This window comes from Centroberyx gerrardi, chromosome 6 (assembly GCF_048128805.1).
Source record: "Centroberyx gerrardi isolate f3 chromosome 6, fCenGer3.hap1.cur.20231027, whole genome shotgun sequence".
In the NCBI taxonomy this organism is placed as follows: domain Eukaryota; kingdom Metazoa; phylum Chordata; class Actinopteri; order Beryciformes; family Berycidae; genus Centroberyx; species Centroberyx gerrardi.
The window spans coordinates 10,793,463-10,865,551 of record NC_136002.1 but is presented as its reverse complement, the minus strand read 5'-3'; the positions used below and the strand labels follow the sequence as shown (position 1 = coordinate 10,865,551).

Here is a 72,089-nt window from a genome sequence, read left to right as displayed (position 1 = left end):
GGAAAACGTATGTGCTGTAGATATCCCTTGGGAAGCAAGTTTGCCGGTTTACCAGTGTCCCCTTGGCTTTAAGCACAACAGATGAGTGCTCTTGTTATCAGGACACAAACACAATTCAGCCAAAGCATCCTGTCACTCTCCCGGTAACAAGATAAATGCTTGTTACCCTCTTAAAGCGCCGAGATAAAACACCCCGGCCGGTATCCATGTTCGAACACCTCTCATTTGGGCTTGTTGAGTCTGCTGCCGCGAACAGACACCGCAATCAGAGCTCCTTGCTGAAAATACACACAGGTCTGGAGTTCACAAATCTCCCCGGGGGCCATGTTTAATTCATGAGACCCTAAAATGAGTCAAAAAGCGAGACCTCACAACCCCTTTAATGTATTCGGCGAGTTTTTTTCGGAGGCTTTGTGTGTGTCCCGCGCCTCTCCTGCCTGTCTGTCTTCTCCCCGCTCAGATGCCTGTCACGTCAGTCTGCCCTTTGCTTTGGACCATCAATGTCAACACCGCATTCCTGTGTGGATCCGATTTGTGACGTGGTCCTCTCACTTCTCCGAGCCCGCTTTTGCATTTTTACTCCTCGCTCGTCGGCCATCAAACAGAGTAGCGTCAAAGACAGATGACAGGGAAGAGTCACGTGTGGTTAAGCTCAGGCACAAGCAGCAATTTACCCAGGTTCCTTTGGTTGGTTGGTTGGTTGGTTACAGTGCCCTGAGTATATCTTGTCTTTTGTTAAATTAAAAGTGGTTGATTTTCAAACAGCAACCAGGGGCTCTGTAAGTTAATAGCCTCTTATGGAGCTCAAAAGGTGTTGCTGCTAAGATTGCTGCTAAAATTAGGGCCTTATCTGAGTCCCACCCCCCTCCCCTCTTTATATATACTGCAGCAGTGGCTGTTATTAAATCCCACATCATTCAGGAGACATTGAAAGTGTTCCTTTTCTACCTCTCCTGTCAGTTTGGACCTCACATAATTGATGTTTAAAAATACCAGTTCCAGCATCCAACTCTGGAGCACAAAAATACTCTTTAAAATCACATCACACATATTGTAGACTGTCATTACATATCCCTTAGTCACCCCAACGGAGCTAAAAACAACCACAAAGAAGACATATTATGCTTGCTCTACATTAGATTAAATGGCCTTTCAAAGCGAGAGAAGCTATTAAACAAAACAAAAGAAATACACATTTTTCAGTCTCCAAATTACCAACTGATTAAGAAAGCAATCACTGGCTTTGATTTGAAGGATGATGTGGCCACAATGTCCATGTGCAGTGTGTCTGTATGCCTGTGTGCGTGTGTGTGTGTGTGTATGTGCGTGTGTGCCTACACCGCAAAAAATATCCATCTTAACGAGTCATTTAGTCTCATATTCAGCCTTCAAATCTTACTGTTCTTAAACCAAAAGAAAAACTCTGCCAATGAGGTGAGATCATTCCACTTTTTTTGTTTCCAAAGCAGCTTCTCTTGTTTCAGGAATTTTCTAGAAATGAGTGTCAGTATCTTGAAACAAGTCAGAATAAGGCAGATCACTGCTCTACTATCAATAAAATGATACTTGATTCTACAAAATTCTTGAAACAAATTGATTTGCATTAGAAACAAGTGAAATTATCTAACCCCACTGGCAGATTTTTTCACTTATTTTGAGAAAATTACGATTTTTAATAGACTAAATGACTTGTTAAGATGGAGATTTTTTGCAGTGCATGTGTGTGTACGTGTGCACGTGTGTGTCCAGCCGAAGCAACTGGCAATGATGCGCCTGCTCTTTGGGGGAATGACGACGTCAAAAACGCAGCAGCTGAGACTGCTTCACTCTACAGGCAAATTAGCAAACAGAGTGTGCATTGGGTCATCTCCCATGTGAGGCTGACAGCTAATCCCTTACTTTAGTCCTGCAGCAGTCAAAATGGTGCACCTTTGTCATGTTTTCTTTTTTCATGCTCAATTCTAATGATGTAAAAATGGAGACATGTTAAAGCCCTTGGGATGTTTTGCTTTTATGTTGTTCATAGGACTGCATTCTTGATGGGTAGGACATTCAGATCGAAAATCATCTTAAATTTGCCTAAAATTTTGACCTTTATTTGAGATTATAAGAAACATTTTTTTGACATGAAGAAACATATACATTATGAGAGCTTTCTTCACACATTAGCAAACATACTATGGAGGGAGCGCAGGGCCAATATTAGCCATAGTCTCATAAAAATATATAAAGTGCTGTGATTTGTAATATCGTGCTGATATTTGGCTTGAAATACAAATTGACTGTTCGCATTTATTTATTCATGCTGTTTTTATTCACTGCTTTTAGTTTATCAGTGTATTGTTACAAGGTCAGCTGCAAATGGACTGTTCATTGATACTGTGGTTTCCTATTCCAAGCAAGCAGAGTCTACCTGCACATATCTTGACAAAACATTGCAACCAATACAAATGTAAACAAATTACTCTTTTGAAGATTTGACCTTTTAAAGCTTATTGGTTCAAACTGCCCTCGTCGGTGTCCGTGGGTTCTAATTATTATTTAGTAAAATGTCCTCTATTTATGTTGATTTCTTTGGGCTGGATGATTATGAAAAACTTGAGTTGTGCTTCAAGAAGGGAATCTTTTCTGTAGCAGATTTTATTTACCAAGCTTGGGAGAGAAGGCAGAATATTTTGCTTAAGACCGAGCTGTATAATAATCTGTAATTTTGTAATGAAATGAAATGTTCATGAAATGAATTGGTGTCTTGTAAACCCATGAGGGTTGGGCACTTTGTGTGCATGACACGAAAAAAAAAAAAAAGTCAATCAATATACCAGCTGACAAATATTGACATATTGATCAAATTGAGGCATTTTACCTGACATGTTGAAAACAACGGGTCTGGGGGTTTGCAGTATCCATCAATACAACATTGTCAGTGTAAACAATCCTAACCAAATGGGATCTGTAATTTAAGATAGCTGAGGTTTGAAAGGTTAAAAGGTCTAGTGTTAAAAGGTTGTTACTGCTGCCAGGGAACTGGAACTTTATTGTGTTGGTTGGCTGTAATGATGGTCCTCTAGGAATTGAAGCTGATTCTGCGGCTATATTCATTGCAAGTAGATAAGAGTCAGCAAAATGCCTAAAATGTACAGCATATGCAGATGCTGTTTAAGAGGATATTACTAAGTTCCAAGTTGGTATGTGTGTATGTAAAGGTGATATATATATATAAGTGACTCAATCCTGATGTACTTTGTTCTGACCACAGGTGTTGAGCTTCAGCTGAGGATGGCAGGAGATTCTCGAGTCCTCATGGACCACGACATGGAGATAGGAGTCACACCTGGACAGGTAAACTACACGACCACTACTAGCCATTCTTCCCACAACTGGAGGAGAAAGGCTGTGATAGATATGAGAGAGAGAGAGAAAGTGGGTGTGGTGGTGGGGACATATAAAGAGATTAGAGAGGCAGAGAGAGAGATGGGGAATGTAGAGAGAGACGAGATAGCGTATGTGTGAGGGAGAACGCTAGACTGACCGCTTTCAAGAGTCGTGTGAATGAGGAAGATAAAACAGCCCTTAGATATAGATACAGATATAAAGATATTTTGATATAGATAAAGATATATTGTATAGTTGAAATGAACGAGGCAGATTGTAGATCTAGCTTCGCGAAGCGTAATCTCTCTAGGACTGGGTAGATAAATAGATGGCTCGGCGGTCTTGACAGTGGAGATAGGGAGACAGGGGAAAGACACTATGTGCGCAACTCCCAATAATGGATGGTGGAATTGTAACGGTTATTTGTCCCGATTCCTCAGCCGATTGGATCTTATCCTGTCTAACCAAGCGCAGTCAGGAGAGCTAAATGAGAGACAACACCCACCGCTTACTACTGCCACACAGCGAGAACTAATGAATTTGTTTATGGAGCATCAGCCCCAGGGACCGTATTGACTACAAAGGCCAAAGATTGGGCTGCACTGTCTGTGACAGCTTCATCTATCACTCAATTAACAACCCGAAGTGTGGAAATGAATGGGGCTATTTGGCCTGTCGTTGATTTAATGGCTGTGTAGTAGCAATTAATAGCAATTTGAAAGAAAAACAAAATACACTAACTGATCTGATCAATGAAAAGTTTAAATTGTAAATAACAGGAGAATGTGGCTTGGGTCTAATTTGGTCCTATATCCCTGAGCACACTTGGTAATAGGGGAGTTCATTGACATTGTCATTGAGTCACTAATTGCTATACTTGTCAATGAGCATTGTCTTTCAATTCTTCATTGTCAAACCTCTCATTACCACGCTCTCCATACAGGGATCAGTTCAGATCAATACCTCAGAATTCAATACATGCAGGCCTCAACTAATGTGCTTGTACACAGGACGACAGTGAGACAGAACCTAGCTGACATCTCAATGAAAACTCACATACCTCAAATCAGCTTGCGTGACGTATTTTATTGTCTATACACAAGGATATTGCGGTGCCTCAGATATGTCCTTCCCCATTTGAAGTGCGAGGAGCGATTGTGTGTGTCTTTGTGCGAGAGCAGGATAGCGCTCGATGCAGCCACAATAGGACATCACTTTTCTGGAGCAGCGAGCATGACTCTGGAGAGAGACGGATCACAGGTGTCTGATTAGCAGACAGAGAGATTCAGAGGGCACAGGAGCTGCAGTCTTGCCTCAACACAATACTACATTTCAATTAACAACTCAGACTGGGACGGCGAGTGTCAATGTGCTGCCAACGTGTCCTTGGGCTGTGTGAAGGGTGGCTCGCATCCTTGTCCAAAGGTGTGTGTGTTTGTGTGTGTGTGTGTGTGTGTGTGTGTGTGTGTGTGTCCAAAAAGGCCCTAGCAATGGGCAAAATATCTGCAGTAGTGTGTAGTTGGACCATGTCAGTCATTGGTTTTTGTATCCTTAAATCCTTGAATCATGTTATCCTTCTGTAATATTTGAATCTTGTGTGTATGTGTGTGTATGTGTGTGTGTGCGCGCACGAGAGCCGGGCTTCCAGATACGTGTGCAATGTGTGTGTCTGGGCATATGCCACTCTTTTTTATGATGCCATGGGGGCCTAGTCGGGGGAGGAGGAGGAAGGGGGTTGGGGGGGGGGGGGGGGTCTGTCTCTGTTCCTATCCAGGCCTGCCAGTGTCCCATAGGGGATGAGGGGAGGGAACACAGGGGACTGGGGAGGGAGGCAGGGCACAGCTGTGGAGCCAGATCGCCTCACTGGAGCTGGGCCAACATAGACAAAGACCTGGGTGTCCTTGTGTTCTTGTTCTGTCCGTGCTCTCTCGCTCTCTCTCTCTCTCTCTCTCTCTCTCTCTCTCCACACACACACACACACACACCAACACCCACAATGTCACTGTGGAGTAGCGCAGAGCCGTGACTCCATCACAGCACTTAATATTATTTGGTCCCCAGCGGCACATAGGAAGATGGTTCACCAAAGGTTTAAAGAAAATGACTTATAAAAAAGCTTGAAATCTATGTTTTCGGCCTCACTGTAGCCTTAGGGAAAACAGTAAGGCAAGGAATAATGAAGGGAAAAAAAGCATGACTGCTGTAAATTATACCCACTTTTGTGTTTCTTTCTTTCTTTCTTTCTTTCTTTCTTTCTGTGTTCCTCTCACTTCGCCTCTCTCTACCTCTCCCTCACCTCTCTCTCTCTATCCAGGTGAAGAAGCTTCCCAAACACTTACGGGAGGCTCAGATCTCGACGGAGCGCACCCACTTGATATCCGACCCGGTGAAGAAGCCGCGTCAGCGGTACGTGCAGAAGGATGGCAAGTGCAACGTTCACCACGGAAACGTGCAAGAGACCTACCGTTACCTCAGTGACCTGTTCACTACGCTGGTGGACCTCCGCTGGCGTCTTAGCCTGTTCATCTTCACCTTGGTCTACGTAGTCAACTGGCTTTTCTTCGGCCTGCTGTGGTGGCTGATCGCGCTCATCCGTGGAGATTTGGTGCACGCCGACGAGGAGGGCTGGACCCCCTGCGTGGAGAACCTCAACAGTTTTGTCTCGGCCTTCCTCTTCTCTATCGAGACGGAGACCACCATTGGCTACGGCTATCGCGTAATCACTGAAAAATGCCCCGAAGGCATCATCCTGCTTTTGGTGCAGGCCATCCTGGGTTCCATCGTCAACGCCATGATGGTGGGCTGCATGTTCGTCAAGATCTCTCAGCCAAAGAACCGCGCCGAGACCCTCATGTTCTCGCACAAGGCCGTCATATCGGTGCGAGACAACAAGATGTGCCTGATGTTTCGGGTGGGCGACCTGAGGAACTCTCACATCGTGGAGGCGTCGATCCGCGCAAAGCTGATCCGCTCACAGCAGACCAAGGAGGGGGAGTTCATCCCGCTCAACCAGACTGACATCAACATCGGTTTTGACACGGGAGACGATCGCCTGTTCCTGGTGTCGCCGCTCATCATCTCGCACGAGATCAACGAGAAGAGCCCCTTCTGGGAGATGTCGCAGGCGCAAATGGAGAAGGAGGAATTCGAGATCGTGGTCATCCTCGAGGGAATGGTGGAGGCCACAGGTACGAAGGGGGGAGGCGAACGGGCGCAGAGATGGATGGTGCAGAGGGAGAAAGGGAAGGAGAGGAGTATGGATGGATGGATGACGGATGGATGAATAAATGGAGACAGGGATTGATGAACTGTTGGATGGATGGATGGATGGATGGATGGAGGAAGTGAGTTATCAGTTGAGAAGGACAGAGAGGGAGGGATGGGAGGATGGATGGATGGATGGATGGATGGATGGATGGATGGATGGATAGACAGAGGGAAGAAAGAGGGTGGAGACATTGGCTAAAGGAGAAAAAGGGGTGGGAGTGAGTACACTGTGAAGGCCACAGACCCCAAAAGATAATATTGTAATGGATGGAGAGAGAGAGAGAGAGAGAGAGAGAGAGAGAGAGATAGACATTAACAGATACATCAACTCTCAGGTCATAAGGTGAAATATAAATGACATCAATTAATTTCATTTCAAGGTCAGTACAGGTTCTTGATCGCTGATAATGGCAACAAAAGATAATTTCATACCAGCTGATAAAATTGTACTGTAATGAAGGTGGCTATGATTTCTTTACCTAATTCTACAGCTCAATTCTATTTTCATCTATAAATAATTTTGACTTTTTTTCCATACGTATATGTCATTTCAATTTAGACATTTGACCAAAAAACACAGTCTATATTGTCTGCTACAACTGTCTTGCAAATGTTTCTCTATACCTGCCACAGCCCGTATTTCCTCTGTTGCTACATCAGCGGTGTGTCTTTGATATTGTTTGTTCCAAAACGACGAACTGTAGCTACCCACGCTGCTGGTCTGTGTTTTGGGGAAAAGGCCAAGCAGTGCTGAAGAGTGCTCCAGGCTAGTTCCATTTATAAGGCAGACAAAGTTCCACAAAACATATTTGTTTTTCCCAGTGCAATTCCATTCATGACAACCACAGCTATAGTGTTGTGTATGTTAGCCTTGAAAGACCTTGTATGGAATATTTATCGCTTTATTTATCATTTTAATGTGGTGAATACTTGTAGCATGATGGTCGACAGCTAATGGTTGATTTGCTGTCCTGATGTGTTTCTGTGAGGTACTGGCTAACTCAGGTACTGTAAATATGCACCAGCTGCATTGTTTATTGGCCTTTGTTCAAGGACTAATTATAATGCGCTCATTTGAAATACAATGCATTATACATGTCACTCGTCTACTTCATTGGATATCATCATATTTTGTCTTCAATGGGTGTATAGGACACATTGGATGATTAGGAGCATTTAGTCCCATGGACACATAATTGTCTTTCTAAAAACGGCAGACATCACAGAGCTCCCTAATGCGATCAGGCATGGCTTTTCATGCATCTGAACATTTCTGCTCTATTTCTTTTTTTATTTTTTTATTTATTTCATACTTTTTTTTTCTCCCTCCAAAGCATCAGTAGTCATCATGCTCCCTGCTCACACTGTTGGAGGCTTGACTCAGGCATTAAATCGCCTTCCGCTCCACCAGCAGAGGTTGTAGCATGCAGAGGTTATGGCGTCACCGTCCCTGACCGCTGAGCGCCGGGCAGATCTGACCCTCCTCCGCCCCTCCCCCACTTCCTGTCCCTGACATCATTACCCTAAAGAGACTTATAGATCCAATCACAGGGTTTTCTCCCAGGAATGAACAGAGGGGCTTCTTCTGGCGAGGGGAATTGTAGCTTTCCGCTATTTCACATTAGATGACATTCATCTACAAGAAAGCAAGTCAATAGGCACAAGGGCGAAATATGGCCCGCTATTCGCTAATGACATTGATTTTGTGGACTTTGTGTAAATTACAACAAGTACTGCATTTGACACACAGGCTGAATCATAAGTCAGCATGGTATCGACCAGGAGACAAGACCAGGATCCAGATTAAAGCCTGTAAATAGTACTTCTGGTAGATAATGATTGTTTTATTGTTTATTTTTTAGGCATTTTTCAGAGGTAATGACCAGAAGCCCTTTTCTAAGGTTACAGACATGCAAATACGCAGCTGCATAAGCATCCTCACTTGCTATTCAAAACGGATGAATTTGCTTGTCCCAGTTGTGTTTAGTCAGCATCAATTGATGAGATGGTACCCACAAAATAATGTTTATCTGATGAAACTCTAATGATTTTAAGATGAATAGGAAATCATATCAATACTCTGAGAATTCCAGGCCTATTGCCAAGAGAGGGATGTACAGAACAGGCTTCACATTCAATCATTTTCTTGTAAAAAATAAATAAATAAATAAATGCTGCATGGGCATTTATAGCCCTGATGATTGTATGAGCTCAACCCAATTGTCAAAAAATCAAAATCGGTATCTGCTGATGTCAACAGATTGCACAGGCTATTAAAACACTCGTAGGGGCAGAGAAGACTCTCTACAAGGTAAAATATTCACCACGACAAGAGAGAGATTCTGTCACAGACTTTGCAATTGACAGATAACCGGGTGGTGAAATGGCTTCATTTTCTCCTTAATGGCCAGCCATCAGTTCTTTCCTCCACTGACAACCACCCTGTGGTTCTCATCATAATTGTGAGTCAGGCTCAGGAAATCACCGACAACATTCGTTTCTCACGCACACCCACAGCATTTGGGATTGAAAGTGGCAAGCACAAAACAAGATGATGATTTATCTTGCCAAAGAACATTCTGCCCTTGTCCTTCACGCCACAGTAATAGATGAAGATGAATCAAGTTTCTGCCTGTTAAGACACACAGTGTGGACACAGCAAGTTGTCTCAAAATTAGAAACAATTGTATTCTTTCAGTTTTCGAGCAATCAAAAACAAACATTTTCTCACCACTTTTGAGATTCTGTTCAAGTTTATGAATGCAGAACAGCAACACAATCTACACAATTATAATTCCATCTGGTTAAGGTAATGCAATTAAGTATTATTTACCCTTCTTTCTACCAAAGTACAGTATATGTAAAGGATTGTCAGATTTAATTCACCAATGCACATACATTCCCCCTTGTCTCTTTTTCAGTACAGATACAATAGAGGTACAGAAGAATCAGAAGTGAATAAGAAGAAATACATTAGAAGACAGAAAGATACTAAAGCCACAATATATCCATAATTGCAGCATGGTGCCCAGTGGCTCAGCTCATGTCATGATGCACTTTGATGAAGACATCCCTTCACTCTCAAATAGACCAAATATAACATTAATACAAGGACTGCCAGTATTTCTCTACTTTGTGTAACCATCCCTTGTTTAACAATTCAAAAAACTAGACCTCTCCTTCATTATGAACTATTATAATAAGGTGTTTATTAGATAGAATAATGGTTATTACCACCTGCGGGTGCCTAAGCAGCAGCAAGCCTCGGTGTTTAATGGCGTCAGCTGAATTCCCCGTCAGCACGGCTGTCTAGAAATAGCCAAGGGAACCCTGGCCTTGAGGTGCTGGCTGAATGGTCACTTGCCTTTTTTCTTCTTTCTTTTCAAGGGATGTGAAGGCACTTGCCCTAGCTCCATTGATTCTCAGGGTTAAGAGGGACACTGATATGTGGGTGTGTGGTTATGTATTTGGCTGCTTTGGATGGCAAATGAATGAAGTGACACTGGCTCTCCAACAAGCTGGCTTTTCAAGCCTGATAGCCCTGAACAGTGAGAGGTGTTAAGGAAGGAAAAGGAGCGGTGGGTAGAACTCTTGGTGGCTGCATTTTTTATATAATTTTGTCATCAGGGTGAAGCATTGTTTTTAATTAGAAAACCAACCACTTACTTTTGGCAACCCTCTATAGGCTCCTCTGTAAAGTTAGAAAACAAAACATTTTGCTCCAAACCAAAGTAATTATGTTACAGCTTATTATAATGTTGCTGGCGGTATCGCTATGTCAGAGGCCCGGTCTTCAAAGTGCATCGGTGTTGCCAACAACAAACCTTGTATTCGTTATTGCAGTGTCTCTGAAGATAGCAGGTATGAGACTGAGTTTTCTCCTCTCTTTACAGTGAATTATTTATAGATAAAATAAGGTCTGTTTCATGCCATTTCCAGAACTCTCAGAGCGTCTTGCATCAGCTTTGTTGTTGTGTAAATACTGGAGCATTTGCAGTCATGTCTTAAGGTTTACCTGCCTGGGAAAATTGAACAGATGGATTGAAGGAGGGCAAGATTGTAGCCTATATACTATGACTTTAACACTGTGAAGTTAATACTGATAATAATAAGAGTAAGAACAACTACCCAAACAACTAACCCTTACCCTAACAAAAAGACATAAAATTTAAATAGGAATATATCTGCATTATTATAAATTTTATTCATGTGATGGATATAGCATAGTATTCTGAAATTTTGATAAGGAAAAGATCATACTTTTCTGATATAAGACATCAGGTTATCTGTGGTGCATCACGCATACTATAGCATTTGAGATTTGAACCTTTTTTTCACCAATTTAAGAAATATATACAGAATTTCTACTCTTGTTAAATCCAATTCTGCATGGCCAAGCGTGGTCAGTCCCTTTTTCTCCACCAGAATCCATTGTGTTGTTCCCCATCCAAGCTAATGCCCCTTCAAACCCCTGATGTAATCACAGTGGGGTAGCTGCATTCTCCAGGGACGGATTTCATTTAGTTCTCTACATCACACCATTCTGCCTATGCTCCAAATGTGCATTTACTGTACACACCATACTGCATACACACACACACACACACACACACACACATACAAAATACATTGATTCAACCATTCAGGAGAAAAAAATGTCCAACACTAGCATCCAAATGAAATGGATGAGCTTTTTCTGTGGATGCTTATTCTTTCTGAGGATCTCAGACACACTATGTGCTGTCATTTACTGTGAGCATTATCCAGTACTTGAGTCAATAATTAAAAAAAATTAGTTGGAACTTATGAGTGATAGTTGTGTTGGTAGCTACATCAGTACATACTGTAGTACTGGAATAGAAGTGTTTAGTTTTCCAAAAGCTTCTGGTAGTAGCTTGTCTTTGTCCCCTGCATTGCTTCTCCCTCGCATCTCAAAGTGGTAATCTGCAAGATACTCAATTTATTTTTTGGCGACATCCTTGGTGCCAAGTGTTCATTGCTGTGGTGTTTCTGCACTGCACTTCCGACAGATCACCTGTCAATGAAACAGTGTGGATGATATTGTGGCATCTTTTTGCTTGGGTTTTCTGTTGATGAAGTTTGAGTTTCTGTAGGTGGCGCGCTCTTTTCTTTATCTGTTCAGCCATGGCGGATATCGCTAGTAACTACCAAGCTCTTCCTCTATTTATTGAAACAAAAAAAACAAAAAAACGTATTTGCTGCTACCGGAAGCGTAAAACAGCATCACTTTGATTTTTCCTGGGAAAGAGCTACCAGACACCAGGTGTTTAGAACAGCAAATGCAAAAGCTTTCATGAACTGGATATAGGCTGAATCACTGTTGCGTATCAATCAGCGATATTAGCAAAACGGACATTCATTTATATGTGAGCTTTGCGGATTTTTACTTTACTTTGTTCCAAGGTAATCACTTGTTGCCTTTCTGTTTTAATTTGAGCAGCAGGGTGGCACAATGAAGATCTACCCTGCTGAAGTGTCCTTGAGCAAGACACTGACCTCCCAGCTCCAGGGCTGCTGTGCTGTTGCTGATCCTGACCTCTGACATGTGGAGGGGGGCACGCAAAAAGAGAATTTACCTACAGAGATCAAAAAGGATCAAATTGTTATTATTTTAAATTGAAATTTTAGACAAAGCACATTTCCTATGGTCAGTTGGCAGTTGGCTGTGTGTGGCATATCAAAACACTAAATATGATTAAACACTTATTTAATGCACAGCAGCAGATACAAACAATTACGTTTCAGCCCTTAGCCTTTGTCAGCATTTCCACCCCCATTAGGGAGTGACGCATGTTTACAGACAACCACCGTCATCAATAGGTCAACAATAATCATCAAAAACTGCGTTTACAATGCACGTGAGCTGGAAATTATAAGGTTCTATCTGGCTAGAGTGCAGTTCTGACATATTGAGCATCATAGATTTGACATCCCAGCAAAACTGTTATGTGGTGAAATCTATCTTTATAGCTCAACAACAACCGCACCCTCATGGAGGTTTGAATGCAAAGTATCAAAATCCTTGGACAATTAGAAATTGGATTTTTAAGAGAGAGAAATGTATAATTCTGTACGGTCGGTCTGGGTTTTGTTCTATAAGGTTCTGATTGTTTACAGTGAGGGTTAGGGTTAGGGTTACTGGATGAATAGGATTTAATGGTAACATTTAATTATCAAGTCAGTTTTGAAGCATGTTAATCAAATTCAACCAATGTTGGTGTAGTACATCACAATAATAGATTTCATAAATAATAATGTAATAATAATATAATAACCACAATAATATCACAATAATATCAGTTTCCAAACAAGAAATTTCACTTTATATGAAAATAGTATCTTACAACTTTCAGTGACATACTGACCAGCATGTCATTGTATGTTTGGCTGCTGTGACTTGTTTCTCCTTTTCTGCACATATTTTTGTAGTTCTACTTGTTAACTGTTCGCATCTTACAGAATTTTATGAGGATGGATTGGACAGCCTCCTCCTGGCCTTTTGCCTCCCTCAATCTCCAAACAACATTGTCTCCGTTTCTCTGTTTCCCTGTCAGGCTATATTAGTTAGCCTGACAGGACATGGCTGAAAGGTAGATGTTGATTGGTCCTTACTGAAATATTTAAGTTGGTTGGGATTGGATGAGAAATAGTACCAAGCTGAAAATGCAGTTTCTAAGATACAACTTTCTTTTCCCCACAACGCAAGATGTGGGCGGCAGGAGCCAGATTCAGGTCAGCCAGTTGATAAATCACCAGACACTTAACCCCTATATGCCAGTGCACTGTCAAAATGATTTGTGGTACTTGAGAAAATAATTGGATGAGGGTTTTTTTTGTCCTTTGTTTTATTGAGTAGTATCTAATTAAGGTTAAAGTAAGTACAGTTCAATTATTGTGAACATTTAACAGTTATGAATTTTCAAACAGCCCAACTGGAATTTTTGTTAAACTCCAACAATCCTTCTTTGTATTAAAATTCATATGTTCAGCCTTACCTTCTCCCAGATTTCAGGATTATTCCAGCGCTGTAGTAATTTAAACTAAAACTAACTAAACTACATTTTATTGATTACCTTTAAATCACTTTTAAAAACACACTTCTCTAGACTTGCTTTCACTTAAACTGTGCTGAATTTTCTGTTATTTTTCTATTTGTACTTTTAACCTTTAGTCCTTGGTTAAAGGACTGCTTTTACTTTTACCTTTACTTTTTCCTTGACCTCTAACCTTTGAATTTCTCTGTTTTAATGTATTTCGAACTTTGTTGTCTTAATCTATGTGAAGCACATTGCAACTATGTTTTGATAAATGCTGCATAAATAAAAGTTTATCATCATCATCATTATTAAACTACAGCAACAGTTGATGCTGCACACCTAGCTCGACACTACTGGACTGTACAGCATTCAAAGATTAAGAATATGTGGATAGGTCAATTTTGATGAAAAAGCCAGACAGAACCTTATAATTCCAAGCTCACAAAATCTAGATATTTACATAATCACAATAACCAACAATATTCCAATAGATCAACATAGATTATGTCATATAGGATTACAAAAACCACAGGAGCTGCACCAATGGAAACTGTGCAAGCTATTTACAATAAACAATTCAATAACAACTGTTCATTTGTTCCGTATGGAAACTCGATCTGTAGAGAGTGAATCCAATAAGTCTCTCTCAGTAAAAGCAAGCGGTCGCTATCACCTCCCCTCCTCCAGGGCTTCACCATCTCAATGCCTAGAGTACATAGGCCTACATCATGGCCAGTGACACTGAAGTGTCTGGCTACAGGAGACTATTCATCATTTATTCTAATGTTGCTGTTACATTCAGAGATTCTGATCTTCATTTCTCATGTTTTTCTACAACATAACAGAATCCCCATGGATATTTCTGGAGCTTCACAGTAGTTCAGACAGGATGCCGCAGTCATACGTCAGGTGCTCTAGATGTCCACCAATCACACACCACCATGACATAACTAGGCAGTCCATATAAACAGATCTGGCGCTCTTCTCATGCTGCTTACGCTTATGCTGCTGCATCTCATTGCTGCCTGCTGCCACAGCACTTTAACTCCCTTCACCTCCCCAGCCTCCTGTATTAGCACTTAGGAATTTATACTATGTTGGCTTAGTATGTCTATTATATTGTCATTATAATTAAGTGATGTGCAATTCTCAGGCTCTGTCCCATACGCAGGAGGGGTTTGCGTGCTCCCAGCCAAATCTGTGTCATGCTTGTATAGATTTGTTCTTTGAGCATCCTGGGAGCAGAGCCACACCGCCAAATTTAACTGTATTACCATTTGTTGCAATAAATGGCTTTATCTCACGCCGAGAGTGTTCTGACTGAACAATAAATACGCCACATTCTGAGTTCTGCATGAAATCTTCCCCCTTATTATGTCCTGCCAGTGTGTGCTGCGCGTGAGTAGACACATTTCTCTGAACACAGTAACTCATGACAGAAACTTTATACTTACACAACAGATTCCCCCTATAGAGAAGATGATTTGATTTGATTTTGAAGCACCTTGCTGCATAAATTTGCATATTGATAAGTAAAAACAGATTGTCTTGAAACTAGTATAACTCCTTAATGCTTTAAGATACAGAGTTCATATTAATACCACCCACATGTTATGTGACATGTATGTTGACAGAAATATGTGGTTATTAATGAATAAATTAGCATAATGATGACCTCATTAGCATAACTGGTCAATGTTTAATAATAAAATGTTTAATATATCATGGTGATTATGACAGGGCATTAAGCAGCTCAAGTGCCTCTTGTTTTTATACCTGTGTGTGGGTGTTTTATCATAGCATTACAGTTAACACAGTTAGAACATGGGAAATTACAACCGAAGGACAAAAAATGCTAAGGATGAGCATAAGAGTGATTTTTTACCAACCTACATCTCTTAGATTGTTAATAACATCAAACATACCAAAACCACACACCGCTCTGGCTACACATCAACATATTGTGCTCTGAATGGCTTTGCCTGGTTACAGTGCTTTGACTTTGCTAACGAAGTGGCTCATCCAATGGGAGCCCGGGTTGGATTCTCTTCTGCATGTTTCCCCCGTGTCCGTGTGGGTTTCCTCCCACATTCCAAAAACATGCAAGTCAGGTGGACTGGAGACTCTAAATAGTCCATAGGTGTGAATGTGATTGTCTCTGCGATGGACTAGTGACCTGTCCAGGTTGTCTCCCTCAACTTCTGCCCAATGAAAGTCCTCTAGTCAGTGGGGAGAAGTGCTGGATTTCATCTTGCGCCTTATGCTAACATGCTATCAGGAGAAGGGGGGGCTAATTCAAATCAGGTTTGAGACAAAGAGAGGGTCCCTGGTGTAGTAACACTGTGGACTATACATTTCCAGCTGCTCATAGTTTATTCTCACTAATGACTGTTACTGTTTGTAAATTCGAAGACCTCAGCATGTGATTGATTCAGGAGTGTAGCCCTGTTTCTGAATAATTTACTGTTGCTTGCTCTCTCTTTCTCCCTATTCCCCCTTCCATCTGTCTCTTTCTACTGTGTGTGTGTGTTTACCTGTCCACTATGCTGATTGTGTGTGTGCTTGCCTCTTGTGGATGTGCGTCCATGTCTACGTGTGGATGTTGTGCGCTCGCACGTGTGTGTGTTTGTGCGTGTGTGTTTGTACGCATGCACATGGCCTACCCATACCTGTACCAGGGATGACGTGTCAGGCGCGGAGCTCCTACCTGGACACAGAGGTGCTGTGGGGCTACCGCTTCACGCCCGTCCTCTCCCTGGAGAAGGGCTTCTACGAGGTGGACTACAACAACTTCCACGACATCTACGAGACCAACACGCCCTCCTGCAGCGCCAAGGAGCTAGCCGCCAAGCTGCGGGAAGGCCCGCTGCTGCCTCAGCTCTCCCTCCTCAGCCCCGAGCCCAAAACGCACACCCTGGACCCCCTGGACCCCCTGGACCGCCTGTCCACCCGGGACCCACTGACCCGGGATGAGGACAAGGAGGAGGGAGAGGTGGGGGGTGACAGAGGAGAGACCAACGGCTCAGCCGCCGCTTTGGAGGAGCCGCCCCTGGCTGATGGACTGCCTGGCTGATTGACCGCCCCAGCGAAAACCCCCAGGAGAGACTGGACTAGTGGACAATACAATGCTTCATTTAGTCAATGGCCAGCTTGTTCCATTGCATTGCTTGGAGATCCAAGATATCCTCCCCCAGCCTCCAACTCTCCCCCATGCAATACTCCTCTACTAGAGTGTCAATCTATAGCATAGATTGGTTTTGTAGACACACAAGTACACATACACAGACACACTCGTATATCTATTATGTACACTTAAAGGTCCGCAGTGGGTCGGATTGTCTTTTTATAATCGTAACGACCACCTATTGCTATAATAGCTCAAGTTATATAATGTAAACTTGAGCTGAAACTGGTAGCCATGAGAGAGTACCATGGGCTTACTATGGATACTCCAATATCCTCATTTTAGAGTGTGTTGATTCAGCTTCATTTGAGCAGAGTATCGATCTCATAACTGCGCTAATGCGTCTGACAGCGGCTTCTGCGTGGTTCTGGAATCTTGTTAACGATGATTTTTAAAATCTATGGGAGATTATAATTTCCAGTCTCTGTCAGTGTCGTTATTATTCTGTGTCGGAAAAAACCCCCCTCACCCGGAGGCAATATGTAAGGCTTGCTGTAGTTCACATAGGCAAGGAAAGACGTAGGAAAGCATTCTATAACAGGCTCTGTGTACCGGGTAGCACCATCCGGCTTTGTTTTCTTTGTTGGAACCGTGCTCATGGTTGTACTGTCATCAATACTGTCATTGTGTACGTCTGATCGTCTCCCAAACACACTGGGAGCCTTGACCCACAACTAACCAGCAAGTACCTCATTTTGATACTCATGATCAGGGTTTGGAATTAACTGTAGCCACTAGGCAACTGCTGGTAAAACTCGGCTGTGGCTTATAAGTCTATCCCTTCTATAAGCCACTTTGCCTGGTAGCCAATCTGGGTCTGACTATTCCAGCCTGACTATTCAGAAAACGTCTTTGGCTGGTGAAATACTTGCTATAGCCGACTAAAAAGTTAATTCCATGCTCTTTTCATGATACATAAAGCACAATTTCCCAAGAGGTGACCCCGCAATAACCTCACCACCCACCTAGCCACTGCTATTGGCTGATGCATGCCACTCCTGGACAAAACTGACATTCAAATGTAGATTCAAATATTTATATTAAATATTTATGCTCAACTACTATTTGAAATGTGCTTGATTTTATTCACCGGGCACATGAATATTTCAAATGCTCCCCAAGCTAAATCAAATACTCCTTGCATCCTTTTATGTTTGTTTTGTTTTTGTTTTAAATATTTAAAACATATTCAACCTCGATTTTTTTCAGTTGCATGAAAGCTGAGGATACTGAAGATAGGAGCAGGTTTCTATGATGTCCAATATCTCATGAGTCTAAAACTACCTGTCCTTCTTTCCATCCACTGTGATATTTTGTCTTCTTTGTAGTTATTTCCTCAGACTTCACCTTTAGATTTGTCCTTATGATTAGAAGTCTTCTTTGTCCAAACACATTCGGTTCAATCTGCACTTTGGCCCCGTTTCACAAACTGCCCCTGGTGTCTTTTTGCTTGATATAAGTGTATGGCCCGTGTGACCACTGTTTTGGAAGCCCACACTTGTCCTGTGGCGGATATAGCCTACAGTATTTTTAACTTTTCTTTCAAAGGACACGTGTCAGAGCTTGCATGCACAAACCAAACCCCCATGCCCCCCTTCGCATAGTAAGTTTAATACAGTACTAAATACAGGGTATTTTCTAGGCATGCAAATTATGAGAGATTTCTACAATATATTATCAGACAATGTGTTAATAGCCAAATATCATTCGTTGAAATAAAAAACAATGAGATTTCTGATACTTCAACTCTCCCACTCCCCGATTTAATGTTAAATTGCATTTTACAGATGCTTGTCCAATCAATGTATTTATTTTCACTGTGACATGCTATACATCTTATGTATTCCATTTGCAAAAAGATACCTTTGTCATTAGAGAGAGATCATCTTCCATTGCTGGAATGTCATCTGTTTTCTGTGTATTCTCATGGGAATAAACATAATATGGCCAAAAGAACAACATGTTCCTGTTAGATAATGCGCTTGCATGCATGAGTGAGTGTGTGCATGTGTGTGCGTGTGTGTGTGTGTGCATGTGTGTGTGCGATCGTGCGTGCGTGCGTGCGTGCGTGCGTGCGTGCGTGCGTGTGTGTGTGTGTGGCCCCACACACACGTGCATATTTGCAACTTTGTAACTGAGGATTGGAAAGTACCTTAATTTAGACCAAACCATTGTTGTAAAGACAACTCACTGATTGTGAGCGTGAGTGAGACTGCAAAGCGTGACAAAGCCACAGCTTTAACCTACTGTATGGCTCTGGGTAAAACAATTGTGACTTATACACATGCTACCTGAAAAGTGGATTAACTGTGCATCAAATCATGAAAACCAGACTCAAGCAACCATTTGTAATTAGTGTGGAACAATCTTGTCTTGCACTAAAGCTCGAGGCACCAACTGCTCCATGCAGGCAGCTAGGGAAATAAATATGGGTGATAACATCAAGAACTTTGTCTCCCCCTTTCCAAGCCTGAATTTGAATTCACACTGTACAAACAAACAAAAAAAGCTAGTTTTTCAACTTTGGGTTGACAAAAATGGACAGCTAATTCTGGATACACGTCAGCAGTTACCCAAAAACTTCCTGTGCTAAATGCCAAAGCATGACAGTGCTTGTCCAAGCCTGTGCAGTTAAATAGCTTATGATTTCCCATGGATTAGCATGGTTGTGAGCTGGGATAGTAGCTAACCACTCAGGAGCTACACAGACCCCCCTCCTCCCTCCCTACACATGCGCGCACACACACACACACACACACACACACACAAAAACAGCCAGCAGACTGATTAAGAAGGCCGTCACAGCTATTAACCAGCAACGGAGAAAACACTGCAGAAGTCACAGGAGTAATCGCATTTATTCAGTGCCTACAAAGTAAAATACACCAGTCAGAAAATGGAACATGGTGTTTCATTTGGTGGCCATAGAAATCCACTGAATCATAGCAATTTGCTGTCAAGGCTATTCTTGTCCAAGCTATTAAATTTGGAAGCTAGACCGTCAGCGGGCTGACAGTCCCTGATTCAAATTTGAATAATGTAGGATGATGAATATAATGGATGTATTGAATGGTGCATTGAAATAGGTACCCAAGGCAGGTGTGTGCACGTGGGTGTGGGTGTGTGAGAGTGAGAGAGAGAGAAAGTGAGGGAGAAACATCATCAGTCATCACACACACCGATACACTCTCACACACACACACAATAACACACATGCACACACACACACACAAAAAAAAACACAAACACATACATTTTTACTTTTGCCATGTTAAACGCCCTCTTTACAGCAAGGAAATTATTACAGGAAAAGAACAGAGAAAACACACATTTCTAAGACTGATGAATGGCTCCATGCCGACCGAGTAACTCGCTATTGTTCTTTTCCACAGCTACAGCTAATACTCTTCCCCTCTCCTTTAAATAATGCATGCTTGTGACGAAGAGGGAAGCACATAGGCCATTAACAATTGTGTAGTCGGAAGAGAACATCCCGGATAAGAAAGAGAATTAAAGTCGGAGAGAAAAAAAAGCAAGTGGGAGGCATTTTGCTCAGCATCTGCTACAGCACACTCTCTCTCTCTCTCTCCTTCCTCTCGCTCCATCCCTCTCGGCCCCCCTCAACTTCGCTCTGGCCGACTGGCTGACTCCCACACAGAGGGAACACGCACGTACACACAAACAGACACAACAACAGACACAAACAAGCAGCCAGGCAGTATTTTACAGTGAACGAGCGCTCCACTCGCTTTTTTTTCCTCCACGGATTGCCTAGTGATGTTCTCCTTCCCACAAACCATCACCACCATCCACAGCAACATGCAAAATGCTGGATATTTTTAAGACGGAAAGACATCTTCCAAAACCCCAATGCCCCATCTTCAGCGACTGTGACTCCCCAGTACAATTACACCTTATTAATCATTCAAATCTACCCTTAATGGTTCCCCTTTCCCCCTTTGAAGCATCTAGTTGCACAATTCTCCTGCAAGAGTAAGGCACTGGTGCACAGACTGATAAAGCATCACCTTCCAAAGCTTTGAATGCCCCAGACAGATAGCCAGACAGATAGACAGAGCGAGAAACCTTTGACTTTGCCCAGTCAGGAGACAGAGGTCTGCCCTTTGATGTGTCTGGGCGATGGCAGCCTTTGATGGAAACTTCTATGGCCTCAGCGCTGCGGCTTCCAACTGAGCTGGCTGAGCTGCCTACCTGCTGTGAAACACAGGCAGCAACACTCAGAACACGGGAATATTCAAGCGTACACACCATATAGTCAATCCTCAGAGAATCCTCAATAAGGAAGATGTTGAAATAATTTGCTTGTCCCATTTCATCACTTGAGAAACTTTTGGAGCTGTGAGTTATTTAGTGCCGTCCGAGCCGGCTCCGTCACCGCAAGACTTGTGTAAGACACAACAAGCCATCAGAGCAGAGAGTTTGGATTAATTAGCGCTGACCTTCTGGCATCGTAGTGTGGCATTACTTCCACATTAATACTGCAGTGAAACATGAATTGAATTCAGAGCTTTTTGGACAAGGTGGAGAGGAGTTTTTAATCCGCAAACAGCGTAGACGCTTCCCCTGACTCATCATCATGCAGCAGCAGAGAGCAATGCAGCAAACTCTGGATCCTGTGCTGCTAGGTCCTGCCTGGGATTCAAGCGGTTAAAAGAGTTGGGGAAATAAAAGCTTACGTTGGGGGTTTGGTTATTTTTTTTTGTTTTCTTTTCTTTTCTTTTCATTTTGTTTATGAGGCAGAAAACGAAATTTGTCTGTCAGTGCCTTCTGTCTTGGAGATTTGGATTCTCATAAGAATAGGGGGAGTAAATGGAAAAGGGCATCCAGATGGCTAGTGAGGAAAGAACTCTGTCTCCCTTCCTTTATGATTTTGACATCTTCAGAGCATGGGAATTCAAATGAGCACCGTCATTAAGAGAAAGTTTGACAATTTTAGAAGCATATGTTGATTTTTTTTTTTTTTAATCCTTTTTTCAACCTCCTCCCATCCAGATTTTTCCGTTTCATCTTGAGAGCACTTTTTTTTGTTTTACTGTTCAAGCGGGTAAATGCTCCCTATTTTCTTGAATATTTTGCAACCAATTACGACAAAAAAGATTTTCTCTGACTCTTATCTATATATCGAAATGGTAAGGGTGGGAAAAGATAGGCTGGGATTGATGCATGCATTTGAACTGATGGTGGATTTAAGCCCTCTTGAGAACCTTTGAATGTGTAGGAGAAAGCGAGAGGAGTCTTTGTGAGATGTGAGGGATCCCACATCAATGGCAGAAATAAATCAATAGTTCCCCACAATGGCTCCAAATGAAGGCATCAGTTGGCTTTGTCTGGGAGGCCTATTATCAAGAAGCACTTTGTTCTAACTGGGTTTCAAACCTCTGCAAGACCTGCTCTGTGCGCTGGCAGTGTGGTTTATACCGGCATTGAAACTCTCTGCCATTCAATAGAGACGCAACCTTCTCTCTATGTTGAGCAGAATGGGAAAAGCAGATATCAATAAGTACAGATAAATGGCTTTGGGCGGTTTGAGGGTTGACTGATTTAGAAGCACCAAAGAGCTAATAGTCGCAGAATCAATACGTTTCCATCTAAGTCAATGAAGCAGTGTGTGTAGCCTTCATTTTCTGTGAAAAGCATACAAATTAAATAATTTTAGGGTTATTCAATGTGTTTAGAGAGAGCAGTGTACAGTTGCAGAAAAAACAAACTATATATTCATTTGAGGAAATCATTAAATGAGGTAAGTGGTTTTATATTCTGCATTCAATCGAGGGGATATAATATAATGTAAAAAGTAAAACAGTATGCCTAGACTGTAATGAAGTACTTTTAGAGGGGCCTAGTATACTGTAAACTTGCAGGCCTAATGTATGCCTCAAGGTGCAATTTCCTCTGCTGCACAGGCTAATATTTTATTGTGAAAATGTGTATACTGTGCAGTTTGCCAGTTTGTCTGTATGGAGTAACTGCAGGAAACCAAATTACCTCATCATAGGAGCCCATTTTTGCAGAGTTAAGTTTGTACTGGCTATATATATATCTTTCCATATCTCTCTCTTTCCCTCTCTCTTTCTACCCATCTCTCTTGCTCATTGAGTGGGTAACCCTGATGGCTCCTCTCCCACCTACACACCAAAACACTACTAGAACAGGAAAAAGTACTGTGCCGTTCTCACCTACCTGTGATGCAACACTGTTTGGACGACTAAACTGTTTAAGGGCAACTAAATCACACAAACACAGACACAATCACGGATGCAATTCCAACACCGACACCCGCGTCATTAAAATCAATATATAATTTAAAATGGTATCGTTACACATTTTTTGAAAGAACTTGAATATACCCACAAGTGTTATGAGTTATTTTATCATAGTGTCTGGGACATTGTATATTACCAAGCTGAACGGATTGAGTACAGGCTGTCCACGGTGTATTGCTGTGTCATGCCTCAAGCCATAGACAAAATTGTGAAACAATTGCATTGACTCCACACGCTCCACAACAGCACCTAGTTAAGGCTTTTGCTTAAATTCTGTAATACAAAATACAATACTCTAACAGCTGACAGAGTGAGTGTGTAGCCAGTGGGAAAATCCTCGGCGCTTAAAAGACATGCTCAGTGATTACTCATAGAGCCAAATCACATCGTTAGTACAGTATGAACGCTGCCTCACTTCAACTTCTGTTGGCTCCTTGGGGTGTGAGAGAAATACCAAATATTTATAGACAGGAGATGCGCTACGTTGTGTTGAATTGAATGGAACTGAATTGAAACGAGGAAGCGTTCAACCAGGGCTAATGTCTCCTTTGGGTCCTGGCATTTACATGCATCTGTGAACTGCTTTGTACTGTAACTCTTCATGCATTAGGCAGCCATCCTTTATGAGTCATACTATAATCACATCAACCATATACTGCACTACACATACGTACACGGGACCGCTTCACATGATGTTCGTAGCGGGCCGCTGAGAGCGCACCGCGGAGGGAAGATGCTCCCTTTGTCTTTTTTTCGGCTCTTATATGCAAACTAAGCCGATGAGTCCCAAAGACTCTTGAAGTCCCAGAAGCTTTATGCATCTTTAACACGTGCTTCCTTGTCACTGCATGTCCTCCCTCCAGCCAAGCTAGTTGTTGTGCCTGTGACCTTTTAACAGATTCCCTTGGCATCGCTGCAGCCTGCAGTCATTTGCAGTGTGCTCTGTCACAAGCAGCATAGTAAACGTTTCCAAAAGGGTCATATACTGTATGTCAAGCGTCAGAGGCAGGATTAGATGATTTTTATGTAGATTGTGCATGTTGTAGCGGTAACGAAACACTGCAGGGGCGAAGCATCAGTAATTTGCCCCTACACTGTGATTTGTTTGTTTGCCCTTCAGCGTTGGATTAAGACTATATTTAGACAAGTGAAATATGCTAATGAGCACCTAGCTTCTGGAAGGCATATCTGACAGCCTACACCGCACGCTCTGCCAAGTCCATAATCTTTACCCCAAATCCCTTTTTGCTCAGCTTCTATTTTTTCCACGCTGTACTGTGATCCCATTGTCCAAGTGCTTCTGGAAATTACATAACATAAGGTCGGTCCACATGGATATGGGTGTGAGAGGTGAGGTGAGTTCTCACATTCATTGCTCGCCGTAACGCACATCTTAATTTGAAACTTAGTGGGGGCCCTGAAGAGACAAGAGGTCAAGACACTTGCATAACTGTGCTCTCTCAGATAGACAGATAAGACATTTGCCCCCTGTTGGGACTGTGCTGGCTGTCCTGATGAATCACACTCATGGCCACATACCTTTGTGCTAATTCCATGTGTGAGCCTACATGTACAGTACACGGTACACAGTACACGTTTAACTGGATAATATTTATTCTAGCAGACAATTCTGATTTCTTTTTTTTTATATCACAGCTGAAGGACATTTTTCATCTAAAAATAATTCACCTTATTTATAGAGCAATTTTCCATCAGAAATTTACTACTTGCTATATAAGAGGTGCAAAGCAAGGATAAAAGAGAAAACAATCAAGCCTAAAAATCACCAATATCATTAAAAATAGCCATAAAAACCTAAAATGATGGGTGTTAGTTGAAGGAAGAAAGGAAGAGCTACTCGCTGTTTGTAATTAAGAGGAGCTCACATTTCTCCTGAAATCAATGGAAGTTTGGCAGAGTTGTTTTCAATAGTAATCTTTTAAATCTCTGACATCGACTCTGTTTAACCATCTGGATTAACTTGAAAAAAGGGTCGACTGCTTGGATCAGAAAGAAGAAGGAAATCATTATAATGAGCTTTTGCAGAGGTGGCATCTTTTCTTTTTACTAATTGTCAAGCTGACAACACTCATGGATTCAACTAAAAATGAAATTATGGAATACATGCCAACAAACTGGTGATTGAAAAGTATCACAAAAAAGCCATAATCAGAAAGCCTTAAATCCAAAGCAAAAACAATTCGTTCAAAGGTATCTTGCAGTATTATGAAATATCTTGTTCCAGCTTTAGCAGATAAAGATTTAGCCTTGGAGAGGCACTGAATTGATAGTGCAGCGTACAATATCTATATTTTGCCTGTTATTCCCAGATGCAATCAGGCGCTAGCTCTTGACTAATATCAGACATGTTTCCAAAGAAGGTTAGCTTATCTAAAACTGCAGTAATACCATAGAGGCATGTTAATGTGTGTTTTCTAAGTTTTTTAAGGAAAACTCTGGGAAACTATATATATATATATATATATATATATCAGTAGGCCTATACAAAAGAGGTGGTAAGAAGTGATCACATCGCCAAACTTCCTAGTTTGGTTGTTGATCTTGTGTGAGGGAGAAGAAAAAGCCATCAAGTGAAAGCAGAGGTGTCAAGCAGCAAACCTCCAATCCCCAACAGGCTTTGTTAGGCAAAAACATACTTGAGACACCTGAGGCCACGTGAAACAATGGGGTCATGTAGAAGAAGAAAACTATTCTTCTATTCTCACAATGACAGCTTTTCAAACATTTTTCACAAAACAAGCACCATGGCGCTATTAACCGTTTCATGACTGCATAGCAGCTATTCAGTTTGCCCATGTGATGCTGAAACCTAAGCACTCAGCAGTGGCCTGAATGGATTTTGACGTCAGTGTGAATGGCAAACAATTCAATCTCTTGCTTGAATCAACCATTCAGTTTTCACCATGTTTCTCAATCTCAGCACAACAGAAAAAAATGATTTCTCCGCTCCACAATTTTTCCATGCTGTATTAAGTTGTAAAGGTTAATGGTGCTTTTTATGAATGTACTTTTTGCTAGCAAGTGCCTGTTTGCTCTGAGAGATTAGAGTTAGGGATTTCTCTGAGCGTGAAGACTGTGGTTCTTGCTTCAGGCAGTGAAATCTCTGGTATTGATTTTTGGGGTTAGAATGTGATTGCCTTCCAGTATTATCATACATTGATACAGTAAAGTTTGTGGTAATAAAACTCCTTCAAAATGATCCTCAGGAACCCTCAAGGGCCACTTCCTGGTGGCTCAGCAGGTTAAGTCATGGGCTGCATGTCAAACCCCATGCCCCATCTCCTCTCTCTCTACTCTACACCATCTAATAAAGGAAAAGTGCCAAGACCAAAATGGCCCTCAGGAGATGCTGAATAATGTTCAATTAAACCAGAGTCCATTGATATGACATTTACTAACAGTCTTCTTTGAAAAATGAGAAACTGATGATCAGTAAAATTAATTTAGTGCCTCATAGAATCCCTTAATATGTTACTACCTGGTTTTATTAAACTGACTGACAGCTTTGGAGTCTGAGAGGCAAAGCATGGTCAAAGGATGTTTCACTGAGGAATAGCAATTTCTACTTCCACTCTAAAGCTTGTGGATGGTCAGCTTTAACTGGTTTTCCCTCAGCTCATCACCATACCCACAACTTGGTCCTCATATCTCAACCAATCACTGTGCACACACAAGCTGATCCAACTGAGCTCAGCAAAGAATTCTGGCTGAAGCCAATCAACCGTCTAGACTTGAAACCAATCATGACTCTGTATTTTTTTCATACCAACTCTTTTTTTTTAAAATTTATTCCCATTTGACAATGGCTCCAGCCAGAATTTTCTCCTGAGCTGGCACAGTGTTAAAACAAGGTGAAATGAAGTGTGCAGAAAGGTACGCAAGGCTAGTCATGACATAGCTGAAATGTGTTGGTTGCAAAACTGCAATAATTTAAAGCTGAGTGAGAAAAGTTTCAAAATAGATAAAGAAATTGGGGTGGTGGCACTTTCCAATAAGAGCTGTGTTCATCTGATGTTTTTAAGTCGGCTGAAATGTCTCCAATATCTTCTCAATGAAGAATACTAAATTGAGGAATTGCTTACTGAATTGATATCAGTACTTCAATTCAATTTGTATCCCCAAATTAAACATATTAAATTTGGGAGATGCAAATTGGTATTTTTACTTGATTCGTTTTTTCACGCTCCTACTTGGCCTGTATAGATGGGTGCCACCCGGGCAGCCAGCCCTGGCCGTGTGTGTGTGTGTGTGTGTGTGTGTGTGTGTGTGTGTGTGTGTGTGTGTGTGCCTGTCTGTGCGTGGCTGCCTGTGTGAGTCTGTGCATGTATTTGTGTGAGGAGGTCTCAGCTGTAAAGAAGTCTTTAATTAGGATTGGATGGCTCCTTGTATTCTGGGTATTCTCAGCTATTACACAGACAGACCGACCTCCTAAGGGACAAGCGCTCCTAAATTAGAAATGGAGAACGGCTTTTCACTAAGATTCATTCAACCATTTCGTTTATTCATCAAAGAGCAAAGGCCGCACATTTTTTTTTTTTTTTCAATTCTCATATGTAGTGCATCTGGGACCATCTTGAGGCCATTCAACTAGAAATTTTTAGATTAGTCTCCAATATGAGAGAATGTCTTACAGTTAATTGCTTCAGCCTTGGTTCTCCATCAAGGTGGCAATCAGAATGATGACAAAGCAACATTGGCATCACATCGTTTTGTAATTTGCAACGCTAATGTTCCATCTGACAAATGCTGCTCCATGGCTCTCGCTAATGTCACTCCTAATCCACACATATCCCCACTGGGTAGCTGTTATGGGTGAAGGCACTGTCAGCCATCTGCAATATGAAAGAATCATCAGGAAAATGCCATGTGACTTGATGAGCTCATTTGAGACCTTGGTGACTATGTGTGACACATTTATTTTTGCATGACATTCCCTGGCAGGACTTGAAGGGGGCATTTGACAAGGTTTTACTTATGTGCAATACACTGTTTATTTATAGTAGGCTTTGGAAGATAAATTGTTAAAAGCCAGATTACTAGGGGAAATCAAACTTTTTACCTTTATTTTCCCCATTTACAGCACAGTGTTGGTTAATGCTGCATCTATTGTCTGTTACTGCTTTTTCCAAAAGTGAGATTTGTGATTTTGTTTCAATATGATACTGAACATGTAGTTTATCAAGTATAATCCATCGCTGAGGGTTCTGCCTGCAATCAATGTTAAATCCATTCATAAATTACTTTTATCAAGCTGATTTACAGAGCAACAAAGGACAAAGTCAAGTACAAATAAGATCGAGAGAAAACAAACGCATCGCATTATTTTGGAAAAGCTTGTTTGCATGCATTTGTGTTTGTGTCTGCGCAGTAAGCGTATGACGCCAGTCCTGAGATTACTGTCATCAGAGATCAGACACTTTCCTGGCACAGAATCATCACTTAACAGTCTCTGCTCCATGCAGTCGAAACGGTAATATTCTCCACAACTAGGGATGGGCATTTTAAGTAATTTCAATATTCGAGTACTCGCATTCAATTGGTTCAATTGAGAATACGGTCCGAAATTAACACCCAAGCGAAAATGCGGGTAGGGGTCCGTGTCCGACTGGAAACACACAAGCGGAACCAAAGTTTGGCTAACGCTAAACAGTTAATTTCGTAGGCTATAGGCCTGTAAGAATATCTATTACTATCTAATGCTTTCACATTTATGTAAATTGGCCAACAACGGAAAACAAGTGCAATTTGAAATTCAACCAGGCTACCTTGTCGGCACTTTACAGATCAGCCCTCAATTTCCCCGCGCTTTCCTCATACATCTTCTCGTAGCTGTTGTTCGCCGCGATGGTAGCTTATACTCCGGCTCAACAAACGCCATCAGCTCGCGGAAGCCTTCTCTTTCCACAAAGCTTAACGGGAGCATATCTCCAGTCACCATTTTCGCGATGAGCTGGCTAATCTTCTCTGCCCTGGTGGCATCACAACGGCGTGTGCTAACACTGCTAGCAAATGAGGTGATGCGAGACTGCCTGTTATCTGTCTCCGCTGTTTTCTCCTTGTGCTTAATGTGCAAATGGTTAATCATCGAACTAGTTGTTCTATGATACGCAAGTTTAACGTTACATAGCTCTCACTGCACATTCATTTCTGTCTATTTTGTCGAAATACTTCCAATCATAACTCTTATGCCTGGTCGCCATTCTGCCTGTAACGTTAGATCCTGTAACAATGCGTGCACAGATCTATCATTTTTGCTAGCAGTCCCGTCCAAAAAATGTAAACTTTTAATATAGAACAGGGTCAATTTACGTTTATATTTATTATATACATATATGTTTTTTTTACAAAGCAAAGAAAAAAAATGCGAGTACTCTATACGTTGAACCGTTGAACGAATACTGACGTCCAAATCGAGTACTCGAGTACTTGAGTACTCATGCCCATCCCTATCCACAACAGTCTGCTCCGCTTGGTATGCCAGCTCCAAATGGTTGAAATTCATGCCCACTCGTAGTACTGATGTGATCTGCATTGTGTAGACTTCATGCCCCGAGGAACATGATTCCTACCTTTTTAAAAAGTGTGACAGCTGCTTGGACAAAATGATTTCTGTCATGAGGGTGACACTATCCAATATTACTGAAGCTAAAATTTGTCTTAAAGTTGCAATATGTAGCTATTTCACATTAAACCTGCAATAAACGATATCAGACCTTATAGCCAATCCTGAAACTAATGTGCTATGTGGAGTATGCCAGCTGTGTTGCTGTTTTCACCTCTTGTCTAAAGCTTGTCGTCAAATTCCGCTCCTGAACAAAGCTCCTCCCGGTCCATTCAGTAGCTTTCCATCATTTTTTTAAAACTAGCTTGTCTCCTCCCTCGCTGTTTAAAAGCGGCCCTCCCATTCCTGAAAATGTTCTCATAATGGCAGAATCGATGAAGCGAGCGAGTAAACTTAGTAAACTTGCTACCTACCTCTTCACTCGTTACTGTAAATGTAAGCTTCAGCAGGAGGATCTGCCAAAGCGGTTAGCTTAGCTGTTAGCCTTGGCCTTAGCTGTTAGTAGTGGCTTTGCTGGGTGTCATTTACAAATGTGTTGCAGTTTCTGTCGCCCTCTAGTGGCCACATTTTGCTTATTGCAGCTTCAAAATAGCAATAAATAGATAGGATACATTATACATTATCAATTTGTCTGTGAATCTGTGTTTGTTTACATGCCCAAATTTGCCTGTTTGCCTGAAATTGGCTTTTCAGTGCTCTTTATTGGGCATATAGCGTTTGCTCTGGGTGTGGTCAGTGGTGAGGTGGGTTGTGGCTGTCAAAGTGAGGCTAGTAGCCATAGCACAGGGAAGCCATAGCAACAACCACAATGGCGGAAAGTAGTACAAAACAACAATACAGCGAGCCTGAATGTGCGGCAGACAAGACCCATACACAAAACACCGGAGAACATCGGCATTGCTTTTTTAAACTGCAGAGTCTCTACATTCGGCATCTGTTTCTTCATCGCCTGTGGTGGCGTACAGATGTCAGTTAGCTCAGCCTCAGGCTGGCAGCCGTTTCAAGGTAGACAGCTCATCAAGATGAGTGGCAAGTGCTGAGACGTGAACTTGACCAACTGAAGGGAACGAGAGCAGGAGTAGCAAACACTCAAGGTGAAAAGTTACATATTGTAGATTTAAGCCCTGTGTTGATAAACCATTTATGTTTTGGAGGATGCAATCAATGTTTACATAATGCTGAGCAATGAACATCAGGTCGCGTTTCTGTTTTTTCCCCAAAATGGATATACAGTGTTGTGGAATGAAACCCTTCATTTGCAAACTGGCAAAATTGCTTTCTGAAAATTGCAACCATGGACATTATTTTTCTGTAAATCATTAGATGTTTTTTTCTTTTTATGGGTGGAGGAATGTTAGTCTGATTCTCGCCTCTTCTCAAGGAAATTACAGAAAGTGAAGGGGAAAGGAAGAAGGGTATTCACTGTCTCTAAGCACTCACTGTCAGCCTTGTGTAGTTCAGTGAGCAGAGCATGGGACTGACACTCCACTTGTCTCTCTTTAGTTCTGTAACTGTCTGTCTCACTCTCTCTACTTTTTTGTCTCTTATTCTATCTGACAGCTGTGCTTGGGTAAGTGTCAAATGGCTTATGTTATAACTGCTGTGTAAGTTCTAGTACACAAATTAATAATGTCTCTGTTACATTCACATCCCCTTTATTTTGAAACTGCTGTCTTCTTTTTTAATGGCCAATTGGCTGCTTGGCTCCTATCCAACCGTCTTGCTGCTGTTAGTGCTCATTGACTCGATCTGTTTTCATCTGGGAGGAGGACCTCAGTGTCACATCAAGTCCATTGTCAGCCAACTCCTGACAGATCCCTCTAACAAAACTACAGTGAAGAAAGCTAACTCCCCGTGACAATATCAATATCTGGACCGGAGCCCAAGCGCTCCCACACTTTAAACTGCTGCAATTCTTTTGACACCAGCGTCCTTCCAACAAAGTCAATTAACCGTTGAAATGATGAGTATTTCTCAATTTTCTAATAGCAGCCCTCCCACACTGGCTCTGAATAACGTCTCCTAATTAATGGTTAAACCAGCTGCAGCCGACAGCAAGCCTTTGATGCAGGGCTATCAGAATTTAATGTGCCCCCGTGGCTGAGTTTTTATTGGCTAATGTTTTGATTGGGCCTCCTCCGGCGCTGCAGTGAGCTGAGCTGCGGTTGAGGGGCTCATTTGGCCCTGCGTCGCTACAGGGAGCCCGTATAATAACCATGATTCCACTCTCCACTCCACCCTAATCTCACACACCTAATGTGCTGATGGTCACTCAACAGATTTTCTTCACATTTTCTTCTGCATCTCTCTCTTAAGTTCTGTCTTAATAGGCCTATCTGTCTCTCTCTCTATATATATACTGTACCTGTCTGTCTCTCTGTCTCTCTCTGACAGCTGTCAATTACAGGCAGACAGATGGTGTTAGTTTATGATGAGCCTTGACAGAGATGTGTCTGAAATGGTGCATCAAACCCAAACCTTTCCGCCAGTCACAGTTGGGTTCCTTTGAATCAATATGCACCTCTATGAGGCTGGAAAGTTATTGTGGGTTTGGGTGAGTGAAAGAGTCAGTGAACCCAAATGGGTAACGTTTTATTTTACAGCCCACTAATTACGGTGTAACTAGTTTGTAATTATGGGGTACTAATAAAACAACAATGCTGTAGTTACAGGGTAAGAAAGCAAGAAGTCCGGGAATTAAGGGGTAACAACTGTAATTATGAGAGATCTATAAGGTAGTTATGGTGTAACTATTTTTGTAATTACTGCATACTTAAAAAATAATTACAGGGTACAATAACGTAATTAGGAGGGACAAAACAAATGTTATCGGCACTTGCTCCCTGTAGTTATGGAGTAGACCCTAAATTGTTTTATAAAAGAATTATGAAAGTTTTTATTTTACATTTTATATTACAAAATTGACATATTTTGCATTTCATCTCAACATACTTTATATACTGTACATTCAATAAAGCCCTTGTATGTTCCATATTTTTTGTGTATCCTATATTGTTACAGAAATGTCACCAAACAGCTGGTCTAGGGTCTCTTCTCCTAACATCGATTACCAGATGGACGTATGTGTAATAGAGGTATAGAAAATGTTAATGGCCAACATATACAGTATTTGCAAATTAACTGGTTAGGGTTAATGTGCAAAGACACTGTAACAGTAGTGTGCAAATAGATGTATTCAAATAAAATGATTCAGTTGTTCAATTGTGTAAAGTGGATAGGAAGATGACAGGAGTTCAGAAGTGCAATATAAGATAGTCGCGCACATCCTGAAACCTATTGAAGGCAGGTGCTGGACCCAGGTGCAGGAGTTCAGAGGTGGACTGCAGGTGAGAGGGTGTTCAGGCAGGGCTTTGGCTCATCTGCTTCTGTCTGGCAGGTCTGTTGGAGTGGTGTCTCTGCTGTTGCAGCCATTTTGCCAGCAGATTTCTTGTTCTTCCCCCGGAATATGCGGGACAGCCAAGAAAAGAAGCCATGCTTCTTCTTCTTTGGTTTTGTCGACAGGCTGTCTTTGGCACTGCAACTCTGAGGCCCTGTAGGTTTGACCAGTTGGACGGGTGAAAGTGTCTTTTCCAGGGTCAGACCGGACAGATCCTTGGTGTCCTTTACAGTTTCAACCACAAGGCTTGGTGGAGCTTTGACCTCAACCTGGATGGCTGGAGCTCCCAGGCTCCAGCCATCCAGGTTGAGGTCAAAGCCTGAAGCAGGTTGGTTGATCCTTCCTTAAGCAGGTGAATCAGGGTGTAGTCAGCAGGAGAGATGGGGAGAACCTCCTCTGAGGTGGAGTTATTGTCAGGTCCAGCAGAGAAGACAGTGACTTTTGTTCCCTCACAACATTCAGGTTGATGCAGGACGGTGACAGAGCTTTCAGCAGCGGCCTCAATCTGTGCACAAGAGTTGACCGTTTCCCTCTTGATGATAAAAGGACATTGTTCGTCCTCCTTCTCCAAGTCCTGGAGGAACAGCATCAGTTTAGAATCAGCTTTGACGATTGGCTCCCACTCATCAAGGTGATCTTGAGTAGGGGCATGGTGTGCAGCACAGGCAGCCATAAATGTAGAACTCACTGTTGAGGAAGCATTCATGTGCTTTTCACCAAGTTCCTCCTCCTCCAGGAGGACTGAGAGGAACTGCATTAGATGAGAGTCAGTACTGACTAGTGGTTCCCATTTGTCAAGCTGGTCCAGAGTCGGCCCATGCTGTGGGGAGCAGTCAACTACAAATCTAGAGAGATTTGAAGAGGGGAGAGGAGCTCCTCACCAAATCCCTCCTTCTCCAAGTCAAAGTGGGATTTGACCAGTGGCTCCCATTCATCCAGGCAGCCCAGAGTGGATCCACAGGGTGAGCAGCAGTCAGCCACAAATCCAGATGTGTCACATGGGGGGGCATAGAGGTATCTCTTTCAAACTGCCTCCAGGTGGTAGTCATCGTCAAAACCAAAGGGGGAGTGCTGAAGCAGCCTCAATCTCTCAATGAGTTTGAAGTCATCAGCCACTGGAGCCTCAACAAGGCGGAGCAGGTTGGATTGAGCCTCAACATGCTGAGCTGGGTGGATGGATGCTCCAGCATTACCTAACTCTGTGTCTTCGGTCATGAGAGGAGACTCTTTCTCTGTGGGAGGAAGGTCTCCTTTGTCCATATCCAAGAGAAGTTTGCATGCTGATGAAGCTGCGCTGGCTATTGGTTCCCATATATTGAGGCTCTCCAATCCACAAGCAGGTTTGGAGCCGAGACCAACAGCAGACTGAGGTGAAAGGTCACAGTCGAGCTCAGCAGTCACTCCAGAGAAACTAGAGGCTTCAGCATAAAGGTATTGCTCCTTATTCAGGACTTTCGCAAACATGTAGTTGATGTTTTCATGGCAATCGTCATTAAGGGCATTGAGTCGAGCGACCATTTGCATGGATGCTGAAATAAATGCAATGGCAACATCTTAATAATCAAATAACCATAAGGCCACCTGATGTAGCTTCATTCATCAACATGCTCCATCATAGCTTCACTTTATGCGTTTCATCATAGTTTTGTTTGTTTCAACAACAAATCTAACTGTGAATTTACAATGTAAATCAAAGGAAGAACTGGACACAAATGCAAAATCCTTCAACACAAACAACTAGTCTATCCTGACTGTCAGTCTCTTGTTTGTCCGTTCAGCAAAATCCTCTGTACTAATCTTTTCCTGTTAAATAATACAATTATAAAAACATGTGGCTTACCAAGATGGAAATCACTCTCCATGTTTTCCTTTCTAAGAGGTAGATATTGTTGATGTTTCTCCAAATGAATGCAACGTGAGTTTTCTGTCTCAATGTGCAGGTGAACACCAATCAGAGATGAAACTGTGAGTCTGAGTTGTCTTCAGGTCAATCGATTTGTTTAGTCCCCCCTAATTACGTTATTTGTAATTATTTTTTAAGTAGCGTAAGTAATTACGTAATTCATAAGTAATTACGAAAACAATTACACCATAACTACTTTATAAATCTCACAAAATTGTTAGGCCTACCTCTTAATTCCTAGACTTCTTGTTTTGTTACCCTGTAACTACAGTATTGTTATTTTATTAGCACCCATAATTAGTTACACCGTAATTATTATTAATGTATAAAATACAAGGGCAACTGAAGCCTCCAGACAAAGAACCACAAAACTTCAAATTTTCAAATGTTTTGACCGTATAACATAATTGCAAATACAAATCATTTAGTCTGAATATTATGCAACCCCCTAAATTAATATCCTCTACTGCCTTTTCCCTCAAATGTATAAAACATTCAAACACACAGTCTTAAGATTATGAGTTTTGAAAACCGCAATCATCTGAAAACTTCAAAGGAACTTATTTGGTTCTTCGTCTGAAAGATTCAGCTGTATCTAAGTGTAACATTGAAATTCATTTTTGCCTTCTGCCATAACCATTTTTCACTGCCAAGAAAAGCTTGGTCAGGTCCACCCGCCAGAGTCCTGGCTGGGAAAATATCCCACTGATCCTTGGCTGCTCTATATATCTATTTTTTAAAGCGCAAAGACTGGCAAGGTTGCCAGAATGCTCTGAAAAATAAGCTGAGGACACTACTATGATACAGATTGTCAAACAACTGAGGCAACTGCCAAGCGAAAAAGCAAAAGGGGACTTAGATAGTGAATCAGCCACACAGAAAGGAGGAGAGGAAGCCTGTCTGACAGCACATGCCAACATGGTCATTACTGCAGGGGATGCTCCCTTTCTTAATGAGCCAGGCTCTGGAACGCTACTGCGCTACTATTATTAATGACTCCTCATGCTCCTTCATGCAAAAAACGCAGAGATGGTGTGGAGAATACTGAATTGTGTTTTTAAAGATATGTGTCTGGGTAATGCATCAACATGACATGAAATTGTATTGCATCAGGATTTTGCAGGAGTATTTACCAATAATTTAATAATAAGCACCAGATGAGTGGGGTTTGCCACATAGGATAATGCAATGAACGTCAGAAAGTTTAGACTTAAGTTAATTTAGTATACCTTTCTATGTTTGACACTTATCTCACACTGAATTGTGAATTGTCCTGATGCAGTAAACCCCACCCATCTGGTGCACAAAGAAGGTGAAACCAAACGCTAAGGGCAACTGTCTAAATGTCCAACTATACAGTCAATTTTCAGTCATTTTTTTCAGTTATGAAGTCGCAAAAGGTTTAGCACTTCAGAATCCCAGGGGTCAGGCTTGTGTTCGTGTGCGTGTGTATGTGTGCGTGTGTGTGCATGTGTGTGTGTGTGTGTGTGAGTGTGTGTGTGTGTCCATGCTAATTGGGACAGGAACCAAGGGAGAGTGGATCTCCAGCTGCTCCTCTTTGCCTCTGTACCCCTGGGTTAAGTCACTCCTCTGGGATCAACACACTTGCATGTACACGCACGCACACACACACACGAACATGAACACACACACACAGAGCTTCATGGGTGTCACAAAGTGGCTGTAGGGACGTGGGGGAAGAGAGGGAAAGAGAGAGAGAGAGAGAGAGATTCAGAGTCGGAGAGAGAACAAGAGGTTAAGAGTGATGGAGTTTAGAAGAGGCTAAATGGGAGCCAAAAGTGACATTTGCAGCTCCACACAGACCAGTCAACTTGCTGTCAGAATCTTATTGAGAAAACAGCCCCCGGGATACTACTCAACCAGCTTGGTACTGAATACAAAACTGCACTGGCACTGCACACTTTAGATATACAGTGATAAATGATGCTTTGTGGCTTTTTGCAGGCTATAGCCGCAAAAAACAACTGAAAAGAAATGTGACCCAATGGACAGCAGCGGGTTTTGTTTTGGTTTGTTTTGTTATGACAGAGGTGTGAATTATAAAGTCAGAGCCTCAAAATGGTGATAACAAGGTCAGCACATTTTTTGGGAAGCTATACTTGGTTGAGCCTTCTTTCAAGAAAAAAAATCTAAAAAAACACATGCATTCCAATAATGGTGATACCAGATATCATTTACATAATGGCTAATACGCCGTTCGCCAGACACCCGGTGACGCATCGGCGTCGGGACCCCCGCCGAAATCTCGGCTGGATCACCAGGAACAAATCGGCTCCCAGCTATCGGCACTGGCCAGAACCGTGACCCCGGCAAACTCCGGGAAGCGTCGGCAGCAAGCCCTCGGCGCGCCGAAACCTCCATGCTTGTCTGTGTCTCTCTCTCCGCCGACAGAACAGAGGGCTGTCAGGTGGACTGAGCTCGCGCATATGCATCGAAATAAATGGCGATATGATATAATTGTATAGATTCTACTTTAGCTTCAGTTAGCTTCAGCTTACATGCATGATATTGGTCAGCCTGCTTACTGTGTGGGAGAAACGGGCTCCCGATCTCAGCGGAGAAACAAGATGGCGGAGAAAACGAAACTTAAATTTCTGGCTCTGTGATCCTATGATGTGCCACGTGCCACGGCCGACCAATGGTGTAACTTCATCACTCAGTCAGTCAGTCAGTCAGTCAGTCAGTCAGTCAGTGAGTGACAGACATTTGCGTTTATAGGGCTGGCCCTGCCGTTGCGGTCCAGCCAAAAATACTAGTAATTACCATTAGTTGCCTATAGTTACTATTTTGTAATGTAATTTTCCTCCAGTCTTTAGTCTCTTCCTAACATCCCATGCATGGTTTGTTGGAAACAGAGATCATAGTTTCTATTGTATGTAATAATGAGATTCGTTCCTTACAACACAACTAAACACAACTGTTAGCTGGAACAGCCCTAATTGAATGTTATTACACAGAAACTACCATTGCTGTTTTCAGTAATGTGAATTGGTACCAAAAGGTCCAATTATTAGGATTTTCTCAAGCTAACATCTTCCCAAGGCAGTTCTCAACAATGAAAATGTAATGTAATATGACCAGTGGCCAGGTTACACATGTCAGTGAAACAGCTGAAATGACAGCCCCACTGAAACTGAAGTCCTGTTAAATAACAGGTTTTGTCATATTTCCAGGTCATAAATGGCTTCACTGTTTGGTTTAAATAAAAGTTAACATGTCAAGAAATATGCTTCAATGAAAAAACTAGTGTAAAGTATGGCTATTCTAGAGTAGATGGGACCTCAATTAATTTGGGCTCTTGGGCCAAATATACATGATATTCACATGATAATCTTAACAAATCCACATCAGGCACTTCATTTTCATTCATTTTCACCACTAACTTGAAACCAGCGTAACTCTACACTGGAGAAAAATGACAAAAATGTTGTGTTTGAAGGCGCAAACAAAGGTTTTCAAGGGGAAACGGATTGGGATTCTTTCAGTGTCCATCGGGAAAGTCAGAGCAGACAAAAACACATCCCCTGAACTTTGAAGTGTGTTTTGTCACTATAACAAATACAAGACAGTCCCCCAACTTACTAGGTTATTTTTCAATGCAGAGACAAGTCCTTAGGATTCACTGGCATCTGACAAAACAAGGTTAGCCTTGCATCATCGCCGGGAACCTCAGCAAAAAGCAAAACCTGAGAGACCCACAACGTGATTTATTGTTGACTGGCTCCTGATCGTGGTTACAGGGGGCAAAAGCACTGCATTACGGATCCTTTGAATCTTATTAACTTAGTGACGCCTGGGGTGCTTCTTTCTGGGGCCATCGAGATGTAAAGCAATACTGGCTTCAGGTATTATTCAATTTGGTGCCTTGAGATAAGACTCAGATATATAGATTCCCCAGCCTGCTCCACTCTCTCTCTCTCTGATGCACACAGTCTCACATAAAAAGCGCCAAGCAGACAATCTCTCGCCAAGGTCCTTTTCATTGCCACAAGCCAGCTTTAGCATAAGGCCAGCTAATCAAGGTCCTGTCCCTCAACTGCTTACTGTAGCACTTTTTCTCCCCATTGAACAGGGTGAAATTCATTCAGGTCTGTCAGATATGGTCTCCTTTTGAAATAATCCGCACGGGGGTAGAAGAAGGCACTCAGTGGAAAATGGATTACTTGTCCAAAGCAAAGTATGTGTACCCCCTCACTCCACTGAGCGGATTGATGTTACCCCCCTGCAACCCTGACTCTCATTCAATCATGTCTGGCTCAGACTAGTTTCTTCCACTTTTCTTCCCACCGAGACTCTTGCCTAATCATGTAGGAGAAGTATATAGAATCTACTTTGGCTCGAATTCTGATCCGTAAGCATGTTAGTACAAAATGAATGACTACGCCGTGCCAGAGACTTGGAAGGGGGGTACAGCCGTTTCTCCACAACTCTCCCTGCTTTCTGTGGCGCCGGGCAACAAGGGGTTAAGTTCACAGAAGTCAGCCAGTGGGGACAGTGGATGAGCTCCGCTGCGTCTAATGACAGCATCATCTATCACTGTCATTTAAGGGCTCAGGGAGACGAGGGCTTGCATCACTCCCAATTCAGACACAGATGGCAAAAAACTGAACTTGCAGTACAGTGCAGTACTTGTTCTCCCACTGAATATGTGGCAAAATTGAGACAGACATATATACGGAAAAAGGACGCAAAGAGACAGTGGCTGTTATGACAGAAAGAAAAAGCAAATAGTCTCGAAACATCTTGGTGGCTCAACACGTACTACCATGTGGCGTCATGGATGTGAAGTCCAGTTCACGCCCTTTGACACATGTCATCACCTCTCTCTCCACTTTCTTTCACGTCATTTTCCCCCTGCATACTAGCCAGAATGCCTTTGAAATAAGCAAAAAGTAAACAGCCTTCTGGTGACATTTGTACCTCAGCAGTTACAGCCTGGCTTCAAGTGTATGGTCACCAAAACAACATGGAAGTTGTATACAAAACAGAAACCGGCATTACCAGGAGAGTATTGAAGAGTGGCTTGTTAAAGGAGCTCTTTTTCCCCAACTCAGAGTATCAGCATATGAATATCACTGGGACAGGAAAAACATCATTTCGAGGCATTATGAAACCATCCACTTCTGGCTGGTATTTTTACATTGTTTTCTATGGTCATTATTCAAGCCTCTGTATTACCAGCAGACAGAGAGAGGGAGCGAGTTGACCTCTTGATAACGTGGGTGGGCATTACCACATCAAGAGGTGGTTGACAGGTACAAAAGGCTTCGGCTTGCTCAAAAAAAAAAGTGGATTGGATATTGAAAAAGTGACAGCACACCATTATGTAAGTGCACATTATAAGCCCAAAACCTTTTCCCATAAGAGTGAAAAATGCCATGCCATTATACATAGTCTGTTTCAGAGAGGAAGAGAGAGACAGAGAAGCACAAAGAGGAAGAGAAAAAAGGGAGTTTGCTTGAAGCGTACAATATTCGCATGCAGACATTTATTTACCTGTATATAACCATAACAGTATGATCGTGCATTGCATGACAACGCACAAACATCAGTCTTCAGCAACCATTGGTCTGGATTTACAGTCAACACGGCCTGATGAGTGAAGCGCTGCACGTGTCAGCAAACATTCTTATTTCCAAGAAGAACAATTACTCTTGGTGTGCCATAAAAGGACAACGTACATAAGGGATTGTGTCTGTTGTGTCCTGCTGGTGCCACCGTATCAGTCACATGCAAGTCAAATGTAATATAAATGTATGACAATAACTGAATTAATGAATGAACGGATCAGTGAATGAAGTTAACAAAGTACATTTTCTCATAGAAAACGTGTTTGCTTATAGTAGAACCCTTTGTAATGGGTATTGTGCGGTCTGCTTGATGAGCACTGGCATAGTATACAAGTACAGGTATGATGTGAAGAAAAAGTTGAAAAAGAAAAAAGAGAGAGCATTGCACTAGAGTAATGCAGTAATTTCTTATCATTTTGTACCCACGTACCCACCATGCTTTAAAATACACCATCATTTGGTTTCACTTTGTACTATCAATCATTTTGTAGGGTAGTACAATTTGTGTGTGATTCAGTGTGCAATTTGCACGTCACTTTACATGATCTCTGGGTACTGAAGTCTCAATTTTTCAAACAGCTTCATCTTGCTGCCACTTGGAGCCGCCATGTCACATACGAAGCCTGGTGCAGCTTTAATGTGATGCAGGACATGTGAGGTCCTGCATGATCTGTGCTTATAACTACTATCATTTGGTTTGCTGAGCACCACCTTATTTGTCTTACATGGCACATGGCAAATCACTATCACTATCAACACAATAGCCAAAAGTCTGCCATAAGTATAAGATAATGCCAAAACCACCTTTGCCCCGAGCCCAGTCAATAAACATAACTCGCCCATAGTGCAAGGTTGAATAAAATTGTCGAGGAACAATATGCTCTGCAACCTCCAGACACCCAGTCCTTGAGGACGAGCAGACAGATGTACGGACAGACGGACAGACTGACAGACAGAGTGGTGCCAGGATGAAACTCCACCCTCCTGGCACAACAGAAGGAGGACGGGGTTGTCAAGTCACACTCCATGTGTAGGGCGAGATCAGCGGCTCACAGGGCACTGGAGATATAAACAACCCTGAGATCCGCAAATGGAGCCAGAACAAATCAGTACACACACACACACGCACACACACACACACACACACACACACACACACACACACAGGGTCAAGGCGATTTATATTCATTAATGCACCCTGGGGTCATCCAGGAAGGAGCTACTTTAGTGTTTAGAAAAGCAGCACCCGTTCCCTTCTCTGACCTGTAACCAAGGCAGCCGCTGTAAAAAGTGCTGAAGGCCTCGCAAACATTTTGAAACTGTTCAAACAAGCCTGGGTTCAGAATGCATCATGTGTCTGCATCACTGTCACCAAAAAGATCCCTGTGCATTTATTGTACTTGTCGTTGAAAGTGTTTCTGATTCTCCATTTCTACAATAAATGTACACATTTACTGTACAATGATCTAATGCCGTTACAATAATAACATTTGTTAAAAGAAAAAAACAGAACAGAACATAACCCTCGTAAACCCTGATAATAAAACCTTCACCCTAACTCTAAATTACATCTCAGCTGCCCATTTAGAATGAATTATGATGCTTAGATTGTGTCACTTTTTTGTCAGTTCACTGCAAAAACAAATATTCAGCTACCATAAAATGTTCCTTTGGGCGTTTATGAGGAAACAATGGTGGCGCTTTAGCCTTTAAATCAGTTGAGACGGCTGACCTTTTTGGTTGCGCAGCAGATACATGGCACCACTTGGCATAAAGTATGATGAATTAGCCTGTCTCCTTTAACAATGCCTTAAATGTTTAGTGGATGTAAACATTCGAATGAGACTGGAGAGTCCCGTGCCACCGGGGAGATTTCTTGGACACCACACCGAGGAATAAAAAAATCACACTAACTGCCTTTGACAGTTGTCCTTTTCAGTTACAGCTGAAATTGTGCATTACACATAATATCTGCGATGCACTCCTTTCTCAGCCCAAAGCCTCACTGCAGGGAGGAAGGGATGGAAATCACACAAAAAATCCGACGTCACGTGGAGGCAGTGCCCACGCGAGAGTCAGGGAAGGGGCTTTGTGAAGGGAAAGCAGAACCAGCGAGACTCGCATTGGAGAAAAGAGGCTTATCGTTATTTTTTTCCCCCCCTCCCTCACTCTTATTTCCTACTCATGCTCCTGGTTCCCATGGCAGCGCTGTGTTTGCATGAGCACCTGACTCACGGCAGCTCTCCTGGCTGTGGGGGTGTAGCGGTGAGCCAAGCCAGATGCCCTCTCTCTAGGTGGCAGGCTACATACCTCTTCTGCTTCTTCCCACAGAAAACCGTCCACCGGGCTTCACACTCACACACACACACACACACACACAGACACACTGAGCATCTTCATCTTTCAATGACATGAAGAAGTGAGGGAGCAGAAATAAGGAAAAAAGAATAAAAGGAGGCTTAAATTGGCCTCAGGTGTCTTCACTAGGAAGCTGTGTACTGGACATCTTCAGCTCACTGACTCGAGGGAACTGGCCAGACACCAGCAACGGTTCCCAAGCTTCAACAAGTGCTCCAGCTTCTGATCCGCTGACGCAAGCACTCACCTGCAGAACTGATACCAACTAATGCATTTCCATTTGGTGAATTGCTGTAAAATAATTTAAATTACAAATATGTATGTGTGTATTTGAAATGTATTATTTCCACATTCCACAAATCCACGCGTAACTCCTCCAAAATCATCTTGTGATCTCCCAGCGGGGGTTGTGACTCCCAGGCGGAGACCCACTGCTTTAAAGCAAGATGTTAGACAGGCAGGCTCAGCGCTCTGCATGTAGAGAGCAGATGGTGTAATGAGATATGATAACAATCACACCGCCAGAGCCTCTGCCTGCATGAGATGGTACTTACACAGCGGCACAGTAATCATCACGGACCATGCATTTTTCTATCAAATTGCTGCCTTGTAAAATCCAAACCATTGCGTAAGGGGTCATAGTGTACGAAGGGGGCTCCTAGAAAGTTCAAAGCTATGCATTTCAAATGAATCTTACCGTTTTGTGCAACGGTGAGTTCATTTGGTCGCTGTAACGTGTGCATGTGGGCCTGTGGAGCTCAGTTGGCACAGCATGGTGTGATCACCACCGGGGTTAGGGGTTCCATTCCCACAGGAGCCACCCATGCTAAAAATATATGCACTCATTGTACTGTAAGGCGCTTTGGATAACAGCGTATCCTAAATGGCATGTTAGTTCTCTAGTATTTATGGCACTCTCTGGACCGGGGGGGTTGAAAGGTGTGCTTACAGTACAATACATCCTCCCAAAAGTCTGACCTGATTTCCAGTTGTCGTATAAACAGCCTGCAGACTCACACCATCCTGCTCAATTATGTAACTCAGGGCTGTTGCGTAAGGGAAGTGAGCATAGCCCATCGAGCGTGACGCAACGGGGCTCTTTCTTAACACTTCACCATGTTGTTGGGAAAACAAGTGCATATCAACAGCCCATCTGATGCCACATAATGACCAGTTGTCGTAGAGAGATAATAGAGTTGAGGTGTGTTTGTACGTCTGTGAATATTTACGCCAACACGTGTACGTACAGTAGGTGTGTAGTCATGTGTATGTGTATTGATATGTGTGTGTGTGTGCCTGTGTGACTGCATGCATGAGTGCATGTGATGGGGGGATGAAGAGGAAGAGGGATGGTTTTAACAGACAATTCCCCCTCCACACATAATGGATGGCTCTCAGAACTGAAATGGATGGGCTTGAAATGGGCTAAAAAGAATGCTTTGTGTGCTGTCGGATTGGCTTTCAATTGCATGAAAATCAGTTAGCACCAACAATCGACAATTCCAGTGCTGAATACGGGGGGTAGGCGTACGATTGTAGTCTTTACCCTACTGCAAACAGGATTGCTGCTCAGTATCAACAAAGTGAAGGCATACAGCACGGATCAAGGCAAAAACAGAGGACACAACTGAACTGAGCTGAGGCGCAATTGCAGGATTAGTCCATGCTAGTAAAAACATCTCTTCATAGTCATACAGCGAACCAGCAGGTAGCACATTAGTACAAAGGAACCTTTGTCACAGGTCTGACTTTGTGGTGAAGGTCTATACCACTCTTCAATTGACACAACATTGCGTGCCTACCACTCAAGTGCTTATCTTTTGAGACTTTACCTTAACAAAGGAACACATTCACACAAGGATTTCTGAATGTAAACTCTGCAGATTCAGGGAAACCCTGGTAAGTCGTACAGTACATTTAATATTATTACAGCACATACATCCCTTTGATTGAGGGTAAAACAAATGCACAATGTCATTATGATCTCAGTTGTCAAACTGGACAGTGTCACAGCTCATATTATACCACTGTATGTAGGCCTAGTTTATTAAGTGCCAAAGGCACAACTCAATTCACGTCAACACTAATAAGAGCACCGTGTTTACAGAGGGTAGAAGCCATCATTAACATCTGTCGCTAGGGGCAAATGTACGTTAGTCATTCTCGATAAATAGGATTGTGCGATGTTCTGGTCTTCCAGATGTTCATACATGCATTCTCAAACACATGTGCTAAGCTAGTTGTGCTGTTAACATTGCCCCAGGCAGTTTAAGCTGTGCTGCTGCATGACTGCACCATGTGCAGTAAAGTACAGTATCAACAATATCCATGCTATCAGTGGAAGCTCTACGCCCTCTAGTGATGAAAGGTGACAATGAATTGATGCCAAGCAGCAGCTCAGTGCAGGTTCCCTCAGGTGAACTAATCCGATTTTAATGATTTCCATAGCTACATGAGCCTGTTCAATAATTCATGTGGGCATCAATAACCTGACAACAAATCAGAGTAATACACAAGATGAAACATGGGTCTATTAATGAGAATTCAGTTGAAATTCATTTGGATTTAATTTTAATAAAAATTCATTTCATACTGTACAATAAAAAATATCCAGTGGTACCATTTTACCAGTATTGTTCTAAAAAGAAAAAAAAAAAAAATTAAATTAAAAATCAAGACAATTGAAGTCAGAACTCAAAGAAATCTCCAAAATTTGTGTGTTATTTTCACCTCAAGAAAGAGTGAGGTGATTCTAATCCAGCTAATTGAGCGAGTCAGGTTCGGGGTCAATGAATTTCCATTTCACTCAAACCAAAATGTAAATTGAAACTGCAATTCAAGAAAGATTGACAGATTCTGAATGTAGAAGAAAATTCAATTGCTGAACTGATGAAATTGAAAGTGAATCGCTAACCCTGGTGACAGTACTGCATAGGAATTAGTTAACAATGCAGGAATTTTTCCACCATGTTCACTGATATGCATGTAAACTCTGACCAAAAAGACCCACTAGCCCTCCACTCAGTCTACACTTATAGCTGCAGATCTGAAACTGCTTGATTCATATAATTGTGGTAAATATAACCCTATACTATCACATGGCCCAAACAACACTGAAGGTTGTGAGTTATCCAAGGATCCCTATGGCCAACAAACCTCAGAGGTACCCTCATTGTTTGTTGGCATCGGGTATCAAACATACGCCACTGTGCGAGACTTTGCAGCACTGAGTCGTTACATGAATAAAGTCAGTCTCCTGCTTCATTAGCTTGGAGAGTCGTGATTCAAACCTTTTAAAAGATAAGGACATTCTAAGGTTATGTAGATGACACAGGTTATTCCACTTGACCAATCAAAGGAAAGCTATTAAACAACCAGTTAAAATCATTTACACATATCTAAGTCTTTCAGATCTACAGAATATGAGGTGCCAAGGCAAGGAGGTAGGGGCTAAACGTTTCATAGTTTTCAAATGTTTGTCGTGCAGCCAAATGGTGATTTAATACAGACAGTCCAGTAAAATGTCTTGCACCCCAATGCTCAAGGCACATTAAGATTTGATTTGAATCTGATGATCCAAACCAATTCAAATAAGACTTGGTGTTGAGGTTAGGTCAGGCTTGGATTAAGTCAACCTGTATACAATCCAGATCTCTTAAATAACACATAGTTAAGTGTCAGGTGTAAGGTGTTTGTCTGTGTGTGTCATGTATGTGGGTGCAGGTACAAAATGGCTCCCGAATCCTCCAGTCTTTTTAAGGCTTCAGCTTCGTGACTGAGGTCATGGTAAGAATCCTGGAACAGAGAAGAAGAGGTGGATGAGTATTCAGAGCATTCAGGTGTGCAAATTCCCCATTAAATTCTCTACTTTGGCAGTTGGATCCCTTCGGTTCATTTAAACAATTTTCTTTCCTTGAGATTTCCATCCGTTTTCAAGAGAATTCTAGATAGCATGACCAGACACATATCAACCAAATGAGGCAACTGCATTACCAGCAGCACATGCTGCAACACAGACTATATCTGAAATACAGGATTGCAACCCACCTTCATAGACTTCATAGTGTCGTATCCATAGTAATGGATGGGATGCCTTTGGTTCCTGGAGGTGGGGTATCCAAAACCAGCAATGTGGACCACATCACAGTAGTTGAGAGCCATGAACACAGCCAGGATACCCGTGGTGGGATGCACCGGCTTCTGAAACAAACAAAACCTAATGACAGCCTCCTAGAGACATCCCGTTTGTGCTCCCTGCCAAAACATTATGATTAATAGCGTGACCAGAAGATCAGCAGTTTGAATCCCTGGACAGGCTGGGAAAATCTGAGGGGGAAGGGAATGAATAACGCTCTCCCCTCCATCAACAACTATCGTCTCTAGGTGTCTTTAAGCAACGCATTGCCCCAGTTGCTCCAGTGGAGATGCTCTGCAGCCAACAGTAGAAGACTGAGGTTTTACTGGGCAGCTCTCAGGTGTAAGTATGTGTAACTGATTAATGGAGTAATAGTGTAATGTAAATGAATGTGTAACAAAAATGTGCATGCATTCTCAGCAAAATCCTTTGCTAGAAAAATGCAGGTTATGAAAAACTGTCTCCCCATTTTTGCTTCCCAATAATTGAACATTTATAGAAAACAAACTACAGATTGGACACCTGCTTTGTACTGAGGGCTGCAGTTGAGTGTTTCTCAAACTCTTCAAGCAGGCAGGAATCCTGTGACTAACATGCAGCCCCTCATTTAGCCACTAGATGGTAGCAGAGGACTGCAGAAGCTGCTAGGTCCTTCTGTCCTCCACTTTCATTTGCAGTTCATCGGGCACAACATGAACCTTCTCCTGAACAAAAGTCTGGTAAATGATCTTTGATCCAAAACATGACTTCATGTGAACCTCTTGGCAATCATCTCAAAGTCACCAGGTGTCAGTGGTATAGTGGTATCGTGCTATCTTATCTTATCTTATTGAGCTTTGTATAATCCAAAGGGAGTGGCCGGGATGTTACACTGTTAGAGACAGAAAACAAATTTCTGTGGTCATCAATGCTAGACGATACAGCAGTCTTTAACATTGTGGCACGGCTAGATAATGAGAACCAGACAATTTTATATATCTAATGTACTCAGTAGCTAGCATATTTTGACATCACCTGTCAACTTTAATCTTTTTACCAGCCAACTGATTTTTACTGAATATAAAACTATGTGAAAATGCTGCTTGGCTACCTACCGAAACAAGGAACTGAACACTGGCTGATTGTTAATTTCCTGTGCTGCTGTACAAAGTTCTGTAAAGCACTTTGAATTGCCCCATATGAAATGTGCAATACAAATAAAGCTGCCTTGCCTTGCCTTGCCTAAATTGCACTAAAAAGAGGGGACATTATCTTACCGCACTGGCATATTTTTTCATTTGTTTTAAGGAAAACAAAATTTAATGCCAATATGAGACTTAAAGACTTTAGATTTTAGAAGAGTTTAGACATAGACAGTGTAGTCCCTAACAAGCTCATACTGCGCACAGAGATTTCCCTGTGTTGTTTGCTGCTTCACATACATGACTCTGTCAATGATTATCCATGTTCACAGAGGCAAGGAGAAGGAGAATCATTTCCACATGAACTGGAGATGGAACAGTCTCTCTCTTTCTGTCCCTTTACAAAATGCAGCACACTATCCCAACAGCCTTTTCCTATCTGTCCTCTATCTTTTTCCATGTCATCATAAAGTTTCCTCTGCTAGAACACTATTTCCAAAGGCATTTCTACTGTCCAGTATTGGTGCACGTACTGGTGTTTACAACTGCCTAGTTTCCACAATACGGCCAAACAGGGCTTACTCATTGCCCCTTTGATTTCTACCAAGACCAAAGATCCTTTGTCAACAGAATATGGTTCCATATAAAACACTGATGTTATTGACTTCATCTTCTTGATTATTAGATAAACCTTATTATCCCACACAGGGAAATTCAATGCGGTGAGAAAGATTAGAAAAACATAGAAACACAAAAGACAAAATGAGATAGGACGCAGTAAAAGAGTCACTGGCCCTGGGAAACATCCAGCTGTGAAAAAGTGGCTATTGTCATGGTGAGGGAAAAAAAAGATACTGTCTGTACTTAAAGCATGTAACGCAAACAGTTCAAGTTGGGTTCAAGTTTGGCTAACAATAAAGACATTCCTTGTGGTGGAACTAACAGAACAGAACAGCGGGCTCTCCAGCACAAAAGCCTGTGTGATTTTCTCAGTAACTTTGGAGGTTTTTTGTGATTCTGGAACAAGGCATAACATATACTCATATCCTGTTCATATCACTGTGTGTGTGCGTGTGTGTGTGTGTGTGTGTGTGTGTGTGCAGGTACGTGTCTGCAGCCGAGCAGAGATGGTACTTTTCCATTTCCAGAATTTAAAAAATGTGTATGTCTACAGGTATGTGTGTGTGTGTGTGTGTGTGTATGTGTATTCATGCTTGTGTTTGTATTCGCTTATATGTACGTCTGGCTTTATCTAGCCCTGTGGTTGTGCATAAATGCAGCTTTTCAGCTTCCTGTACAAAAACCCACTGCAATGAAGACCTTACGTGCCCTCAGGTTGATGCAAATTACATTTTTCAGGCAGAGCCTTCATCCTGCAAGACCTTCATCACAGCACACAAACTGAAAGCTTGGCTTAAATAGATGTAAATTGCTTAGATCTAAATGTGGAGAAGACCATTTTCACTATGGATTTGCCTGGGTCTGCAGCACCTTAGCAAACACTCTCACACTCTACACACTTCCTGTATGAGTGTGTGTGTGTGTGTGTGTGTGTGTGTGTGTGTGTGTGTGTGTTGCCCGTCTAGTGATACAACTGCGGCTGATCTCACCAGCCTGAAAGCCTTAGATAAGAAACTGAAACACAACCTCTGTTCTTTTCTCCCCCTCTATTCTTCTTTCCTCACTAGCACATTCCACCGAATCAGGTCGCTAATGCACTGAGCATGAGTGTCTTGATGAGCGCCCCGCGATGGGATGCAGCTGACATTCTGTGTGTATTAGCCTCATGTGGTCGCCGGCACACCAGCGAACACCGGCGCTCTGTAGCGGCCCGGCGCATAGTTTGGACGCGGGCCCATGGAGCCTTGGTGAGAGGGGCGAGAGGGGCGAGAGGGGCCGCACACTGTCACCGCCGCAAGCCAGACCTACGAGAGATCAACAAAAACCCTCGGTCTGGGGACAGGCAGTGTGTTGGTGCGTGTGAACATGAGAGTATTATTATAGAAAGAAAGAAAGAAAGAAAGAAAGAAAGAGAAAATGGTGTGTGTGTTGTGTGTGTGTGTGTGTGTTGCGGGGGTTGTCCTTGTCTATCTGACTGGCAGAGGCATTAGTTAGCCTTACATCCGTCTGCCTCATCTATTGTGTCCTTGGGCACTGCCTGCTGCTGGTGGAGTGTGTGTGTGTGTGTGTGTGTGTGTGTGTGTGTGTGGGAAGGGGGGGGTCTGCCACAGTCTACACTCCTGCTGGTATTTGGCAGATGAGGAATACCCAGGGAGAGAGAGGGAGAGAGAGAGAGAGAGAGAGAGAGAGAGAGAGAGAGAAAGAGACTGATGGGTAGACAGGAGGGGGATGGGATGAGAGGAGATCCAGAGTTTCTGCAGGGTCCAGCAGGTTAGATGAAAAGTCAAAACTAACAGTGGACCTAATGAAGGTCTGTATGACAGGGATTAAATATAATCTGTAATGTAGCATACTAGGGAAAAATAATGACAAAATTGAAAAACAAATAACCTGATGTTGGTCACTTATTGCTTAAAATGTTCACTCAGCTCGATGTTTTTAAGTCCTATGACATAATATTTAAGACTGTAATGTCTTAACTGATATTTTAAGGACCTGAATTAAGCTAATTCAGTTGAAGATATTTTGAGAGAGAGAGAGAGACCCACCCTCAGAATTGTCAGTGAAAGTGAATCAATAGATCAACAGAATGTTTCACACTGCAACATACCGCCTGCATCCCTCCCACTTCTCTCTGCCGCTGCATCCCTCCCTCTTCCCACTCCTCCTGCCCCCCCCACCCCCCCTCTGGCCTTTCCATACAGCCTATGCAGATGGCGCAGAGCTCCTGTCGGGCGAGCACGCTGATCGCCTGTAGGACCCCCGCCTTCCCACTGTTCGCTCCTCTCATGCACCAGCCAGTTGTGTTTGTATTGCAGTCCAAAAGGGTAACACCCCCTCACTCTTTGACAAAAAAGGCTCATGAGAGGGGAACAAGCAGAACCAAAACAAAACCTGGCTTTGCTCCACGCCAGAGACGATCCCCACCAAACACGGAACAAGTCCGCTTGGCAGATGGGATGCGATGGGCCAATAAAAACATCATTCAACATGAGTAATAGCCCAAGCCAGATCCCAGGCTATTTCAACATCCTAGTGCCTTAGCCAAAGAGGGAGTTGAGGTCCAATTTGTGAAACAAAAACAGGTCAATGGCAGACCAAAAATGTCCTGCGTCACGGTTTCTCATTCTGAAATCACTGCTCATGGCTGTAAGTCTCATGACTTGTATGGTTGTGTTCCCACTTTTGTTCCTTTGCTATGTTTTGATTTTGATTTCCTCTCCTTCAGTTCTTTATCTTCTTTATAACTATATTGTTATTGACTGATGATTGATGTCTGTTGATGACTGATGGTTTCATGGGGCCAAGGGCCATGAAACTTGCTCAACCTATAAAGGAACATCTAAACCTTCAAATCATGTAAAACGTGGAGATCAACAACGATAATCAGCTTTGCAGAGAAGGAAGACTCCTTCTTTCCAAACTGCTGCTGGTTCAAATGTATACAATATTTTGGCTCCCTTTCAAGAGCCAATTATTTCCAACGGATTCGCTGTGCAGCCTAGAAGACATGAAGAGCTTATCTTGTAATGAGCTGCCTGCCGGAATGTCAAGTGGAAGCTAATCTTCACCATGTTTTGCAGTAATTGGGTCCACAAAACGACTCTTGACCCTGTTATATTTCAAGAGAAATGCTTCTTACAGTAAATTGTTTATCATGGCGCTCCAGACATATCACTTGAGGAGCTGTGGCTAATCAGCAGATGCGCCAATCCAGCCTTGTTAACTTTCACGTGAGAGGCAACGGAGGGCAGAAAGGAAGAAAGGGAGGGATGGAAGGAAGGGAAGAGACAAGCAAACAGTCAAAGTACAGTAACGAAGTCAGAAGAAAGGATTTATTCTGACAAGGTTCCACTGGGCCAATGGGAATCGGAGATGCCAACGGGGAATAGCCATGTGCCGTCTGGCGAAATAGAAGCGATCTCTCACCTGTTTGTTCTTGGGATGGAGCGGGATCTGGAGCAGTCGGTCTGCTGTCTGGTGCAGGTAGTGGGGGTCCAGCACTCTGATTTTACTGGAGTCACCCAGCCAGATCTGGGGAGGGGGCTTCCAAAAGCCTTTCCTCACCTGGGACACACACACGCACACACACATGCACACACGCGCACAAAGAGGGAGACAGACAGGCAGAGAAAGCGAAAGGAGCAAAAGGACAGAGGGACAGAGAAAAAGTGTGTAAGAGATTGCTGTTTTTGGTCAGCACACAGAATTAATTTATTCAAATTGTGATGCAATTGAACCTCTGACTCCCTCGTTTCTAGAGGCAACTAAATCGATGTGCAAATTAGGGGGTAATGACCCCGCAACTATTAGCAGTAAGAGGCCGGAGGCGCCCGGAGCTACAGAGTGGGGGATGTTGACGATGGAAACCACATTTAAGGCTGAAGGGCACTGGCATCGATGAAGTTGAACCTTTTAAGTATTTGTCCCTGCTATGGATGGCTGGTAAGGGCTGGAAAACAGGGCTGTGTGTTTGCGTGAGAGAGAAAGTCCGGAACAAAAACTCCCCTCTGTACTTGGAGAGGAGGAGAAACCTGCTGGGCTTGCTGCTAAATTTGTATGTGCTTGTCACATGATGAGAGAAACATACTGTAGCATGCTGTACTGTGGTTTACTTTGCTGTGTTGATTGTAATGAAAAGACTGTATGTATGCAAGTATGTATATATGTTCTCAGTATACTAAAATATTACAATGATTATTGTATCATATTTAGTTATAGTAATACTGACTTATGATTAAACGGAATGCTTTGGCAACACATAACTTACTCCAATAAACTCAATTTGAATTGAAATTGAATTGAAAGGGAGAGGAAGAAAGCGAGACTGAGTAGGCATGTGTGTGTGTGTGTGTGTGCGCATGTGTGTGCATTCTCACACATATCCAGTACCCTCTTCTCATCATAGAGGATCTCTTTGAGCCACCGCAGGTCTTGCTGTTTGAAAGGCACCAGGACCATGAGCGTGCCAGGCTCGTTGTGCAGGCCGGGGTTGTAGGAGGCCGACTCGGGGTAGAAGAGCCTCATGGTGGTCTTGTTCCCCACGTCCTCCTCATAGCCCCTCACTGGGGCGTCGTTCAGCCTGAAGCAGGGACGGAACAGCACACCATTCAGGGACAGGAGTTTTTAGGCGTTTCTTTTAAGGGGTTTTGATTTTTGGGACAAGCAACCGGCATTTGTTTCTAATGGGAGATTACTGTGTTCCTGCTTTTTCAGAATTAGAATCACTTTAATCACTTTTTTTTTCTGTTCCTAATCACATCCAGACCATGGAAATGTTCCTGACCAAGCACCATTTATGAGTCTAGAATTCTGTGCGACTTCCTTGCATGATAGTATTTTTAACACGCCAAGATGACGAACAACACAGTCTTATTTAATGCAACATCCTCTGGGAGTAGTAGAGGATTAGCACCCACACACCCACCCAACACACACACACACACCTGGGTGCCGCCCAGTATAAGCACAGTTTTGGATGCAGGCCGGCGAGCCTTGATGAGAAGGACAAGAGGGGCCGCATACTCTCAGCAGTGCGAGCCAGACTGAAGAGCTCCACAGAGAGGCTCCACTGGAGCAGCCGGGGTTAAGTGCCTTGCTCAAGGGCTCTTGGATGGTAATTACTCACTGAGGGGAGAGCAATTCTCATTCACTCTCCCCGCACAGATTTTCTCCTCCAGATAAATGTGCCAGGAAAGGAAAATTATTCAGATTCACAGCAAAATGTATCTATTGTTTCCTTTAGTTTCAAGTGTTTGTTCTATTGCTACGCAACACAAGGTGTTGGGTTATTTAAGCGAATGCCAAGCTGACATTCAGAGTTCAGCGGGTGCTGTTGTGTGTAAAACACGTGAACAAGTTGCCTGTGAGTGGGGCTACTGACTCTCACTTCATTTTGTGTTCCATTCTGGAAATACTGCACTTCCCATTCCCTTCATCACTACACTTAATAAATCCTGGACAATTACTCACAGTTCCAGTACCTGTAGTCTTAACATTGTTATTTATACTCTTCCAAAAGCAGTAGATCTGTGAAGTGGCTTGAACAAGGGCACACTGGATTTATTTATGAAATGTACCCATCCCTTGACCAATGAATTAACAGACCAGCACAGAGTAAAATATTAATCTGTAAATTGATTCGTCTACAGTTTGGGAATTTGAGTTAAGACAAGCCTCAGCAGTCTGGTGGTGTTTCTATGACAGAAAATCCCTAACAACACAGGCCCGATGATGTAAAACCATCAGGCGTTTGTTGCACTGAATGCTGAATGTCAATAACCTTGCTTTGCTCGGCCAGCAAAAGATTAGCTTCTGAGAAGAGTGGGAGAGATGTTAGGGGAGGGGCTGATGGGAAAGAAATGCATTGTGACCAGGCCAAATGCTGGCTGTTTGAAAGAGGCTTATAAAAACTGCAAATGCATGTGTTCATTCCAAGGCTATAAAATCAGATTTGCAGAGTGCCTTTGTCCCTGGGTAAACTAAATCCCCCTTTCCCCTTTTAAAGAGCCTGACTTGACCCAACAGTTTGCTAATTGCAGGGAGGAAGGCTCTGTATCAGGGTCAGATGGTCACATAGACTGATACAGTCTGTCTGTCATTACTCTACAGGCCAGTGGATCTGTATAATGCCTTGACTGGGAAAATCAGCATCTGCTTCATCCAAATTTCATCCTCAAGCAGGGAAATATACTAATAACAATTTTATACAGACACAATATACCGTAGATACACAGAGAACCTCCTGGTACTCACAGAGTAAAGCTGACTCACTAGTTGTTGCCAACTGGCTGTTGTCTGCCTATTCCTGTTAGCATTATAAAGTTATGTTTATCTTACTATTTTACAATATGTGGATAGTGACAGACAGTGAGATATATTTAAATCGACATGGGTAACGTCATGGATTTAGCAACAGGCTAACAAAAATACAAAATAGATGGATAATAAGATGTCAAGATTTGGTTCTTTTCCACCTAAAAATGCATGTTTTGGATGGGAAGCTACCAGCAGATAGATAGTTTACACAAGTTGTTTTTGCATGTTTTTCCACACTTAGCCTGTTTCTCCATGTATGTAAAATAGTAATGATAACAATAATAGTAGTAATAATAATAATGAATAAAAGTAATTATCATCATCATAGTTTCAAGTGTCAGTATTCTCCATGCTTACCGAATGACCACGTCGTATTTGTTGATGACACTCCCCAAGGAGCTATTTTTGATGGCAAAGCCATTCCCTATGACTACACAGGTTCTGCATTCAAGGCTGTGGACCCACCCATGCAGGCACACCACACACACACACACACACACACACACACACACACACATTTAAAATGAAAAAAAAAGAAAAAGAAAAAAAAAAAAAACACAAAATCTTCGTTTTCATACCATGAGTTTTCTTGGCCCAAAGTATCGCAACTGCACTACCCCACCTCTGTAGAGATCCTGAGGTCGGTGTTTTAAGGTGTTGCACAGTAACTAAAAAAAATTATGTAAAATCTCTATATCTTTTGCTATTATCCAGCTAGGTATGAGACACTGGCAACTACTACTGGCTTCACCTACTGTAAGTATCCATAATCACAGTAAAGAAGCCAGGCAGGGTTAGCCATGCTTTATAGGATTTGTCAGCACAGTTGGAACACATGTTTGACCGAGCAGCTTATTTGAAAAACTCTCCCTCCTGTAAGCTATACTGTGGTGCTGAGCATGGGGTTACACACAGGTCTATGTACAGTACCATCTACTCTACTGGAACAATGGGAGAAAGCTATCATTTTCTGAGGTTATCTTACAATAATAATGTTGACTCTTGTAAAAAAAAAAAAAAAAATAAAAAATGATAAGAAAAAAATGTCTGTTACGCATTCAGCATAGTTTCAACAAAAAAAAAAGCTGGTTTCAACAAAAAGTTAGTTTCGGCAACATGTGCCAAGTTGGCTGAGGTATATGTTGCTCACACTTACTTTTCAATGTGGGCTGGCACTTTATAATTGGCAATAACGGCTAGAACTTTCAGTAGCAGTAGCTCTGGGAAAGAAAGTGAGAGAAAGAAAAGGAGCAGTTTAAAAGGTGTGATTGTGTGGAAACTTTGACTTCCATTTGAAGTTGCAATTCACATAAAATATCATGAACTATTTGATGTTCCAATGGTATTAAGGGCTAATTAAGAGAGGATTGAGTTCAACATGTGTCATAAATCTTACATGATAAACACATAATGTATTTATCATATCATATATCATATATCATATATATGTACTTCCTCAGTGACGGCTTGTAGTCTTCTTTAAACTAACCCTCAACTAACCCTTTATAAATCTAAGCCAGCAAAGATTTTACTTTCTGGTCTAGTCACAAAGTCAAAAAATCACTTATCATAAAATAGTTTTTGTTCATCTGTAATTAAAGCTAGGGTTAGGGTTAAAGTTGGCATTAGGTTGCAATCAACTTTCTCTGTAAGTTGTGGTTTTACAGCTCAACCAGAAAGTCTCCTATCTGTGTCTAAATGGCACCTTTTCAAAAGTGACCTAAATAGTCTAAAGATATGGGCATTTATCATGATGCAGAACACACACACACACACACACACACACACACACACACGCACACATACACACACAGAGATGCTACTCATGGAACATTCATACCACAAGCACAACCAGAGCTTCCTGGCTCTGAGCTGGGGAGGACGATATGTGCAGAGTAAACCAAACAGACAGACAAGAGGATAATGGAGAGTCAACATACCGCTGCCCTTAATGCCATAAGGTAATGCCAGCTTCGACAGATGCTCCCGCCAGAAGAAATCCTCCAGTTTCAGAAAGAGCTGTGTCTGTCTGCTAATGCTGCATGAAAAACGTCAGAGCAGGAATTAATACACAATACTGCACACTGTATACTGTACTGCGCTGTATAGATGCATTATATTACAGTAGATTTTTGTGGCTGAGAGAAGGAGGGGTGGATATGAATGAGGTGTAAGACAGGGAGGATGAAGAAAAATACTTTAAATACTTCTGGCTTTGCACCACTACATCAAACCAAACAATGGACAATACGATCTGTGCTGCCAAACTGCACAATACCCAAAGTCCATAGCAGCACATGGAAAACTGCTGGATGTACTCGACTAATGCCTTGACATTCCCAAACGTTCTGGTGTCTATTAGGCAGGTAAACCAGACTCATTATGAGCAAACCTGCGTCCAATCATTTCACTCCCTCTCATACAGTAGTCTAACATGTTTGCATGATGTCATTCGACAACAATTCCTGGCATTAAAATCTACGGTTGGCAATTTTACTACCAGGGAGAGGGAAATGAAAACAATAACATTCGCAGACGGACCCTGCGGAGTGAGACAAATGTGGCGGGTTATAACGAAACGTATGTGAACACGGCAGCACCGGGCTTACAGTTGCTTTTCTGTGCTCGCCGGTTGGATTTTAACAACCAGTTCAAGCGCTGCCTCAGACTCCAGCTGTTTATGACCTACTGTCTTTGACAGTGAGTCTTTCAGACATTTATCACCTTCGTGTGCCAGTGAGCTCTCTGCAAGAGACCAGGATCCGTCTCTGGGGGGCATTCCAATTAGGGGAATGTCACTGAGATTGCCTCGAAGGCCTCCCGGCGGCTGCGGTAATGAAGCGAGTGACCGATCTGAAGATTTGACCCGCACACTCGCCGACGTGAATGCAAATCGTGTTCATTTTGGGGGGTAAACAAAACTGAATTTGGAGGAATTATTATGAATCTTGCCTGTTTTACAAGTCTTGTCAAAGGGCGGCTGTGCAAGGTCTGCTGGGTTAAAGAAATAAACAGTGACCTTGGAGGTGGATGGGCCAAACCGCAGATGGAGACCGTATCAGTATTTTGCAACAGGGCACACAAATAGACCAACAGTAAATAGACAGCTGAATAAACCGATAATAGTGCAAGTGAAAATAAATGAGAGAGAGGTTCAAAGCTGTGGAACAACGGTTACTCAACAAGACAGAACCAGAGGGATACAAAAAGCCGTTGTCCTCCGTAAAAAAATGTAATTTTCTTTATCAAGTGCTCCTTTTTAGCCAAGGCTCATTTTCATGTTAACCCTCTCACTCTCTCTCTCTCTCTCTCTCTCTCTCTCTCTCCCTCAACAATTTCATTAAGAGTTTGAACTTGAATGACTGGTCCACAAAAGTACTTTAATTGAGACCTAGAAGAAATATTTTCTTTCATTATAAAACTGGTTCTTTCACACAAAAATATGCTGAGTTTCCTTTATGACTGGGTATGAGTAGCCTTGAAATTTCTAAGGAGGCTGGCACCTTGGGCTCCAATAAAAACGTTGGCACACCGTCCTCCCTCAATAAGCCATCCACTCCCTCCAGTCTGTAAAACACACAGACATGCCATTACTCACTTAAAGTTGAGGCTCTCCCACTTCTTCTGTGTTAGCCAGCCACCACACAGCGACTTGCTACTGGTCGGAGACTTGCTGGTGCCTCCATAGCTGAAAGACAGGCACACTGATCACCACAGTTCACAGACACTGGCATGGACACTGCCGCTGACTTCCTAAAAACACAGTGTGCCAGTAACTGGGAGAAGAACACACCCAGAACACTCAAAAAGTGCAAAAATCGGCATGTATGAGGGCCTAAATTAACCACCATTTAGCTGCTTGGACTGCTGGCTGATCAGAATGGCAGCTTAATGGTGTGGGTTGTCGACTTGTAGTGACTCAGCACTGCAGACCTCATAAGGTTTCTCTTTTCCAGAAATGTGTAGATGTAATCGTGTGACCTCAATATGAGAGAGAGAGTAAGAGAGAGAAAGAGCAAAGACAGAAAGACAGAAAGAAAGAAAGAAAGAAAGAAAGAAAGAAAGAAAGAAAGAAAGGCTAGCTGTGTATTCACCTCTGTAGGAAGGCGTAAGAGCAGTAGTACGTGACAAACGAGATGAAGAAGAGGACGACTGGGAGAAGCCTAAGGCACCATGCTGGAGACAAAGAAGACACACATATAAACAATTTAAATAATAATAATAGTAAACCATATTTCACATACAACACACTATAACTGGGTATGATAATACAATACCTATCTAAACTGTACAAATGTGTGCCATTTGATTTTAAGGCACCAAAAAGGTATTGAAAGAGGGAGTCAATGAAGCATTGTCTGACCCCGTGTAGAAAAGAGATGTTAAACAGAAAATAATCTACTCATTACATAATGAGGTGTGCTTTCAATCAACAAAGCAAACAAGTTTGGTTTGAGAATTAGCATCTAATTTGAAGTAGAAGAGGAATCAGAACTGGCACAGGTATTGAAAAATAAACTGAAAAATGCCTAGCCCTACACCAGACTCCTATTGCAACATTCACATATTGCAAAATGCTGCAAACTGTATCTAGAAACACACAAGGGGCCACAGGAAAAGACCCGCCCACTACAGTTTCCAAATTAAACTTCAGTTGTCACTTCATTTCCTATAATGACCACGTCAATATGACAGAAAACGGCTCTTCTTTAAATACCACTCAGATCAAATAAAAAAAATTACATATGACATTTCTACATTTGTGAAATGAATGTAAGTAGCAAGCCTCTAATCTGTGATGTCATCAAGGGACAATGTCAGCGCTGGGACTGACTTTATGATCTCCTCGTTTGACTGTTTCAGCTTTTACACTGAAATGACCTCTAATTGTCCAAAGCCAGAAAATGTACCCATATTTTCAGGAAATTATGCGAAGAACTGTCACACTCATCTTTTCTACATTTTCCAGGCCAAACTCTTCTCTATCATTTCCAGTAACGGGACTCAGTGGTGAGTGTTCTGTCCTGGGATAGGGGAATAATGCTCAATATCAGCAGTATTCTCCTGGGCATTTTGAAATTGAAAACTCCGATCTGTATGTGAGCTACATACACCTCAGTGACCACATAACTGTTCTCCGTATGGTGAAATATTTAATTCTTCAACCTGGGCATCAACAGCAGGACAGGGGAGGGGAGCATCAGGGCTCTAAGCAACATACGTACCACATGTTTTCTCCATGAATACAAATGGCTACTTATAGTGTAAAGCTAAACAGTTTGTAGCCAAACTACCCAGGAATTTAACTGAGATTGCTTTCTGGGACACAAAGCACAGTTCAAAAACCCTGTGGTACTGCAAAACCTTCAGTGAAGGTGCTGCTATACTGTAGGTCTTCTGTTAAAAGAATGTGTCAACGTTAAGGCAAGAGCTGTCTGAAGACACAACCCCCGTTTTTATCAAAGTTAACAAAGTTTACAACGGACAGCAAATGAAAAAGGGAAACAGATTGAGGAAGTTGTGCGTTTTCCTAGGATCATAACATTTTAGGCAACATCTGGATTAAACATGACATGGTTTGAATGTCTCTTATGGTATGTGGCTAGAAATCAATGTGCAGAACACAGCATTGGATAAGAGCACTTAAACGCAAATTGTTGTACACTTGCCTATATAGTAGGGATGGATATGTTATTATAGCAATATTGGCCATAGATGCCCAGTATCATTCCAATTTTATTCAGAACATTTAACGGTATGCTAACCCTAACCCTTAAATTAGTCATGGTTGTAGATGATAACAAAGTCAAACTGCAATCTATATAATGAAAAAAATGTCTTCATATTCTATACATTTTGGAAGTGAGGAAATACAAAAGTAACTGACTTGTCGCCGTCCAGTGAAAACCACGTATCTCCAGAATGTCAACTTTTCAGGAACTGAGAAAAACAGCCAACTCACCTTCAACTTCACCACCGTGTATTTTAGAGGTTAGCTAATGGGATTTGAAAAGGTTTCATGAAACCAAGGGTGGTAGAATTTTCCCATCCCATAGAGGACCATGTAATCCTTCAATTGAAGTTAAAACATGTAAATCGGCAAAATTGCAGTTACAGGGTTTTCACATGACAAGGGCGTGATGCTATGTTACTGAACACAGATAACCCAATAAATCATGACACTCATCATAATTTCATGCAGATGACTAGTAATCTATAACAAATTACATTTTGACAGTAATCTTCCCAACCCTGCGTGTGGAATAACCCAATCAGATTAGAGCTTTACTGGATTTCAAAGGCAGAGAGAGAGAAACGTCCCATGCGAGTAATTTCCTGTGTAAGGGGCCGACCACAAATCGAAACAAAGAGTTAACAACATCCGAGAGAAATCTCTCATGCACAGATGTGCTTGACCACCCACAGCAGAAGAGCTTACTTTTAGTTGCCTTCTGGGACATCTTCACGTGCTCCTTGGCCCTCTCATGTCTATACAGTGCATGACGTTATCCTGGAAGAAGAATAACTTATTAGTGCCTCAGACAGCGAGCTTCCATGAGCCGACGTAATTAAAGCCAACACCCATGCTCCTCTACACCGCTTCATGAATTGCATCCTCCTCTTTCCGAGATGATGAACGAGATGTGGGCGCTAACATGAAACAGCCACAGCGGTGCATTGTGTCACAGTGGGTATTACACACACACACACACACACACACACACACACAATTGCTGTGCTATATGCAGTGAGAAATAAGCCGTGTCGGCTAGGCTTAGTCTCTGATGGGGTGAGGGGAAAGGGAGAGAGAGTGAGAAGCACTGCACAGTCAGACAGAGAAAGAAAGTGTTGGAGGGAATGGGACTTACAAAGAAACAAGACAAGGCAAGATGGCAAAAATATAAGAAGAGGGTGGACAAAATAGTAACAGACAGAGATACAGAGATGGGGGTGTGAAGGAGAGAGGGAGAGACAGAGAGAGAGAGAGAGAGAGAGAGAGAGAGAGAGAGAGAGAGAGAGAGAGAGAGAGAGAGAGAGAGAGAGAGAGAGAGAGAGAGAGAAAGTGAGAGAGACGGGCAGCAGATCAAGGCCGATCAGTTTAAGAGGATCATGCTGGACTCATAGACACTTGGCCCCAGAACCGAAGGACATGTGCAATCCCACACCATCACATCAGCCTCACCGCAGTGTGCTTCAGTCAATTGTGCTTTGGCCAAATTTAGATTATGGTTTAGATCAGATTAAAAGGCATTTAACACCATTCACATCATGCACAATGCCCATCTTATCCACAATTTTCCTGATTCTAATAGACATAATCTGCAGAGGCCAGATCCCTCCATCAGTTCAATTCAGAGAAAGCCACATGGTCAAATTCAGTTTGTGACACTGCTTAAAAAGAACACATCACTTAAAATGTATGTGGAATGTGCAGTTGAATATCGAGGGCTTGGAGCCAAAGGGGCGTAAGTGCGTTATAGTAGATTTTACAGGAGAGCCAAAACAAATTTTGATCAAACTTGGATCAGCTGCCGTTACCACATACTAAGCACAATATTTTAACTTTTTGTGTTATCAGATTGAGCATTACTATAAAAACAATACTGCTACAGTTTAAGTTGAATTATATTTGTTAACTTTTTTAAAAATGGCAAAAGAGTGAAATACGCCTTTTTGGCACAAACATTGTCCCAATACAGCCATGCAGAATATGGGCATATGTAAGTAAACAATTGTAAAACGCATTCATTTTAATACAAATCTAGTAATTACACTTCAATCAACACTGAAATATAAAACTACATCAGAATGAATATCTTTATCTGAAGTAATGCTCAGCAACTTTCACCAAGGCCTTTAAAATTGTAGCTACATGGAACATATCAAATTGATTGATATATTTTTTCTGTTAAAAACTTTTAATAAACCTTTTTAATAAACCTCTATAGACATAAACAACTTTTGATTCTAAACTACTACTTTTTTTTTCTTTTGCTAGTATAATACATTTTTGTATGTGTCCCAGGACACATCACTTATTGATGTGTCCTGGGACACATTCAAAGACCTGTAAAACTCCTCATAACACTGAGGGATAACTTCAGCTACCAGCAGTCTTACTATCAGAGCTCATCTTGACCAGTTCACACTCCTAACATTATAAAATAACATTTTGAATCTATAGGCCTAAGTATTTCATGGGAATATTAACATATTTACATTCATCTAATATTGACCTAGAATATTAATTAGGATATATGAATAGGATACTAAAAATGATGTGATCATGCTGCCATGCTAGCATTACTTACGTCAGCATGCATTTTGAGCTTAGAATCTTCTACCCACAATGCTTGTTCAGTGTCAAAAGTGGGGTTTTGCTTGGTGCCAAAAGGGCGTAAGTGCAGTTACGCCCTTTTGGCAGCAAACAAAACCCTACTTTTACTGTTACGGCTTTCAGTTTTTGTTAATTAAAACATATGGGTCATGATTTCAGTTGTGTCCTTTTGGCACTGAAAAGATCTCACTGAGACCTTTCAATTGATATATAATACTCATATTCGCCCAAAATCGCACTTACGCCCCTTTGGCTCCAAGCCCTCGATACATCTATTTTAAGATGTGTGTGTGAGCATGTGCTTGCTGCATGGCAACAACAGTAAAATAAAACCGTTGTCATCTACAAGTAAATCATGTATGGCCAGACTTGGAGACTGCGGCAGAGAGGAGACCACATGATCGATTAACACCGCCACAGGAACTTTGTGCGGATTTCACAGACTCGAGCCCCTACCAGTCAAACACGAGTGTAATTTGATGGTAGAAAACATGATGTGTCACTGCTGCTTCTTGAGTCGGGGCGTCGCTCCTTGGCCTTAAAACGGAGCGGTTGTGTTTTCACACTGAGCAGGATGCAAGGCTGGGCTGTGTTTGTTTGCTCTGTTATTGTACAGAAAATGGCTAAAACACCAAAGCATGTGGATGGGGGCAAACAAAACATTGTGTGCAGCTTTTGTCCTTGATGAAAAAAACAACAACACTTTTGTTGGGAACAGGATTCAACTGCTCTATACCTGTACTCATTATCTGACTACTTGCAATGTTGATGATACAAATTAATTTAAACAACTACTACTGATTCTTCTGATGCACTTAGTCTAAGTCTTTCGGGATAAATTATGCTAAATGCCTAAATGACAACAGAAAAATCATTAAAAAAAATAAAAACTGCTGTAATTGACTATAGTGATTTCTAAATCTTAAAGACCTGCATTTGTTTCACAGGAAACAATGTATGCAAAGTGAGCAAATCACAGAACTAATCCAGCTCAGGTATTTGGGAATGCATTAACAATACTGTATAACATCTTACCTTTTCCCTCTCTCATTTCCAATGTTTTTGTCCTCAATAGCACTGATGTGTGGTGATTCTGGGCTTCTCCCTGCAACAGAGGCAAAATTCAGATCTATAGAAACTGATCTTGAGATCAACTTGACTACACACCCGTTATGACAGGTTACACCTAAAACTGCAATTGAAAACTGCACACTTGCAGGATACAGGAATGGAATTACAGTATGTAAGCAGCTGCATATAATATGAAAATTCCATGACTAACAAAAGACATATTTTCATTTTTCTACTGTACTCAGCTTAACTGTGACTTTCTCACCAGTGGGTGAATGGATGACTAATAGACATACGTATGCTCAACATGCAGGAACGTCAGCCTCAGATATGGGCCAATCTAACTGAGAATCAATGACAAATTTATTATATAGCATAGCCCCTCCTACCTTCCTACTCAAGACGCCGATATAAAATACTACCCATCAACTCCAGCCCCCTCAACTTGATTGAGGGCAGCTAACCAGCTCCACATAGCTCCCAGGAGCATGAAGCACAGGAGGCACAGGACCTCCTCAGAGACAGCACAGGCAACACAGAGCAGAGCGGCACAACGGCTGACTGTGTGTGATATGTGGGGAAGAGGGGCAGGGAGAGGGCTTGGAGTCGGCTGGGAGAGCAGAGGGGGTCAAGTACTGGGTTGTGCGATAAAGCGAGGCGGGCTGGCAGACTGACTGATACTCGCAAAGAGTCTTCGAGATGTAAGGGACCAACAAAACAACAGCAGAGCTTCAGATCCAGGCCTGTCTGAGCTAATGCCATGTGGTGGTTCTTAATGCATTGCTGCCACTCTAATCTTTGCTCTGGTGATGATGAGAGAAATTCAGACAGACCACTAAAAGAGCTTAGCCACATACTGTAGCGTTTTAAGATGAGTCATGCAGCTACCATGGATTGGAATAGCATCCCAGTGGAATAGTTATTTAACATGAATAGAAACTCTTTAAGCTACAATATTCCTCGGGTTAGATGCAGTGAGAACTTTTCAGCTCTCAGTCTCTAAACAATATTGTGTGTGATATAAACAAAAGGCACTTGAGCTGCCTAATGTTCCACCATAATCACCAAGGTATATTAAACACAACCAGTTATGTTAATTAGGTAATTTATGCATTAATTACCATACATTTCTATTTCAACACACTTGTCTTCACATAACACATGGGTGCTATTAGTATCAACTCTGCATCTTAAAGCATTGAGGAGTTATAGTAATTTAGAGAAAATCAGTTTTGCCTCATTAATATGTAAATGTATGCAGCAAAGTGCTCCAAAATCTAATCAGATCATCTACTCTATAGGGGGAACCTGTGGTGTAAGGTTATGCATACCATGTACCATGGTGGCGGCACATAAGAATAAATAGAATCAGAATCAGAATAGGGTTGATTCAAAATGTTACAGAAATGATGATGAGGCAAAACGTCCTTGTATTCTAAACACCCTTCACCAACCAGCTGATTTCTGTCAACCCCAGATACATTCTCTAAACAAAGTCACATGCGCATTCTGCTCACAATAGAAAATCACCCCTAAAACACATAATCCGAGCATTTAATCCAGTCACACCGGCTAAATCTGGTCCCCATTGTAACAGTTTGACTGCTTTTATGAGAAAAAGCCTTCAAAGAAATTGTGGGCCATGATGAAACCTTTTTGCTTCCTACAAATAATAAGTACCTGCATGTGACATACTGTAAGTAATATATGTAAGATGTAGATGAAAGACAGTGAGTGCTCACTGGATTTTTTTGTAGCAGTTAGAATGAGGGCAATTTTGGTTGTGGGACATGGCTTCACTCCACTCTCCTGGTCCTATTTGTCATACTATGTGTACCTATTGTTGTTAAATGTGGTTCTAATTTGGCCAGACCATTCAGTTTTCCATTAAATGTGGTTTAACTCACATTACCAATGAATCTGCATCTCTCAACAATTCTATATACCAAACTACTATAAATTGTTTTCCCTCAGTAACTCAACACTCTCAAACAGATATGCATAAACTCCCACTCATTACCACACTCACATCCCCTATGATTTAATTTTCTGCATGAGTGCCATTTTAATTGAGTTCTATTTCTCCAATCATTTTATGCTTCTTCCTGTTGTTGTTCCCAACCATGGTGGGTTCTTTTGTCTTTTAGTTTCCATTATGCAATTCAGTTGTGTCTTTGCTTGTGTTTTTGTTGTCTTTGCTCTGCTTGAAAAGATGTTTTCAAAAGCCCCCTGGAGTTTTTTATTTCACACAAATGTATAATTTGTTTCTCTCACTTCTATGTTTTATCACTGGGCAAATAAACTACTAAGATTATATGATGATATATGGACTAATTGTACTGAGATAGCTCTATATTTGTTTGGGGCTATAAAAAAAAAAAAAAAAAAAGAAAGGCCAGGCGAGGAGGATAGGGAAGACGATTGGGGCCACGTGAAAAATGTATTGTAGTTCTGAGTTTAAATTCAGAATTCTGAGATTCTGAGATTGCAAGGATTCTGAAATTAAAGTCAGAATTCTGAGAAAGAAGTCAGAATTTTGAGTTTAAAGTCAGAATTCTGAGAAAACTTCTAGCAGTGGAGGCAATTTTCCCGCAAAAGGGGGCCGCCGCTGCTGAACGAACATAGGGAAACACTGGATGTTAATACAAAAAAATCTTTGTTTTCTCTCAAGACTTCATGAAGCTGAGCAGCATGCGAGCTACAGTACTTCACTGTTCTAGTTTCCCTGATGATGACACCCGTGGGTAGTGAAAAGACACTATTTGGGGAATGAAGACACCAGGCCTAATCATCAGAACAAGCTACATCAACATCCTTGATGATAAAATTGAGATGATTGGAGATTGTGGGTCTCTCTTTATGACTCTCTATGACATCAATTTGATATTATCTCCCAGCAGTTGTCAAGGTTTCATTTCTAATTAAAGATGCTATTTTTGCATTATGTATATAACTATAGCATTCTGTATGTGTGCTCGCGTGTACACTTGCACTTACATGCACATGCACTCTTTGGTGGCTTTAAGTATAATCGCCCTACTCACTACTTTCAAAATGAATCTGGTCTTAATTAGTGCTTTGGAAGGGAGAGTTAGCTCAGTCGTGTTTTGACAAACAACAGTGGTTAACCATTTCCAGTTGGTCATCGTAGACTGTTCCCACACTAACAAGGAACAAGACTGGAGAAATCGGGGGAAATGTTATAGCAGGAATGGATCAAAAGTCTTTATAATACTCCCAAATCCCAATGAATGAATAATAGACTAAACTTTTCAAACTCTTCTGCATTCAAGAAGAAAAAGTCCTGTTGATTTGCCAATCAATAATCAGTACCCAGTTTCCATTCCATTCTGTGACAGACCACCCCATGGGTAATCCCCCAACACTCCTGAGAGACACACACACACACACACGTGATGTGAGCCAACATTGAACAGGGCGAATCAGGATTACAGTTTTTTGGTAGTCATGGCACCTCCTCTCTGCAACTTTTGCATATTTTGTTTTATCTGCAGGTCTGACGTCTGCTGTCCTAATCCAGCTGTGAAGATCAGCGTGGCAGAAGGCCAGTCAGGCACAAGGCATCTCATCACATAAAAGCACTTTGTATTGGCAGGGTGCAGCACAAAGCCATCAGGCTGAATTATACCCTCACATAACCTTTTGCATTCACAGAATCTTTTAAAGCAGGGACTCCCATTCTTCTTCATGTCAAAGAACCCCTAAAAATATATAATACTGAGCCACAGACCCCAGTTTGGTGAAGATTATGTCTCCATCTGAGGAGATTTTTACAGAATTTTTATACTGAGATTGGAAGATGCAGGTGGAGAGAGTGAAACATCTGATCAGAATAGTTATTCTTAGTCATTCTATATGCTATTCTCTCACTGGACTAACTCCTAGTAAATTAAATAATAATAAAAACTTAACTGTTCTTTATTTGGCTTGGGAAACCCCTGGAACCCCCTCAATGACCCATGAAGGCCCCTGACCCTCACTAAACAGAGTATGATTTGCCTAAACACATGTTCAACTATCATGTTTTCCAGCACGTCAGATTGCAATTGATTGACAGGCATGACTATCATTCTCCATGGCAGAGTCGCTAGAGGGCATATCATGGGCTGTCCGTCCCAGTTCGCCACATAAGTTCCCATGTGCACAATACCACTAATCCCCATTAAAGGCAGCATCTGCAACACAAAAAATCCTCTCTTATGTGGCCTCTGCAATCAGAGGCTGAGATCAACTGACTGAAAGTAGGTTAACAGATGAGATGTGAAACAAACCAAACACTTCTGCTTTTCAGCCCGGGGCAATGTTGAACTACACAGAGGGGTTGTAGTCCACCAGGCATGTTTGCCAAGCAGCAATAGGCAGCAAGGAGGACCGCTGGATCATAAAACTATTTGCATGATGTTTCCTGGCAGCAAGATGTTCCTGATATTAATGCAGCTACAATGCTGAGGCAACTTTTGGGGCTCTATTACCCATCAGTATTGCCCAAAATGTTGCCACTAATAATCACTATACCTGATTATTAGAGGTGAAGGAGTTGTTGGGTAATGACATCAAACCAGCAGGCACCTGGTTCACTGCCAGATTGCAATTGTAACTCTACTTTTAGGTTAGATTCAATAAAGTCCAACCACTAATGATATAATAATAACTTATGAGTGAAAGAATCAGTGTATTCAAGTATACATGCTAATATCCCTACAAACATAATACAGCCTTTCTTTATTCTTTATTTATTTATTTGGATCCCCATTAGCTTCCACAAAGTGGTCGCTAGTCTTCCTGGGGTCCACACAAAAACAACAACAATAAAAGACAATTTGAAATCACACAGTATCAACAAGAAAAAGCCATATAAGCCAAATATAAAGATCAGAAAATAAATGAAATGACTCTACACATAAAACAATAAATAGCAGTAACCTATAATGGAAACAAAAGCAAAATTGTCACAAACACACAGCAATCAATTTTTGTTTTAGTGACTTTTTGAAAGAAAATCTGTTTTTGATCTGTCTGATGTTGGTGGGGAGCATATTCCAGGCAGAAGAACCTCTATAAAGAACAGTTCTCATCATACAATTTGTTTGTGGACTAGGTACTACCAGATGACCAGTACTCACTTGATGTGTCATATACCCATGACAAAGAAGTGTGGTGTATTATTCCAGAGGACAGTTTGCATGAATGACAGAAGACTAGATTTTAATTTAGCCTCCACAGTTAGTCAAGATAATCGTTTATGCATCTCACACACATGAGCATGGAAAGAACAATGAATAACTAATCTGGCTGCTCTGTTCTGTGCAATTTGAATTTTTTTTTAGATGTTTTTCAGCAGCACTTGACCAGATGACCGGGCAGTACTTCAGGTGTGACAAAACAAGTGACTGAACAACTTCAATCATAACAGAAGGTGGAACATATGCAGAACATTTCCTTGAAATAGCAATGCCCTTTCCCATCTTGGAGACAACGTAATAAATCTGGTCAGACCAAGACAGTAAATTATCTAATTTAACACCCAGTAATTTGGTTTTAGTGACCTGCTCAACTGATATCCCATCTATAGACAAGTTGAGCGCAGTGGCGTTAGCAAGAACATTCCTACTACCAAATACAATACATTTAGTTTTGGCAATGTTCACTACTAATTTGTTCATTTTTACCCATTTAGTAATGGTATGCAATTCAACATGTAGATTCTCTCTCAGCTCCACTAATGGTGACGCACAGAACAAAGTTGAGTCAGCAGCATACATAACTACCTCGGCATTTTTAACAACATATGATAAATCATTTATAAAAATTGAAAATAAAAGTGGCCCCAAGCAACTCCCTTGTGGAACACCGCAAGATATTTTGTTTGCTGTCAGAAAAACTGCCATTGAAAAACACTCGCTGTGTTCTGCCAGAGAGGTAACTCTTAATCCAGGCAAGAGCTAAAGGTGAAAAACCATAACATTTGAGCTTGGCAATAAGAATACTGTGGTCAATGACATCAAAAGCTGCAGTAAAATCCAAGAGCACAGCCCCAACTAGTTTCCTGTCATCCATATATGTTAACTATTGATCAGACGTGTACTAATGCAGTGCTAGTAGAGTGCCCTGGTCTATAAGCATGCTGTGCTAATGTAAGTAGTCCATTTCTACTAAAATAATTTAACATTTGATTAAAAATGATCTTCTCAAGTATCTTACTCAGCACAGGGAGTATACTAATAGGTCTACAATTGGAGCCAGTAAAACCAGCAGGTTTTTTCCAGCCTAGCCTTTTCTATCCCCCATCTAAGCTGTCTTTGTACAGATATATTTGCACATCAGGATGACAAGCTGATTTATTGAAAGTCTGTCTGTCTATTTACCTATCTATCTATATATGCTTTGGGGAAATTTAAATGAAGGTATATTAATCGTACTGACACAAAGTTATAAGTCAAAAGTCATACCGAGCAAATTTAAATTTGACAGCTTGTGATCCAATGAGGGCAGTATCAACAAATTAGTGCAGTTATTACGCCATCCTCCAAACATGCACAAAACTCCTAATATACACAGACACAGACACGGGCTGCTGTTTTAGTTCGAAAGGGGTTTGAACAGTCTTACTTACCAGCAGTGCTGCCCACTAGTTGAGGTATAATCCGCGGTGCGAGTTTATGGTCCAAGCACGAGGATGTTGCAACCAAGTTCACGTTGCTTTTAATGACATTCACTGTTTGGGAATATGAGAAATGGGCTGTCTGTGTGCAGCCGCGCGCCCCGAGGGGGAGGTGCCCGCGAAGAAGCAGCGATGTGAGCATCAAAGTTCATCCCTCACTCCCATCGGGCGGAAAAAAACATACAACCAGCACATTACAGGACACTATCGACTGGCCGTGAACTCCGCAGGCACATAGAGGTCTACTGGAACGGTTTCTTTTTGGCACAGCGCGTTCCCTTTGCTCAATACAGGCACGCATGCGCACGTGGTTACGCGCATGCTGGTCGCTGGTGGAGCTGATGTAAATTCTTCATTGATTTGGCCATCTGCAAAATGCCAGCACGGGCCGAAACGGAACGTGTTGGTGTTTCAGTAGCTACACAGGTTTCCTAAAATGTACACAGCAAGAACGTTTTTCTTTCAAAGGGAAACACATCTGGGATTATTCTTTTGTGTAGAATCGCCTATCAGTGTGTAAATGGGGGAATAACAGTGAAACCTATGGACAAAATCATCCTGATACATTCTCCCATTGCCTAGTGAATGAAATAATAGTGAAAGGTCCCCAAACCCCACTTTGGGAACCTCTATGATTTTGAATATTCACCTAGTCAACTTTCCTTTGAACAAGAAATATAGTCTACTTTTTTTTTTTTTTATAACAAAATTATCAAAATACCATGTTCACAGCAACTTACGTGGTCTTTGATTGTTACACTGAAAAATGGTTGCCCATTGTTATCCGTTTCATCACCAGCCCCTGC

The 72,089-nt window shown here is 41.9% G+C and overlaps 2 protein-coding genes across 4 annotated transcripts; one reads left to right on the top strand and one right to left on the bottom strand.

The window, feature by feature from the left end:
- Positions 1-3,276: 3,276 nt before the first annotated feature.
- Positions 3,277-16,770, top strand: kcnj5 (potassium inwardly rectifying channel subfamily J member 5). The gene is made up of 3 exons (XM_071917398.2): positions 3,277-3,339; positions 5,687-6,560; positions 16,376-16,770. Exons 1-3 carry the CDS (start codon positions 3,277-3,279, stop codon positions 16,768-16,770), a joined length of 1,332 nt encoding a protein of 443 aa, XP_071773499.1.
- A 28,205-nt stretch (positions 16,771-44,975) lies between these two features.
- On the bottom strand, positions 44,976-71,339 carry st3gal4 (ST3 beta-galactoside alpha-2,3-sialyltransferase 4). Of its 3 annotated transcripts, none has more exons than XM_071917410.2 (12): positions 71,236-71,339; positions 64,566-64,635; positions 61,632-61,703; positions 59,287-59,368; positions 58,791-58,880; positions 57,133-57,230; positions 56,349-56,412; positions 55,550-55,645; positions 53,267-53,456; positions 52,304-52,441; positions 47,045-47,197; positions 44,976-46,792 (listed from the first exon to the last, which is right to left on the bottom strand). In XM_071917410.2, exons 3-12 carry the CDS (start codon positions 61,651-61,653, stop codon positions 46,703-46,705), a joined length of 1,023 nt encoding a protein of 340 aa, XP_071773511.2. In that variant the 5' UTR covers positions 61,654-61,703; positions 64,566-64,635; positions 71,236-71,339; the 3' UTR covers positions 44,976-46,702. The 3 variants fall into 3 exon arrangements, with proteins under 3 accessions (XP_071773511.2, XP_071773512.2, XP_078140332.1); XM_071917411.2 differs by having other exon boundaries at positions 47,045-47,194; XM_078284206.1 differs by lacking the exon at positions 55,550-55,645.
- Between the last annotated feature and the right edge of the window lie 750 nt (positions 71,340-72,089).

What these genes read in the sequence shown, in the direction of transcription:
- kcnj5 (XM_071917398.2), top strand. Translation starts at nt 3,277, where the DNA reads ATGGCAGGAGATTCTCGAGTCCTCATGGACCACGACATGGAGATAGGA. An exon ending in TAGGAGTCACACCTGGACAG is followed by an intron (nt 3,340 to 5,686) that starts GTAAACTACACG and finishes CTCTCTATCCAG; the next exon opens with GTGAAGAAGCTTCCCAAACA. An exon ending in GGGAATGGTGGAGGCCACAG is followed by an intron (nt 6,561 to 16,375) that starts GTACGAAGGGGG and finishes TACCTGTACCAG; the next exon opens with GGATGACGTGTCAGGCGCGG.
- st3gal4 (XM_071917410.2), bottom strand. Translation starts at nt 61,653, where the DNA reads ATGTCCCAGAAGGCAACTAAAA. An exon ending in GTCCCAGAAGGCAACTAAAA is followed by an intron (nt 59,369 to 61,631) that starts GTAAGCTCTTCT and finishes CTTTGTCTCCAG; the next exon opens with CATGGTGCCTTAGGCTTCTC. An exon ending in AAATACGACGTGGTCATTCG is followed by an intron (nt 53,457 to 55,549) that starts GTAAGCATGGAG and finishes TCCCTGCTTCAG; the next exon opens with GCTGAACGACGCCCCAGTGA.